Consider the following 72,089-nt stretch of genomic DNA (forward strand, 5'->3'; position numbering starts at 1 on the left):
TAATAGTGAACCAAGGCACTAATGTCCCTGGCAACTGTCCACAGAAGATCAGCAAGACGCAGCAGGAGCCAGCTTGGCGTCTGTGTGTGATATTAGCCCATATTTCTCCTTCCAGAAAGAGGAAACACATCCACATAAAGCAAATGAGGTGAAAAAAAAAAAAGCTGACAATGAGTTATAAATTAAATTAGTGGCCTTCTCATCAGTTTATGCTTGTATAGAGAAAGGACGTTAGGATGGAGATAAAAGAGGTCATTTTAGGCTTTTTTTAAAAAAAGTGTTTTAAGTCTGGATTTCTCTCTCTGAAATCTTTTCTAGAGAGAACGTATACCTATGGTCACCTTCTTTTCTAAGCCTAAATCTGGAGTGTGGAACTCGACAAACATACCTTTGCTGTAGGAACGCCAGGCCAAAACATAAAAATTGGTACAGGCGTAAAAAAAGGCAGGATACAAAAGTTCAGTGTGCACGCCTCCGAAATGACATTGGGGATTTTAAATGGATGAGTGGTCAGAAAAAAGAACAATCAGATGCAGCATAAAAGGAAGATAGATGGTCAAAAATAGGATGGTGGAAAGCGTAACACCTCAGCAACAGACCCAGCTTCAGGGATCAGTTCTAATGAGGATGAACGGTCTGAGTCCTGCAGCATAATGGAGTGAATATTCACTCCCTTAAAGAAATCCTTGCAGGAAGATAGGAAGAGAAAGAAGTTTACAAAAAAGAGCTGGGCTTCTTTCCCTTACAGCTGACGAACATTGGATTATGCAGTTTTGACACCATGTAAACTAATTCATCAAAGGACTAGTTTTAACCAATGCTGTGGGTACCAGCAGAAGATGAGTATCTGCCCGACTCAACTTACTGATGCTCAGTATCGCATTCATCTCACCGCCGTCACAGAGATGTGCTCCGTGTGTCTGAGGCTCTGCACGCAAGGCTGTGATTTTTCATTCTAAAGCAATCTCTCTCTCTCTCTCTCACACACACACAGTCAACAAAGGAGAAATAGAGATTAGAAGGTTGAGGATAATACAAACTTTAAATGGTTTTATAAAGGAATGATCAAATTCTAACTTTGGTTGAGGGATGAAATGAATAACATGGGAGGATCTTCAAAATTGAAGACTGAGGAGTCCAGATCCTTCATTTAATAGATGAAGAACTGGGACAAAGTGACTCTAAATAACTCGCCCAACGAAACATACAAAAGTGGAAAAGCTGGGATGAAACCCAAGATGTCCCCGTCCTGTGACCTATCCCTTCCTGCCATTTCAATCTTGGTATCTTTACGATTAGGATCATTTTACAAACAAAACGAAGCACAACAAAACCAGCTCCCCCTTGATGGAGCACATATCTTAAGTAAGTTTATATGTATGGGTCTACTGGTGTTATATTTTCAGAACATAGCAGAAGAGTTCCTTTCAGAATATTTTATGAACATGAATTGCAGGAATGCTGAAAAGCAACCATCTACCAGGCTTTGGGAGTCAGCACTGCCCGTGTCCAGGGCTGATTTATGATTGAAAACCAAGAGAGGAGAAAAGTGTAAAAAGTGTTGTTTTAGGGTCTCGACATTTTCCTCACTGTGGCATTCAGTGTTCTTATTTTTATTTTTAAGGAATGAAAACACCACTGTGATCTCACATCTGAGCCTATGATACAACTCAGCATCACTGGAGACAAGTTTTCTCCTTACGTGTATGGAATCTGTAATTCTATATGCTATAGAATTTTCCTGGTCAACTTTTCCACCACCTAATTAGATTTCCACCAGTTTTACTACAAGTCCTCGTGGCTCTAACGTGTCTAATTTGTCCATTCATCTTTGTGAATCACGCTGCATGATTCTTATATTATTATTTTAAGTCAAGAGACTTAGCCCCTAAAATATAACAAGTATAAATGGTTCAAATCTAGGCCCATCATCATTGGTGAAAAAAAAATTTCATACAGTTCTTTAGTAACTAGAAAAACTCTTTCTGTTCACAAGATGAACATACATTTAAAGTTCTTTTGGAAATGGAAAAACTCTTTTTGTTCACAAGATGAACATGCTTTTAAAGGTGATATGCAGAATGCAAGGAAGACTTTCTATTTCTTGAAGTCAGGGTCTGTTTTCTGTTCATCACTGAGTCTGCTGCACTTCCCACACCAGGTTAACGACTAAACCTTGGTGATACTTACTGAGTGCTTACTCTAGACTGTTAGTTTTAGGTACATTCTGTTATGTGCAAAAGCCAATTCTTTGACTTTCTATCCTCATGATTATTATCATCCCATTATTAGCCTCATTTGATACAAGAGGAAACTGAGGCTTATACCGAGATGAACTAACAGGGCCACAAGGAAGATGGGTTTCCAGATAAATCCACTTTGCTGTGTGGCTCGCAGGAGTGTTTGTTTAGGTCAAAAGGAAAAGGGCCCAGATCACCCTGAAGACTTTCTGACCACATGTCTACGTCTTCTTTTACTTGATAATAAAACTGTAAGTTAGGGCTGATGTTAACCTGGGGAGCGAAAGGCAATTCTCTGATAGCTGAAGACTCTCCTGTGTATGTCAGTTTACCACCTCGAGGCCATTTTTACAGCTTAACCTCCAAATCGCTGCAGGTAGGGAGCTGTATCACATCTGACAGAGCTCTTTGGTGGTACCACAAATATCACCATGATCCTCTCTTTTCTGATAAGGTCCATCAATCTTGTTGCTGAACTCACTTTTCTTCCCAGACCTGATCTTCTCTTTGGCAAACACACACACACACACACACACACACACACACACACACAGTCTCATGGCCTCACATACCATTTTCCAGACCATTTATGTACATCTGAGAAAAAACATACAAGAAAGGGTAATCTTGACTAAAGAGACTCATGAATTAAATTCACCTGCGACAGAAAAATTTGAGGACACATCTCTAAGTGGCTGCAGGAAATGCTTAGTTTAAATGAGGTGGGAAAATGGCGTATATCCTCTGTGAAAACTTTGAAATGAATTAATAATCAAAGCTTAAGGAAGAGGTTCTTTGAGATTAGAACATATCGGTGGTTCTCAGAATTTTCATCCCATGATATCCACTCTTCGCCACCATCAACTTGAGGATGCAGCACGAATATGAACCACAACATTTTGTGTGAAGCAGGTTTTGAATTTCCTTAACCCCGTAATTTTCAACCTGCAATTTTTTGAGGAAGCTGAGTAGAGAACTGCAATCACATGTACTTGAAAAACATTTGACAGCACTGAAGTCCCTGGGGCAAATGGGAAGACGGGTTGGTCAGCCTATAATTTACTGAAAAAGACGTAATCAGGTGAGACAGACACCACCCCAAGTCAATGTCAGCGCATCCCACAGGCACACTGACGCAAAATTAAAACAGACTCCCACCTGAGAATTCAAGAAATGTACTACCTTGCCCCAAACCGGTAAGAATCCAATTACCACAAGGATGGATATTTACCCATGGCGAAGAACGGGATTCCCAGCAGGGTGGAGTTGTACTTTCCGTCGGTGATGAAGAAAACCCCAGCTGCCGTGACGATGGAGATGCACACGGTGAGCACCCCCAGGAGGCCCAGGAAGGGCTTGCCCCGCAGACAGTCCTTCATGGAGCTGGAGAGGGTGGCCGTGGTCAGGATCAGCACGAGGCTCACCAGGACCTTGCTCCTGGCCAGGATGCTGGTCTTGTGAAAGTCTCTCCAGAGGCTGAAGGATGCTAAGGAGTAGAGCTGGAGGCCCCGGCGCTCCTCCTGGAGCCTCCGCATGAGCTTGCAGAACTCATTCTCCCACTTCTCCCCCAGGAGGTCCTGGGGGGCAGAGCCATAGGTCTGGAGGTAGTAGGTGATTTGAATGGCTCTGGCTGACTTGACCCGCTGGTCCTTGCTGTTTGGCACTTCCACTACTCCGCCCAGCTGGTGTCCAATAAAACTGCTCCTCCCATCCTTGAAAACAGAAAAAAGGGGAGACCTAAGTTACCAGAGGGAGGCACACTCCAGGGAAGAGAGTCTTACTCTATGTGAAGGAGCGCAAAAGGCAAATGGGTAGGCTCTAGCGATTGTGGAACTAATGTGGGTGGAGCAGCATGTTAGGAATTCATATCCAACCTTTGGGGGCTACATGGGACACCATGCAAGGTGAAGGGGATCAGAGAAGGTGCACAGGGCATCATGAAGTTATACAAGACTGGCCACATGCATAGGGAAATGTACATGAACATTATTTGCATCTCATCCACACCTTCACTCTCACCCTTTCCTTCTATGACAACTCCTTTATGTGGGATCAAGTTTAAGCATTCAGTTTCAGCCAGAAGCGAAGCCTGGCATGAGTTAACAACTTTTCAAAAATTAAAAGGATGATATATGTAACAGAAAGACGCTAAACTTACTAGGGTTAACACACACTCACAGTAACATGCATGCGAAACACACACGAAATGTTACAAACATCCATACTCCTTTATATTCTGGGGGGTGCAGCTGTGTATTGCAGAACAAATTGAGGAAAATCCTGTTTTTCACACATAATTTAATAGGGTTGAAATGTTTTCTAAATATAATGTGAGCACCTGTTCCCTCATCACAATATTCCTTTATTTATTTTTTAAAATTTTATTCGGGGGTGGCAATTAGGTTTACTTATCTATTTATTTAGTGGAGGTACTGGGGATTGAACCCAGGGCTTCATGCATGTGAAGCATGCACTCTACCACTGAGCTATACCCTCCCCCCACGTTCCCTTTAAGTAACTGCCTCAGTTGTAGGCTGGCCAGAAAAACACACTGGACAATACCCTGACATGAGACTGATAAGACCTCAGGTGGGGTTGTTGAAAATCACCTCGTTTTCAAGATTATACATGAAGTAGAGTAGACAAGATCATAAGAGGAGGGTATGTGTAAGAGAGGTGATCGCTCATCTTTAAGGAACACAAAGGTGGACACTGCGTTGCGGCAACAGGTTCAGAGCAGTACTTCTCAACCCGTGTTCCTGACACTCAGAAAGAAATCCCTGACAGTGGTCGCCAAATTGTAATCAATTTGGATATATCTTATTCGCCTCAACTGTCGTGTACTTCAGTGGCAATGGCTGTCAGATGGAATGTCAAACCCAATAGCGGGCTGCGAGAGATGGAGAACAGTTCTGAAAGTGTGCGTCAGGTCCTGGAAGAGACACAGGCACAAAAGAAAATTTATGCCGTGAACAGGTTGTGTGTTTGCTGCATCAGGCAAGACCTTTATCTCGTGAGGATATGAAAGTGTAGAGTCAGAACAGGAAGCAGTTCTTTCTAGGAGGGCAGTACAGGGGGGTAACAAACCCAACAGTGTGGGAACCACGGTTGTTCTCACAGAGCTGTGAGGCACTGGACACTCAAGAGGCACCTGTAACAAGTGCTGTGGACTTGCTGAGACCAGACACCTGCATCTGAGGCACCTGTCTGTATCTGCTCCAAAGCCACCCTCATCCCTGAGATTGTGCTGAAACACAAAAAGTTCGAGACGTGCACAGAGAGTACAAATACTGTTGGTAGGAGCATCAAGAATTGCAAGAGACAAATTCTGTAGTCACTCTGTGGACCCATTTCCCCCCGCATGTTAAATAAAAACGATCTTTCTATTTAACTCAACCTGACCAACTCTCAATGAAAAACATATTTCTAAATAAGAACGTACTTTGAGGGCTGTTTTCCCCTTGGCTTGGTATATCTCCCACTTTCCACGGCATCTTTGTAATTTTCCCATCTTTTTTTTTTTATTCCATATAAAAATCAAACTGAAATTCTGGCTGTAGATTCCCAAGGCTCTCTTTAAAGTAAACTCTGTGGGGTCCTCCGGTGAGATGCAGATGGAAAGGGAGTGCAGCTCTGGGGAAAGAGGAGGAAATCCTGCCCCAGCATGCTACCCTGGTTTCTACTTCTTTGAAATCCTATCTGTGACACTGACCTGTGCTTTGAATGATTTGAAAAAGAAAGTATTTCAGAAGCTTTATTTGTTCACCTAAGAAGGAACAGTTCCATCTGTCTTTACTCATTTCTGTCATCAAAAAGACTTCTCAGGGATCTTTAGCAGCGGAACGAAGATTTATGCATCCCTCAGGCCTCATTTGGAGATTATAGTGATCAAAGAGGGTGCTGATAATGTGCCTGGACAAAAGTCAAAATTTTAAAGAAGGCAAAGTGTAGATTTTTAAGTAGCTGATCTATATTAGGTTTGGCTAGCTGCTCTCATCCCTTTTGAAATTGTCTCATTTCCACTTTTTACAAAAATTACTTCATAAAAGATATGCTTTCATCTCATTATATTTAAATGAATGTAACAAATAGGATGAATTTCTCTTTCTTGATCTACCCTACAGCATGCAGCAAGACAAAACAAACAAGGTCTTTGGACACCCTTAAATCCAAAGCTCTACTGAACAGTCTGCACCTTGTACAAACCATCGGCCCAGTCACCCTACTCACTATCGTCCTGAGAAAGACACTTTTATACATTACTTGTAAGAGCTAGTTCTACTATTTTGTAAGTGGCGGTAGTTTCCCAAACAAATCAATTTATAGGTGCTTCTGTGTCAGAGAAACAGTGAATATAACATATACTGCAATTATCCAACTGGCCCAGGATCTGCCAGAAGTCAGGTGGGAATAATGGAGCGGACACTTAATCATGTGACCCAGAGTCACGCGACCTGGGCTGCAGTGTGCATCTCAGGCCAATCGGATTAGAAGCCGTTGGCTGGTTGATTTCCCCTTCTAAGTTTCATTTTTCTCATCTATAAAATGAGTGACACGAGCATATGAGTAAAAATGTTTACACGCCATTGAAGAAATTTTTCAGCTCTGTCACTCCGTGAATTGCACTGACATCAGCAGCTTACGATGAATTTAAGTCCCATTTAACCCATATCCCTAGGTCCACTTCCGCTCTTCCTCAGTCTGTTCTTCACTCTGAAGCCCAGGCCTGCTTGGACAGTTCTCAGTGAGGCCACATCATTGCTGCTGGTCTAGCCCTCAGACCTCGTTCCCTGAACTCTGCTCCAGCTGTTTGGGCCTCTCTTCCTACTCCTGGAATGCACTAATTTTCCCCTCATGGCTTTGGCACCTGCTGACCCTTTGTCTGGTCCTCTATGGCCAGGGCCACTTCCTCACCGAGGTCTCAGCTTCAAAGGGACCCTCTGGAACCACACGCTCTAAAGTGGTCACCTCCTTCTTAGCAGTCACTCTTTTACTTAGCCCTATTTTATCTTCTTCCTACTAACTATTTCTATGTGAAATAAGCTTATTTAATGATTAAACTCCTCCTTTCCTGTCTCCTCCATGAGAACATATTCTTATTGAGAGCTGGCACCTTTCCTATCTTGCTCGCTGGTCATTTCCCTGGGCCTAGAACAAAGCCTGGTATATATGAAACACTCCATAATCTCTGACTCAGTGAATTCATCCTGAGGTGTATTTCGCTGCTCAAAGGTTATTTTTAAGCAGCGGCTTCATTAAGACAGGAAAAAGTAAAAGGTTTTTACCAAGTGTCTGAGGACAAGAGGAACTCAGATGAAGAGAGGTGTGTATAGAAATGAGAGGCTGGTAGAGAAAAAGTAAACTTTATACTTTTTAAGATTTCTTTTATCTAGTCTACTTTGACTGCGCACCAAGCGTTTTCAGTAAGCTAGTGAACAGAGGGGAGGACTTGGTACCTGGGGAAAGGATTTGCATGCATCACGGCCTGGAGGCAAAGAACAGCACTTGATGGTCAAGAAACTGAAGGACGTGATGGGACTGAGGCTGGAGAAGGAAGCGGGGCCTCTTCTGTAAGGGCCATGAAAGGTTTAAGTCTAGTAAGGAGCTGGACTTAACTGTCCTGTAACAGGAAACCACTGGGGAGTGTTAAGCAGGGGACTGGTATTTGATTTACCCTGCGGAGTGCTCTCTCCTTACACTGTGGCAAATGATTTAGGGAGTCAGGGTGACTCTAAAGGAAGGAGGTCAGTTAGGAAGTCCCTGCAGTATTTTGGGTTCTTGATGCAGCATGAAAAAGTGTCATCCCAGGCCACCTCTGGAAGGTAAACTGTGCCACTGTGAAATCAATAGAATTACAGGTCACATCGCTGTCTCACGGCCAGGAAGGCACCTCATCACGCTATTGCTCCAGGAGCAGTAATGCCAGAAAAACAAGATCTGGTGTTCTTTCGGTCTTACTAGGTTTACTACTTTGTAGCTCTTAAAGTTACACCCACCCCATCCACACCTCCACAGTGGAAGAGGAAATTAAACTCATAGAGACAAGATCAAAGGACAAATTCTCCAAGAGAGAGGAGAGGAAAGAGACATCGAACTATTGTCATAAACTATTGTGCAGAGAACAAAAATGACTCAGCGATGCTTTGAAATTAAAGGGAAGTCGGTGTCGTGTCTGTTCACACAAGTGCGAGGTGGACATGAGGACGCTTTCTGAGACTGCAAGATACTTCGGCAGCACAGCTGCCATTCAGCTGGCACTCCGTGTCTCGTGAGTTTCGATGAGGTGGACACAGCAAGGATACTGGAAAGCTTTAGCTGGTCAGTTGACCTTTATTGCTGGAAGGAAAATCTCCCCATGTACGGTAGGTAGGGGCGTTTCTAAAGGAAAGGTACAATTTGTGGTGGTGGTTTGTTTAAATAAGATTTTTTAAAAATCATGTTTATTTCCTAACATCTCTCTTTGTTTTATTCTCAACACTGGATATACACACAACATAGGATTAAATAAAACCATCAGCTATCTTGAATTTCCTCTTTAGAGCTTCACTTTAGCAAAAACGAGCAAATGACGAGAAAGCAAGTTCCTACAAGGTCATTAGTTTGAAAAAAGAATCAAAAGTCATTTTCCAAATGAAGAATTTAAAGCATTAAAGTGCATTAATAAAGAATAAATCAGATTTCTCAGGTCCTATTACTAAGCTGGAACAGTGCAGTGGTGTGTTTTTGATTTTTTTTTTCCAAAGTGGAAGGTTAAAAGCGCAAGGTTTCTGTGTTGTTGACATGAAATAAGCACTTCAGCCAACAAGAAGATAAAATAAGGCTAACAAAGCGCTCTAGCCTATTAGCTTTTGCACGTGTGGCAGACTCAGCCCTAAGACTTAAGAGCTTGATTTGCATTATCCTGGGTAACTCTTCCAGCCTCTCTCTGAGGAAGCGGTATTCAGAAGTGGCCTCAAGTCACCCACCAGGACCCAGGGGCTCAGCCAGAGGAAGTCAGCGTCAGGTTAAACAGCCACGTTGCACAGCCAATCCCCTGGTTCCCGTTTCTGGCTCATAGTCTTAACACAGCTGTGCATATGTTTGACTAATTTGTGAATAGACTTGAATGAAAGGAAGAACAAAATAGCAGTTATGGACACAGACTCAAGAGTCCACTGTCTCACTCAGAGTCCCAGGGTGAACACTGACGAGCTGTGAATGTCTCTTCAGCTTCATTATTGGTTAAAGTAAGAATCATAAAGCGCAGTGAGGGTCAAGGGTGTTCATGCATACAAAACGCTTAGAATAGTGTTTGGATATTATTAGGACATCATAAATTAAATATTTGAGTGATACTGTTGATTTACTTAGCCCTCTAATATCATTCCACACTTCCCAGCAAATGTCTGTAATGAGATGGGAGGAACAGAGGGTGCAGGGTCCGGACACCTGGCTGTAAGCTCCCGTCCTGCTGCTCCACGCAGGGTGAGAGAAGACAAAATGCTTGGCTTCTCTGAATGCCAACTCCCTCATCTCCAAAATAAAATATTTGGCTTATAGTCTCTCTAAAGACCTCGTTAGCTCTGTATTTAAGGATTCATCCGTGGTAAAATCATGAGACAAATACAAAGTAGGCTAAAGAAGTCTGCCCCAAGGGAAAAAAAAATAAATAAGAAACACAAGATGACCCATGTTCATTTCCATAGGAACAAGAAGCTTTTTATCCTTTTTTGACATCTAGACCCGGTAGCTTTTTCTTCTCTTAGAGTAATTTCCAGACAGAATTTTCCTCAAATGGAAAAAGATCAAGAATTTGCCTCACTTTACCGAGATGTAAATCATCTCTCAGTAGCCCAGAGAAATTAATTTATTTCTTAGGTAGTAAATTCATTTTTCCTTCAGGTGTCTATTTCATGAGCATCCTCTGTACTATACTGGCTTGCTTATCACCTAGGGTAACTACATTTAATTTCTCTTCAACTCATACAAAACCTTTACACACATTTATATGTAGCGTGTGGAAGTAGGATCAATATCCACATTAAGTGCGAAGCATATAACAGTGACCCTTTTATTCTTCTGTAACTCATATTTGTGACCCTATCTCTGAAATTTCCATTAAAAATAATATTACTATTTTAAGTGAGTCTTTCACAAAGGGATCACAATGACTCCTTCGGACAAATATTCTGTGTTAAAGGAGACTGAGCTCTGATGCAGATCCATACAAAGGAAGCTGGCAGGAGCCCTCGAGGAATGCAGACAGCCTCCTTCCGGGGAGGGATTGAAAGTCCACCATTAGCCATTGTAGCCTTTCCTTTGGGCTAAGAAACTCTCCCAGAAAGACTCTAGGTGACAACCACATGCTCTCTAAGGAGAGTGACACCTGGGCCATCAGCACTTCTGGGCGGAACAGCAGACCAGACTAACAGACTCCAGAGGCAGACAGACCTCTGTGAGATGGAATCACTAGCCTAGCAGGGACTAAGAGGACTTTCCAAAGAAGGTGGCATCTCTGCTGAGACCTGAAGCATGAATAACAGTCATCCAAGTGAAGATGGGGGACTTAGTTGGTGAGAATGGGGAGGGACGGTCTCCCAGGCAGAATGAATAGCATGTGCAAAGGCTTAGAAAGGAGGGTAAGCATACTGCGCTCCTGGGACTTTGATAATGAGGTGGAGGCAAGACTGGAATGCAGAGATCGGAACCGGTAGTGAGTATGGAGATTTGCCTCTTCCAAAGCTCTCTTTGGCTGTAATGTGAAAAATGAACTTTAGGTGTGCCTTGGGGATTGGGGGGGACACTAGAGACGGGACATGGGGTCATTTTCCTTTGCCTTCCTCACAGCATCATCTAATCTAAGATTTAACCTAACGGATTGGACTAACTAACTGATTGGCCTAACTGATTACCTAACTGATCTAAGCCAAGACTTACCTAACTGATTGGACGAACATCAAAAAAAGATTTTCAGATGTGATAGAGTGCACACTATTCTGGAACTAAATTTCCCCCACACCTGGGTTTTTTTTTTTTTTTCCCAAAGAACTACGTCTTCCAGAGTGCTGAGGGATTCTTGGAGAAAAACTTACTTTCTAGAGGTGCAGGGGTTGCTGAAAGTAACCTCCTTATTTTAATGACCTCCATAAATCTAACAAATTAAAACAACACCCATGTTAAGTGTCTAGGAAGGAAAATTCTAGTCCATGTGTAGAAAACAAGACTGTGACAAATAAATGGAAGATAAAGTCTCTTCTTTGGAAGCGTTTATACTTCTTTTATGGAAACAAAGCCCATCAGATGACAAGAAAATAAAGCCACACAGGGCATTAGAACTCAGAAGGTGCTCCTGAAGAATCAAGACAACTGCTGAGGGCTGCAGAGTAACATGCCTACAGCACGAACTCAACCACGTGAAAATAAACATGCACGTGTAAAGGTTCAAAGGAAATTGTCAAAATTTTAGCATTGGCTCTTGTTTGTTAGAAAATTATAGGTCATGTCTGCCTTCTTGGTTATTTAGGCTATTTTATACTATCTTTTTAAAAAAAACCTATTGACTCATCAACTAAAATAATAAAAATAAGTGTGCTAAAGGAACAGGATAAAGGATAAGTAGAAGTGGGAGGGGTAAATTAGGTAAGACTTGTAATCAAATTTCACTTAACAGGCGGTGGGAGAGGAGGGAAGCCCAGGGGTCGGGACTCCCTCACACCCAGGCTCAAGTTCTAAGCAGTTTGCCTCGTGGCTTCCAAGTCAACTTGAGTTATGCTGGTTCATTCTTCTTCATGAAGGACTGTGGTTTTGCCCGCTGAGACGTAACGAACAACAGTATTTTACTTAAGAGTTACAGGTGAGTAAGAGCAGATTCCCGGCTTCTAAGCATAGGGTAAAGCACTAACACACACTTAACTGATCTGACCTTGCCCTTGGCTAAATGTTTTATTTTCCGAGAAAAGACCATGAGGACCTTGGTGGCTCAGCATTGCTCCCCTTGTACTGAACTTGAGTTCCAAAATGCTCCTCATGAGGTTCTTTTTAATTTTCTGTCTTTGTATCTTTCCTTCCCATGCATTTTTTTCCTTTAATCAGAAAACAAGGGCCAAATTACCTGACCAATCAAACAAAAAAATATGTTTGAGGATTTGCTATGCATAAAACATCATGCTAATAAGCAAAAGCTGATTTCTTTTTCTTACATTATCTGGATAATTATAATCATACAGCACTAGATTACAAGATTGATTAAAACTTCCAGGAGATATGCCATTAATTTAGGCAGTTTGAAGATAGTGTTACCATTTATGGACTCCTTTTTCCTAATTTCTATTTTTCTTTGCTTTCCAAGATTGTATTACATTTTCATTCAAAGCAGCCTCTTCTGATAATGAATATGTGTTGCCTTTTACCATTATTTGTTTGATCACTCCAACTAGACTTCCGAGTTCAGTGAAGATAGGAAATGAAGGTGGTACCTTTTTCTGGCTAAAGGGGACTAGCTGCGGGCATGCATCTCAAGGAAATGTAGAGAAATCGACATCGTAAAAGAAGAAGCCAATGGTATAGACTTCATTTGCAGTTGTGGATGAGGTTACCTGTATCTTTGATACAACAAGGGTAACACTTTTTTTCTCTACTGAAGTTGAATCAGGTCTGAAGACCTCATGGTCTTATAGGAACATCCTCCCTACCTCTTTCTTGATCCATCTCTTCCCCTACCCCTCCTTTCTCTCTCTCCCACTCTCTCTCTCTCTTTTTTTTTTTTTTTTTCACTCTCTACCTCCTCTCCTCTGGCCCCATTCCCTCATTTTTCTCCTCTCCCAGCTCCTACCTCTGTCCTTCCTTTACTTGAGAGGCAACAACCGCAAAGCCACAGTTAGGGATAATTATTGAACTATGTCAGTAAAACGCCAGATAAAGAATACAACGCTTGCTTAAGTCCATTTTATCTTTGCTAAATTACATTTTCTTTTTAATCCCCAAAAGGACAGACATGCTTTGAAAGTGCTGTGTGTGACAGACACTCTAATGAGAGCCTTACAATTGTTCTTTCCCACTACCAAGGCATTCAGCCTCAAAGATATTAAAATAATTGAAAGCTTTTCAATAAAGCCAAGAACGTAAGTGGTCTCCCACTTCTGGCTGCATGTGGGAGCTAAATGTTACCTCTCTCAACACAGGAGACGAGGGGCTCACCTTTGTAACTATGTTAACAACATCTGGGTTGATATGACAGATTTTAGTCAAGTACATGAGCTAATTTTTAAACTCTATATTATTGGATGTCTAGCAAAGGAGCATCTGGGCGCCTCTGGGAGGTGAAATTTTTTAAATTAATTAAAACCTTAAAAATACCTGAATGAAAAATTAATTCAAAAGCAAAGTGCTTGATTTTGCTTGATAATTTAACTTACTGCAAAAGATTATCCAGAAATCTTTAAAGATTTAGAAAATAAATTTCCCTTTTTAGTCCTTGAGAGGAAAAAAAAATACCTTTCTGGTTGTTTTTGTTTGAGGCTAATATTAAAGTTTCTCTGCAATCCACTTACAAATGCTCATCTGATGTAGGAAAAAACTGACTCAAGTGAGTTAAGTATGTTAAGCAAGGAAGTAAGCCAGAAGCATATTAAGTTATGTCTAATGACTGTAGACTTTAGCTTTAGTAAGGCAGGTAACATTTCATGTTATTTTATTATTTAAATGAGATCAATGCATGGAATGCTAACTTGCACATGCTCTTAGTTTCATACCTACATAAGGCTTTTTACTTAATAATATTCACAAATTAAAACCTTTAATTTGATCTTATATCCCCTTTTCTGGTTTGGAACATATGGTAACCTTAACAAGTTAGGCGGTAGTAAGTTATGGTGAGTAAAGACACATATGACGCATAATCCCATCTGGTTTTGACAATTGGTTTACTTATATTTTTAGGCAAGAGGGGAAAATTTTAAGATAGTCTCATTATAATGAAAGTAATCATCACTGTGAATTTATCATTCAAAATTGGGCCGATTTTCTGCGGATCAACCCACATTCCAGCCTTTGGGAGTGTAATTGCCTTCACTACATAAACATGATTGCAGCTTCTGCTTGGCCACACATAAATATCCCTCTTAGCTGTGTCACTTCTCATACTACCTAGCCCTATTTCATGGAGTTTGGAGACAAGGCTTCTAATCAAAATTGCACTCCTGTTTGAGGCTGGTTTCAATTTGCTTCTGAATTTTCCCAAATAGTGCCAAGTTTCAGCAGCCCCATTTCTCATAATTTGACATTCAATATATTTTTCCCTTCAACAAATCACCACCTTTCTTCGCAAAGGACAGAACTTTAGTACAGAGAATTCTTCCAAAGCTGCTCTTACAAAATGTTAAGAACAGGACTGAGATCCCTCCCCATCCTGCAGAGGAAACACATACAGCACACATGACAGGTCACATGACCTGGCTGCCTTGGTGGTGACGCCAGGTCACCTCAGCATCACGGGCCACATGGCTGGCGACAGCCGCTTAGTTCAAAGTCTGAAGAACTTGGATTTGATGGCTGACTTGGCCGCTTAGAACCGCCGTGACTTTTAGAAAGTTACTCAGATTCTCTGAGCCTCCTTCTGTAGTTGTGAAACAGGACTGTCTAGCACATGAGCTTTATTATGAGACATGTTTGATGATATTAGATGAGGAATGGCACCCCCGGTATTATCTTTAGGGGCTGTCTCACAGTTACTTACAATATGATGGTTGAGGGATTCAATGATTTTAAAACGAATTAAAAACAGACCATGGCCCCTTGGCACCAAAAACATTCCATCAACCCTCAGCCTACACTGCAAACACAAAACATTTCCAGGGCTCGCTAAGTAGGGTATATTTAGCTAAAAGGAGGAACAAAAGATCCTGACTGTCTGTTCCAATCCCGACTGTCCACTTGCCATATGACCGGCTGCGTGCGGGTTCAGAGGAAAAACCGTACTTGGTATTTTTAGGGGAAACCTAAAAGAGTTGGTTCAAATTTTGTTTTAATAAACTCCAAATGATCACCTAGACATAGGATTTCCCTAGTCCAGAAAACAATTTATTGCCGAAGTAAATTTTCTGGGACAAGTGAGTTCATGAAGTTTACGCTCCTGCACTGTGGGCTTCTCAAGACACGCTGCGCTCAGACATGGAGACAGGCCTGCGTGTCGGCATCAGACAGGTGGGGCTTCTGGATGTGACAAACTCCACAGTGAAAACGGGGCCGGCTGCAGCTCTGTGGCTTTCTTTGCAGCCAACACTGTGATGGAAATAAGAACTAAAACTCCTGAATCCACCATACAGTGAGCCGCCCCACTCAAAGTTCCTGTAGCTAACAGCGCCTGATGAAATCATCAGGAGCCTCCCAGAGCTTCCCGGTTTTGTCACTCGTCTTTAAATCTCATGTATAAAGTGGCAGCAGGCAAAACCCAGAGAAGGTTATCCTACACCCACGCGGTTTATTTTGTGTTTGTTGACGTGTCATCCGATCACCTTACTGGACTGTTCCAAGGAAAACAATGCCATCGAGGTAATTTGCAGCAAACTTTGGTTTGAATGCATTTGTTTCAGAACAAGACGTCATGCTTGCTCTCGGTATTCAGTGTTCTCTCCCATAGTCTGTGACAGGCCAGAGGCGTCACCGATGTTTGCTCACAGGATGCCAAGCACACTGTGTCTAACACAGTGTCAACAGAAACTCCACGTATTTCATCTTCCCCATTGATCGCAGATATCTTCATTCAGATGAGTTGATTCGATCAAAGTGAAGAGGAGGGAAAAATGCAGGGTAAGAAATGCAAGTACAGAAAGGGGACACAAAGACATTGCTTTCAACTGAACACAGTCAACCAAGAATGCGTTTTTCAGAGCACCTGCTACAAACGAAGCGATTTTGCAGACATAAAATTATAAAAGCCTGGCTCATTGGTCTCTAAGAACATTCTCTGTCACTCTCCCTTACTGCAGCACAGATTAATTCCCTATCATTTTGCAAATAGAGGATTCGAGGCGACTATGTCAGGCCTCCTTATGAATAAGGTGAAAGGCTCTCCTTTTTTACAGAGTTTATGTAAAGAACAAAAGCTAACATCCTTCATTTACATGGAGGCACTTTATGGAAGCAGGGTTCACTTGGTAAGTGGGTGTCTGTTTTGGCTGAAAAAGATCAGGGCTATTTGAAGCCACTGCAATCAGTTACGTAAGCAGGTATTCAGGGGAGACTTTTCAAATGCATATTGCTGTCAGTGCACTGTTAAAAAACACCAATAATAACACACACCAAAAACAACCCTCCCTCAGAGCCAGTGCCAGCAGCTGTCTGCACCGCATTGGAGCTGTTTACCAGGAAATACTGAGTGAGGTTCTAAAGGAACAAAGTGGCACTCAGGACGGAGCTACCCAGTTTGGAACGATAAAGGGCTCCTGGTGTAGGAGGGCAAAGGAGGCCCACCGCTGCCTCCAACAGCAGTTTGAGCAATGATGTTTGTTACTGCTCATCTGGAACAGAAAAGGGAGATGATCCCGAGGGAGACATCACAAGGGACCCTGGGTACCACCCGAAGAAATCTGAACCTGGTGCCGCTGAAAGTCTTTAAAACTAAAAGTGACCTGGTGAGATACATGGGTTAGAAGTCGCCCCTGGTAGCAAACGGAAGGATGGTCTGAAATGCCTATGTGTGTCGTGTTGGGATGTTACAACAATTTCAACAGGACGGTAGACAAGTGGGTTCCAACAGAAGTGCAGGTGAGGGGTGGTGAACCCCTAAATGGAACAGGTGGCAACAGAGAGAAGAGAAAGTGCATTAATAAAGGGCTATTTAGGAAGTACAATGGATAGAACTTGGTGCCTGAGTGAGTGTGAGAAAGGAAGGAAAGAAGAGAGAAGTAGGTAGTGATTCCACAGTGGGGCTTCGGAGCCCTACAGACCATGGGGGCGCTCCCCGAGCTGAAGACCACATTTGCACAGGATGAGGGGACCAGGGGCGGAGCTCTAAACATCGAGTCTTAGGTCCCTGAAAAACATCAAGCAGACTCGTGTATGGAGATACAAACCAGTGAAAGTATGGGGAGTTCGTTTAAGACAGGCTAGAGGTGAACACTTGAGAGGGGTCACACAGCTCACAGGCTGTGGGAAGACTGGATGCTGGGGGGAGAATCCATGGGAATGAGGATGATAAGGACAGGAAAATTCATAAAAAGGCGAAACAGCGCAGAAAACCGAAAACACTCCTTGCAGAGTCTATACTGACGAAACATTTCACCATCCCTGATGGGAAAAATACGTTAAACAAAGGAGGGATTATAATGGATGGCAACCCATTTGCTGACACTTATTTAATTATCTCAGAATAAATTTTCATAGGACATGGGCTTACAATACCCTCAAATGTTCCAATTTGTTGAAATGATAGTGGTTCAGATCCAAAGAAGAGTCTTCAGCTGGAATGTTTTTTCAATAGGAAAACTTCCTTAACAGGAAATTCCTGCCAGTCAAGTGATGCTGCATCTTGTTCAGCCTTTGGAGATGAAGGATTTGCCTTTTAATGAGAAATCTGCATTTCATTATTATGATGTATCCTCTGTCCTTGACTTGGTTATTCTCCACAGAAGCAGGGACTTCTTTGGATCATGTGTTTAGCACATAGTAACTACAGATTCCAGAAAATTTATCTCAGATATTTTTTAAAAGCCCAGGTAAAGTGAGTATGAAAAAGCCACACTCTCCTCTGCTGTCCACAATACTAAGAAAACCCTTAGAGGTGATCTCACGAATTTCCTGTTTCACAGCCAGACATCTATGAAGACTGAACAAGTCATGAAAAGAGTCGTGTTAGGTTAGGTCATTGAATATGCTCAGAATTATTTGTAAAGAGGCATTTGATCACTCAGGGCCACATGAGTCAGCAGGATATTTTAAGCAAGGAAATGGCTGTGTGTGTGTGTGTGTGTGTGTGTGTGTGTGTGTGTGTGTGTGTGTGTGGTGGGGCAGTTGAGGGGGTAGGGGTCCAAAATTCTAATTTAATTTACCAGAGCAACACCTTGAATAGACAGAAATTAGCTTAAATAATAAAGAAATAACCCAAATGAGCTCCTATTTATGAAGCAATAGCTTATTTGCATGAAGAATAATGTTAGCAACTTACTACATCTGCTGGTTAGAATTAAATAATAAAATGGGCAGGTTTTTCACGTCGGATCAATATATGACCATTCAAGTCACCATATTTCTAAGGGAACTTCAGAACTGTCTGAGATAACTTCACTTATCTGCGAGATAATTTTCTGTTACCAGTGGTAAACAAAAAGTGAGAACTGACAAAAAATTTCAAGAAATTTAAATTGGGAGGAAGCTCTTCCCTCTGAGGTGGTATTTTCTGGATTGCTCCTGTGGCTTTTATCATTTTTAAGGTAGTCCCATTATTTTGTTCTCCCCTTCTGTACTGGAAATGCCCTGGAGGCAGAATAAATGTGTGTGTTTGTTTTGTTTTTGCAATTCCTCACAAGAGAATAGGTCCTCAAAAATCATTTGTTGAACCAAGAGTGACACGTGCCTTATCAGCTAAAAAGCTTTCTTTCTGAATAGTGGAGAACACCGGATCACAGGAGAAGAGAGGGCAGGACGGAAAAGCTGCTGGCAGAGGGGTGAGATCCAGGCACTGCGTGGCTTCCTCTTTCTGCCAAAATGGTAGTCAGACCAGCGCCAGGTGCATTCACAGGGCTTCTACCGTGTCTCAAATATCTTTTGCATTGACAACCTCAGCTTTGCTTTCACTTCTTATTTGGGCCTGAATTCTCACCATAAGATGCTGTCGCTGTGTGTTAGATGACAAAGGGCGTGAGGGTGACATCCCCCTTCTGGATGGGAACGATCAGCTCGGATGTGGCGTCTCTCCCAGGTCAGCCCAGAGCAACGCCCTGATACCTTGGAAGGCACAGAGCCAGGGCCTGAAAGAACAACCCATTAAGTAAATAGGTTTTAAAGAGCTAGACAGGCGGCACCTCTTGAGGCATGGTGAGGTCTGAGGGACAATAGGCTAGTGGATGATGGAGAAAATGAGGTAGCTTGAAGACACTGTACCCTTTTGACTAAAATGAGCTGTGGGATAGATGTAAGTTACTTTTATTTTATAAAAAACAAAAACAAAAAGCAAGAAACCCCACAGGTGCACATGACCTAAAACAGCAGGTTTTAAGTAAGCAGGTTTAGACCTGAGCGACAGCACATCTGTGGAAGGGAAGTCGCGGCCAGGGGACTGGGTATGGTTGCCACGGCAGGTCCTGAGAGATGGGGCTTCCGGATGTGGGCCTCCCCAAAAGGGGCTAGAATTAAGGCCCAGATGTAAAGATCAGGAGTTGACTGTACTCTTAATTCCCTTGGAAAAAAGTGAAGATGATCCGGCGACCTTTCGGGTAACATCTCAGAGAACAAAGCTGAGGGTAGGAAAGCATTCAACGATGTTTATATTCTGTGATTTCAGAAAATGGTTGTGTTGTTAATGTTTGAATGGGGGTTTGAAATATTCAAACATACTTGAAAAGTCTCACAGGGAGCATGCTGGGGTGGGAGGAAGGGTGTTCCCCATTCCTTTGCTGCTTCCTTCCCTTTGGAGGCTTGGCGACCTGTGCACTTTTCCAGATCTGTCAGCATCACTCAAGACCTCATCCCTGCAGGCACCATCTCTTATCAGAATAAACTCCCTTTGCAGTCAATGAACATTTTGATTTTCTGTCCTTAATCTTCTCACTCCCCCTACAATGATTAGAAGATAAAATGTCTTGAAGAATTGGGTAATAATAAAATGCTGGTTAAAGATATCTGGGCAATGAGCCACCATATCAGGAATGGTGAAGTACCTTCCTTTCCAGAATAGCTGTTACACACATTCTGTGTTCATCCTGCAGAAAGAAGACACATTTCTTAAAGAATAAAACCCCTTCTTCATGACACTCTGCTAGTCTTGTACACAAAATTGTGTATCAAATGCAAAATGTAACTGCTTTTTCCTTACTTGTCTTCTTTAAATAATCTTTTTACCCCTTACTATCTGTGTGGTAGATAATTAATGGCCTCTTCATTTTGCAGAGAAATACATGATATTGGAATATCGTGATTTTTCCTAATACATATAATCTACCATTGAAACACTTGGAAGATGGTAACATATGAATCCACACTAACAGCTCAAACTGTCTTTTATAATAACAAAGCAAGAAGACAAGTTGGCTCACTCTGAATTAGGAAAATCAATCCTTCAGAAGATTCTAATATTTCACTCGATTTCACAGTGATTTTCAAAGGGTGTTCCCTGGACCCGACAGCACCACCCTCATCTGGGAACTTAGTAGAAATGCAAATTCTCTAAATTCTAATTCTCTGAATCAAAAACTCAGAGAACAGGGTCCAGCCGTGTTTGTTTCCATAAGCTCTTAGGTGAGTCTAATGTACGCTCAAGTTGGAGAATCCTGCCTCCAGAAGAACGTCTTTCTCCTGTGCTTTCAATGTGAGCCTGGTGCTGATGAGTCAAATTTCACACCAGAAACATGGTAAGACGTTTAATAACACTCAGTGAAAGGAGTATTATTGTTCTTCACGTTTTATAGAGAGAACTTAAGTGGCTTGCCTAGTTTCTAATTCCAAGAAATTAGGAATCCGTATGTTATGTTAGCAGAGACATGGTTAAAAGCAGGGGACCAAAAGAGACACAATTTAAGGAGAATGAGGTTATGCTAGCAAGACAGCTCGAGGCTCATGGGTGGCCGGGAGAAAAGGTGAAAGAGGTGAGGGGAGGAAGCAGGAAAGCGCTTTATGACGGCACGTTATACGGAGGGAAGAAAGAGGTACACACACCCTAGAAGTCAGGGTCTTGTTATCAGAAAGGAAGTGTACACAGATCAGAGCCTTTTCTTTTCTTCTTTTTAAAATATCTCCTTCTGATCAAGCTTGAGCTTAATCAGACATGCACAGTGAGCTTCAGAAAGGATTTCAAGGGTTTAAAGAAAAAGTTGACATAATCTAGGACACGTAACTCCATAACAGAAAAAGAAAGCGCAAAGGCTGAGAACGTCTTTAAAATACCATGTAGACAATGCAAATAGAATTACATGGAGAAAGGAAGATGGGAGAAACCCACAGAAGCCACCAAACGCTAAACGTAAGAAAAAAAAAAAAGTTCTTTTTGTTTGTTGTTGCTGATATGTGACTTTTGTTTTTCTTTGTGTGGACCAAGAAGATCAGACAAGAAATAGGCTCACTGCTGTGGGCGAGTCACGTTACTCTTGGTGGCTGACCCAAAAGAAAGACGTGAAGAATAAAACTACTCCTGAGTTTCTGTCTTCTCTTCCCACGAGAATGAAGGGGTGGAAAGAATATAGGGGAAAAGGAACTGAAGCTGAGCAATGAATAGAAGATGATGAAAACATTGGTGAATGGTGCTTTTTAATGATCTGTCTCCTGACCCGGGTTAATTACCACCCACTGCTCCCAGAGAGCACGAGCTGCCAGCAGGCATGCTGATGCAACCACGGGGAATGATGCGGGATCAGAAGGATAGGCCTGGGGACAGGCAAGTGTACCTTGGGTTTAAAAAAAGGAAAGAAGGTGAATTTCTCACATGCCTCTGTAAGGATTGATGTTGATTTGAAGCTTAATATTTCAGGCAGTAGTGGGTGAACAGTTAAGATAAGAGGTAAGGGTAATAAAATGCTGGCTCAAGCTTTTTTTCTCTTTTTCTCTTTTTTTTTTTTTTTTTTAAAGCAAAAGCAGACTCACAGACAGATATACAAAGAATTACAGAGGACCAAGCACATGTAGGCTCCACCAAGGCAGCATCTGAAAACGTCTCTTCTGGGCAGTGACAGGATTCTCACTTATTCTGCTGGTCAGAATGTAAATGTGAACATTAACGACAGAACCAGTTTTGGAGAACTCTTGGCATCATCAAGTAAAGTCGGAGATGCAGAGATTCTATGACCCCAGGATTCCTCTCTCAGCTAGGTAGCCTGGACCAACTTTGCACGCCTGTCCTAGGAGTCATGTACACAGATATTCATGGCAATGTTATCCGTAATGGCTCCAAAGAGCCAACAACACAAACGTTCATCAACGTTAGAATAAATTGTGAAATCAGGGGCCAGTGAATGACTACAACAGCAAGGAAAAGAAACCAATTAGAGCTAAACACATCAACACGGACAAATCACACAAATGCAAGGCTGAGCAAAATCAGCAAGGAACACATGCTGTAAACCTCTACTTACATAATGCTTATAGGTGGAACAGAATCATATTATTGAAGAATGTACACTTCGATGAAAAAACTATAAAGGAAAACAAGGAAAGAGAGGATCATAAAAAGTCATTACTTGCAGTGGATGTGACCACTGAATTCACAGGAAGGCTGACTGCTGGCAATGAATTATGTTTCCAGCCTGGTGATGTTTACCTGGTGTTTGCTTAGTAATTACCCTTCAAACTACACAGGTCTCTCTACATTCTTCCTTACGTATGATATATGGCACAACTGAAATGTTAGAGAAAAGGTCTCTCATGATGTTATTGTAGAAAAGAATGAAGACAAATACTTGGGATGATGATATATTTAATTAGATGAACTTCCATTAGTGAGCAGGACACTGATTTAACCACTGATCTCACACTCGACCTGAGAGCATTTTTCAGAGGTGTACTGACGAGTTCTGTCTTCAACCTTGTTCATTGCTTCAATGGACAGTTTTTATCAGGGACTCAGATGAAAATACAAAAGACATGCATGTCCAACTTGCAGCTTCCAGGGGGTGGGCACGGGCCCGGCCAGCGCCTCCCAGACTTGTGTGTGCACAGGAGTTGTCACCTGGGGCTGCTGTAGGAAGGCAGGTCCTGATGAGGTAAGTCTGACGTGGAGTCTGAGGGTCTGCCTTTCTGACATGCACTGGGTGACGATAATGCTGTGGGTCAGTGGATGTCACTTTGAGTGGCAAGAGAGTAAGGCAGTTTTAAATCCTAAGGTCTAATGATGGCATGGTTCTAATTCTTACTTGAGGCACATGCATGAGTCAGACTCGAGCTACAGAGAACCATGTCTCTCACAGGATAATCAGGCCAGCTCATCAATCCCACTGGCTCTGCTTGCCCACTTTCCCTGCATTCTCTTTTACAATTTTATGTCCAATCCTCATCTTTATTTACAACGATTCTGTTTTCTTCCATTCTGAAATGCAGCAATGAACCTTGTAAGCATTCATCCTAACGTTTTCCTTATGGAGCACAGACAGAACAGCCACCGTGGTCCAGGGGCAAGTTCCTCCCTCCCTCGGTGGCACCTGGACTGTAAGTCAGGTTTTGACTCGGAGGAGTCAGGAAGGAAGGAAAAATGATCAAGTGTGTCTTGCTTTCTGGTTCTCATAATGAGCAAGCTACAATGGTAAATTATAAATTCGTGGGCCAATAGGATGCTTGTAAATTAGGAGTAATGAGTGTGTTATAGCATGGAAACTTCATAGTCTGGAAAAGAGCAGGCTCGGAGTGAGGAAGAAAAAAATAAAACCTATCCATTGCATTTGAACTGTATGTCAGAAACACTGGCAGGTGCTTTCCTATGCTTTAATTCCCTCCACAACTCCGTGAAAGAAGTATTATTATTATTCTTCACACTTTACAGGAAGAAGTCAAGCGGCTTGCCCAAAGCAACACATATAACAACAGATGCGGTCAAGATGAGAAGCCAGCCATCGAGCTTCCAAGACCGCGTCCCTTTCTGGCCCACAACGCTGCCTCACTGTACTTTCCAGAAAGAGGCACAATCTCATTTTGGTGAAGCATCAATGAGAGGTACCATGCACTTTAGGTTACCCAGAAACATCTGCAAACCTGCATCTCTGATATAACAAAAACCCATCATGGCAGGTACCCATTCTGAATAAAACGTTTAAACTACCATCCAGATATCAACTCATTATGTGTAAATTAACAGGTTTTTTTTTATTATTATTATTACAGTGAGATGAGCTTTGTTTTACAAACCGGTCCCTAAGGAACTTAGCAGTGACAAGCTCAGTTTAGTGAGTAAACTGAGTCATACCACAGAGTGGAGAGGATGGGGGCCTCTATCCCACTGAGAATCTAATTGGACTCTCAAATTTCATAACAGAACAGCAACTCTGCTACTACTTCCTCTGGTTCCAGAAAGCATTCACCCTCCCATTCTGAGGAGTATAGGACACCAGCCCTAAAGGTCCCTATCAAAGCACGCCACTTCAAACACTCTGAAATTCACCTCCTACCAAATGTGTAGCTAAATAAAGTAACACTTGGCAAAAACTGCCTAGGGGACACGCCCACCAACGTTGCTGGATTTGTTAAAAATCTCTCCTTGGTTCTGGTGAGAATAAGAGAGGTCTACACAACTCACCCTTGCTGAAGTCCCATCATTAACCTGTTTTAATGCTATGCTTTCATTTTTTTTTTAATCATAAGTTACTGATAGCCACAACTACATAAAATTCCCTCTGTGCTTGCCAAAGATGTCACTGGGATTATTGTCCAGGACGTCAATCCTTTAAGATTCAGTGATAGGAAAAACGGATAGAATTGTGTTTTTCCTGTTGAAAACATCATTCTGTTTTCAGTTGTATCTCCTAGCATCCAGAAAACTGATCTAAATTCAGAGTTGTAACTGAGTAACCATTTGACCACAATTGCTAGCATATGTGTCATAACATTTTCATTTTCTTCTTTCTTCTGTTTTCATGACCTTTTTAAAAGCCATCTGAAATTATTTGTGAATATTTATGTAACTAGTATAAAATTTCAAAGTGTTTGCCTTGCTGGAAGGAAGGGCAACGCCCTGTGAAATTCCCATGGATGGGTACAGTTTACGACATGCACAAAATACACTGACGAACTAATTAGAATCTTGGTTTTCAAGGTCATAACCATAGGAACTGAAAAGACTGGTCGTTTCTTAAAGTTCACACTCTGTATAGGGCTGTAGTATTAACCTATGATATGTCGTTAGGTATAAACACTTCCTTCTCTTCTCCCTGGTTAACTCCAAGAAAAGAGAAAAAGTAATGTCACTCCTCACCACCCATGTTAAGCAACTTTTGAATCAAATACAGGCTCACAAACAAGGGCTCCCTACGTGGGAGTAAGAATGGCTCCAGATAACCTCTTAGCAGGTGTGTGCAGAAAGGCAGACACCTGAACCTGGAGCCAGAAGACCTGTGTTTGAGTTCACTCCTTCTAGCTTTGTGTCCTTGGATACACCACTTCCTTCCAGGAATCTGAGTTATTTGATTTTTAAATGAGGATGCTAATGCAAATGCAACTCCATACAATACAAATATAAGCTCCAACATATGTCTGGGCTAGAGCGGTCCCTGCTCCCTATAAAACAAGTCCTTCACAGAGGCTGAAAGTTGGGATAGAAATATCGGTTCAGCACCCTGGACAGAGAAATGGAAGTTGAGAATGGGAACGCTGATCCAGTCTTGTTTTGCCCGGTGCTGCTTGCTGGAAGCTCTCTCAGGCAACTTTCCCCGGCCACTGCATTGCAGTTTCTTCCCTCCTATTTTTCTACCTTGCAGTTCTACTCTGCAGTTTCTAGGACTTGCCTTAGTCAAAACACTCGGGCCAACATCAGATGCTGTGGAAACTTAGTAAATATTACATCAATCAATAAAGTGATTAATCAGGAACAACTGCCAACAAAATCCAGCCCCACAAACAGTTGCCTGTATTTTCTCATTTGTTTAACTTTTATCCAAGGAACAGCAGCCAAAAAGAAAGACTGCCAAATTGCTGTCTACTCTGACTTCTGATGAATATCAGTGGTCTTGGGTCTAGTTCCTTAGCAAATGAATCAAATGTATTTGTTGAGTTTCTACTGGGGACCCAACGGAGGGACTGTGCTAGTGACTAAGCTGAAAATGTAAGGAGGGAGTGGGTTTAGCTCAGTGGTAGAGCACATGCTTAGCACGCATGAGGTCCTGGGGTCGGTCCCAGTACTATGAAAACTAATAATGGTAAATAAATAAGTAAATAAACCTAATCACTCCTCCCCCTTAAAATAAATACAGTGGGGGAAAAAAATCTTAAAAAATGAGGAAAGAAATATTATTAGAGTTGGGACAAACTAGAGAAGCTAATCTGAGGCCTACGCCTCACAGAATTGCTAGGGGAATACTGTCCATTTTTGATCAAAGTATCCAATTATTTTTTTCATGCTAAGAGGCAGTGTTTTCTGATGCCCCAAATCAAAAGACTCTGACTTGAAATGTCTAGATTTTATTTCCTCACTTTCTTCGTCTGTCTCTGAGTTCCGCCTCGAGCATACTTTCACTTTCTGTACATTTCCTCACTCTTAAGTTAAGTCTTTAGAGCGACAACTTACACAGCAGGTTTGCTATAAAGCGTGCTTTATAATGGCATGGCATGCGTAGGATCTCAACCTCGAAATGGTATCACTCCTTAATTTCAAAGGAGTCCAAAGCTTGCTCTAAGAACGGCCTTTAAAGTATGTCTCTAAGAACTGCCACCAAAAAAAGTTGCCAAGCCCATAACAATATTCAAAAATAAGAAAACGTGCTTCCAGACGCCAAGTATTTATAAAGTGAGACTGTCAGCCTCCTTGAGGGCAGAGAGCTCATCAGATGCGCTGAAAGTTACAGGGAAGTCTTGCGGATCTAAAGAAGGGATGGTACTTAACCTGGAGGCAGAAGCAGAGAGTTTTCAGGCTAGACCATTGATCCAACATCTAAAATAAAACTGTCTACAATATGTGATAATTAGAATGCAGAAACTCAGGGACTTGAGGGGGAGGAGAGAGGAGCATGGAGAACCTCATTTTTTCCCGATTGAAACATTCCGGGGCCCAGCATAGGTCTTACTTACAAGGGAAGTTGACTGCTGTTGTTTTATGTATTTTCATTAATATTTTAATTTTTGTGCTTGCATCCTGAGGCATTTTCATGACGGGAGCAATGTTGGATATGCAAGAGGAGAAATATGACATTTTCTTTCCCCTGCTGCCGGAAGGTTTTGACACACCACGATTTTCTCATGTCATCGGGAACGAGAGCCTTCTCACCCCGCCTTTCAGTGTCCACAAATTCTCTCTAAATTGAATGCAAGTTTGTGATGCAAACCTGCAATACATTTGTCTAATTTTTTTTTTTGTAGATTTGAGTCTTCCGAGTCTAAGTGCAGTTCTAGATGCTGCATTCTGAAGACTGAAAGAAAGCAGAGACACGCAACCCAGATTTCAGGTGGGAGTGTCTGATATTCAGCCCAGGAAAATCTTATTAATCGTTTTGAAAAAGTAGCTTTAAAAATCTAAACTGAGGATTGGCAAACTACAACCCACCAACCAAATCTGGCCCTTGTCTGTTTTTGTAAGTAAGGTGTACTGGGTACCTAGTCACCCCGATTTCTTTATGCATTATCTGGAATTTTACAGAGGAGCATGCTGGCACCTGCTCTAGAGCAGGCAAAACAGATAATCTGAATGTTCCGATTTTATTTACTCCCATGATTCACTGCGCTTAGAATCCCTTTTTATTGAAATAAGTGACATGCATTTTGCCAATGAAGGAACAGAGGAATTCTGAGGTTTGAATTTCCAAATATTTTTGACATGCATTGCAAATGACAAAGCCCTCAAAACGCTGTCAAACAGTGTCTAACGAGCTGAAATGCTGTTGGGCTTCAATGCAATCGCACCGTAAGATTTGGAGGCTGCAATTCGAAGCAACGTCTGTAAGCAGAATTTACATGTTGATGTTTCCACATGAAACCTTCAAAAGACTATGCAATGCCACACATTACAGGCGATTGCTCCATTCCTTGTTAAAAATATAACTGCTACCTATTTCTCCTGACCTTCTCCCACAGCCTTTCCATCTCTGCCACGATGGTTTATGACACGTCGTCAACTCTGCATATCATTCCTACATCAATCATACGAGGCGAGGAAGAGCCTAAAGATTTCATCCCTCTGGCTCCAGTCAGCCCTGCATCCAAATCATCCAGGGAAGACAGCTGCATGTCGTACTTCTAAAAATACATCTTTGGAGGTGATAAATTTTACTAACAACCTTTAGAATTACAAAATTTTCCTTCCACCTCATCTTTTAGTTTAATTCTGTTCTCTCCTCTAACTCAGCAGAAATGGGGGGTAGAGTAATTGTTTGATCTTACTTAAAAATGTTTGAGTTCTAATACTTTTATTTATTCATTTTTTGGTAAGGGGAGATAATTAGGTTTATTTATCTATTCTTAGAGGAAGTACTGGGGATTGAACCCAGGATCTCATACATGCTAAGCATTCACTCTACCACTTGAGCTATACCCTCTTCTCCCTAAATCTTTTAAAATTGCAGGTTTTGACTATTCCAGCAATGCCTACACTCACATAGGATAGTTCCTTTTCATTCTTCTTGTTCTTGAGATGCCAAGAGATCCCTTGTGCACTGTCAGAGACCCCCACGCCAGAGACCTCTACAATTTAATTGTGTTTCATTTTTAAAATGTGTTTCTTCCCTTTAGAGCATAAACACTAACATTTACTCTTTCTTTATTTTGTGATAGTCACTGAAACGTATTTCTCGTTTCAATCCTTCCAGTGACCTCGAGGATCATTCCTATCTTTATCCTCATTTTAAATTGAAGAAGTCAAGGCTTAGCGATATACTGTCCATGGTCCAGTATCACAGCTCATACGTGACAAGGTCAGGGTGGAATCCTAGATTTGTCTGATTCTAGAGATGTAGCTTTTGCCCACTGAGCTCTGCAGCTTGAGGGGGCAGGATTTAATGCCCTTTGGTTTTTCCAGGGTCCAGCACAAGTTCTGGTTCCTAGGAGAGTCTCGTTAAAAGGCATGCTGAATGAATGGAGGGCTAAACAAATTCTAAACAAGGCATTGAATGTCTACATAAAAATGTTAGCTTCATCTTCAACAGTTGTCACGTCTGGGTTTAGCTGTGGCCGAGCCAGCCTGGCTACTTCACGATTTATTTGAATCAGACATTCAGAGAAAACAAAAAAGCTAGAGAGTAAATACTCACACTTATTAATTAAATAATACCAGAGAACAAATAGTATAAGTTACTTGGGAGGACAAATCAGAAAATAAACTGTAAAACTTGGCATCTCTGAACTAGTTTAACTAATTTCCAAATGTCTTCTCTCATTATTAAGGCCTTTTCATAACCATATGGTTGGGTCACCAATTCACAGCTATACATCCATGTTTAAATCTGTTTCTCTTACTCATTTGTATTGGGGGTGTTCCTTTACAGAAATAGAAGAATTCGAGATGCAAGTAGCTCTGTTGGGAAAGCCCATTCTTACAAAGTGTTCTGAGTGAACCACTCACTCTCCTTTGAATGGAATTCAGACAGATTTTAAAGTGTCAGATTTATTCCCAGCATTACGATTTCTTCTGAAATTAAGCAAATATGCTTTTAATTGATAGGATGGGTTAATTCTTCTCTACCTTTTAGTATTAGTTACAAACTAGCATTTGAATTGTGTTGGCTCTGCTTTCTTTAGGGATCTTTAGTTTTAAATTTCTCCAGCAACTTCTACTTTCCTTCCATTGTCCGCTTCCAAACTCACTGATCTTATATTGGAACAGTTTCTCCACTGTGACTTTTAAAAAGTCCAACACCTTATTTAATAATACACATCTTACTGTGCAGGATAACATCTGTTTTATGACATAAGTTGTCAAATTTCAAATAAAATAAAATGTATGTAAAATGAGGTTTCCCAAAGACATCTTTGCAACATAGTAAAATGAAGGTTGTCTGAATTAAATGCTCCTCTTTCAGGTATGTTAAAGTAAACCGTGTTATTAAGAAGCTAGAGAAGCTCAGGTTACATTCCAAACTCCTGAAGAAAGCATCATGAAGGAAAAAGAGGACAGATGTTCACGCTGTCTCCCCTGGCACCACCGCCATAAACCGAGCATTGCTTGGGATGTCTTGGATTCACAGTCAGAGCCTGAATATTGGGTTGCCTGGCCCGTGGGCTCGGTCACTGGAATAGATTTTTCCCCCTTTGCTTTCATAAGATGAAGAGAGTCTTTAATAAATGAACCCAAGCTGAGATTTTGTTCACTAGAACTCTCTCTTGTTTTAATGCCTACAACAAGTTTTTTTTTCCCAAAGAACGTAGCTGTGACACATCACACTTGGCTCATTTCCAGTGGGGGAATCCAACTGTTGTCTAGCTATGCATCCGAGAAGTCTCCTGGATAAAGAACTAAATGGTCGTTTAGAAATTTGTGTTGCTTTGATCATGCAATGGCTGCACGCAGGCTTCCTCTATTACCTTCTACCTTTGTCTACATGCACTCTCAGAGGAGCTAACGCAAAGCTAGAGAGCCTGACCGAAGGAAAAATTTGAAGTTTGATAGTTTTGATATTTATATCAGGTGGGGGTCAACCACTCAAGCAGCCTAAATTAAAACGAAGGTTTCTGCAGTCACTGAGCATTACAAATTCTCAGTTGAGTCCCATAACCCAGAATCTCCATTGAATTGAGCATACAGGTGGAGGCGCACACGTAGGGACTCTGTCATGTATGAAGAAGAATATTGTCTCGTTAAGATGTAACATAGGCATTTTGGTTAGAATGTACCTCTTTGAGTGCACAGAAATAAAGGGTTCTAAGATTACTAGTTACCTAAGAAAGCATTAAGGAACTGCTGTAGGACACTGCTAGGAGCTGTGCATTCTGCAAGATCTAATGCAGCTTTGAATATAATATGAGAATCCCAGGTGAGCTTAGGACAGGTACTAGGACAATATGGACTAAAATGGATTATGCAATAAATAGCCAAGTGTGAGGATAGAGCCATTAATGAGAAATATTTATCATCAAGCGATTGTTCAAAAGTCACCTGTTTTCTACAAACTGCAACTGAGCAAGTGCTTCCCCATTTCCATGACTACCTTCTGATTTCTGGAGAAAATGTTTTTTTAGAGGATCAAAATATTTCACTTGAAAATTGAACTACATGCATGAATGACACAGGCACGAGAATATATAAAGGTAGAAAGGCTGATTTCGCTTAACAGAGCTTCACAAAATTCTCGCAGGGAAACTTGTATTCCTGCGTTACCAAAATGGGGAAAAATCAAGTTAGCAAACAGCATTCACTGTACAGCTTCTCCTAAAGCCGTGGAGGATGGCTCCTGTGATTTAGCAGGCCTTTTCCCTCCTTAGTACCAGGGACTGGGTTTTGCAATATTACCTTGAGGATTTAGCATCTCAGCACGGCTGTTTCTGAGCTTCCAAAATGAGGAAGATGAATAATTTAACATCCAGGAAGCACCAGCTGTGCTCGCTCCCAAACGCTGAGCTTCTCCCACCAATGGAATTTACAATTGAAATGGGTTTCTAATCTAAAACGGACTATAGTTTTGACAAGTGAACAAGCCTAGGTCTCCTCAGTGGAGAAGAGATATTAGTGAGCATTTCTTAGTGGTTCTCACCGGGCGTCCCAGAAACTCTCCAGAGATGAGAGCCCGGCATCCTGCCAAGCGGGCTGAGCACACCTGACGTGGAAGAGGACTTACACGTGCAATATCAGGGCTTGGGGTTGGATAAAAAGACTGTTTTCCTGATGGCCTGTGCTACAGGAGGAGAAGAGAATTCTGAATTAGATTGGTGGTTCTCAAGGAGGAGCAACTTTGCACCCCAGGGGACATCTAACAATTTGTGAAGACATTTGTTTTTGGCTGCCACAACTGGGGAGAGGAGGAAGACACTAACAGAGTCTAGAGAGTAGAGGGCAGGGGTGCTGTGAACATCCTACAATGCACGGGACGGCCCCACGACTAAGAATTATCAGACCTAACGTCAGTAGTGCCGAGTTAGGAAACCTTGACCTAGAAAACTTGCACAGTTTTTCAGAGCTCTTAAATGTTGGCATACTTGGGTGGGGGAGGCGGGAGGTAGCCTATAACTCACTGTTTTAAGATAGCGTTCTATGACTCTAATTAGCCCACCTGGGCCAATTCTAGGAAAGAAAATAATTTCCCCCATCTGCTTAATGTGAACAAAAATGCAGACTGAGCACCCAAGCGGTTCTTCTTTTGTCTCAAGTACCCTCCCCGAAATTCTTCAGCTGATTCCAACCTTTGTTTTTGGAACCAGCTCAAACCCCACTTCATCCTTAAAGCCTCAGGGAAAGGGAAAGGCGATCTCTTGCTCCTCTGAACTGCTTTCTACAGCAAGTAGGGTCTGCATCCCTCATGGGGTATTTACTGCCAGACACACTCACTGTACACGTGTGACATGTAGGGACAGGCTTTCAGACTGCTTCAGAAACACACAATCAATTATTACCTTGCACTTAGTAAGAACTTCATAAATGTTTATTCCTCATACCTTCAAGTATTCTGGGTACCCTCAGAGGGGTGGTTACTAAATAAAATTAGAAGAACCTCAGCTGCCACTTTTCCCTAGTCTAAATTTGGGACAGGAAGAGGTCATTTTAAAACTACATCAAACATGTTTCTATTTACAATGCTTCCTATTCTACAAAGCCAGCATGTGGACGTGGACCTTGATTCCTGGTCTTCATAAACACTAGGAATCAGCATGACTTATGAGAAAGAAAAGAATTATTTAGGGTCAATCTATGTTGTTAATAGAAAAAGGAATAATGGAATTTCATAATAGAGAGAGATAGTTTTTTAATGAAAAAGTGTCATGATTATTAGTCAGGTTTATTAGGACTTTAGAGGAATATTCCAAGAAAAGTGGCAGAAATTCGATCAATTAAGTGAGGTGCACATAAATTGAACTTAATAAAACTGCCCAAATTGCTTTGGAAAAGAAATGCTATAGGGGATAGACTTTTATTAGTTCTGGGTGAGGATGAATCTGACAATACAGTGAGTCCTATTCTACTTTGAATCTTGAGTTTCCCATGAAAACTACCAGGAATAACTTTAGAAATACAACCAAGACTAGAGACTGAGGGACCCACGCGGTCAGTGTATGGTCAGTGGTTTAGGAGTGAGAGTTTAGGGGTTGCAGGAGGGACACATGCTCCACTCCAGTCTTAGCAGACTTTGACAAGTTACCTAACCACACCTGTGCCTCAGTTTCCTCTTTGTGAGAATGGAGATATTCTAACGTAGCGCCTTACTGAGCGACCCCATGAAATCCCGCATGTTCTCTGGAAGGGTACCAGCTCTGTAAGACAGAGCACGGGGCCTCGCACCATTATACAGTCGAACCACTCCCACAGACACCGTGGTCGGTCCTTGCCTCCAAAAAATTCAAAGAAAGAGAGTTCCCAACTTGTAGTCTTCCTATGTGTGAATTAAACAAACAAGAACAAAAACTCAGAGAACTAATAATTACTGAGAAAAAGCAGAGAAAAATAAAAGTGCTGCTTTAGGATAGTCAGATATAACAACATGTTAACTTTCTGTTCATGAAGACTGAATTCACTGGGCGATTATTTAATGCCCCACTTCACTTTCTTAGTACAAGGAATCCTTATGAAAAGAGAAAAAGGCACATTTTCCATTTTATGTCTCTTAATGCAGACTTAATGCCCTGCCACTGGATATAAACATTAGCTCTCAGAAGCAGACAGCTAACATCCTTTCCATCAGTAAAGATGTAAGACCCCTTTTGTGGATTATATTTACCCATCCTGTTCCAGAGAGATTTAACTAATTTGTTTAATGGGAATAAAAATGCTGATTTACCACCCTAGCAGGCACTAAGTCAGAGATGTTTATCAAACCAGATATTATCCTTCAAAAAGTAGGAGTTAACTCTTTATCCTTTGTCCTTCTAAAAATGCTCAGCATTTGAGCTGTGGTTCCTTCACCATTTTCACTGCCTTAGCTGTGACTGTTTCACAATTTATTAAAGATGCCTCGTACTTGCATATACACATCATTCTTGCCAGTTAATAATCCCACGACTACTTTATCAGTTACAACTGCTAGAGAAGAAAGACCTCAGGGAAGGAAGATTTCTGGGGTCGTGGAAAGTTCCACTGTCCAACAACTTTCTGGCCAGGTCTTGTGGATGACTAATAACGCTCATGTTTCTTCATCTTGATATTTCTTGGTCCATACCCATCAAATTTTCCTGCTTTGTATTCATTTTTTAAGTCTATATTTATAAGTCTGGGATTTTATGCTGACTTCATAACCTTCAGAGTAACTGATCATGGCGAAATATTTCCCTGCTTATGGAAAGCAGATCTCTACTGACCTTAATTTTAATGAATACACTTTGAAAAATAAAACATTTATCACCAGTTGAAATAAGTGTCCCTGAAAGACTTCTTCCACCAGCAAAGAGTGTGTTTTTATTATGGACCCCTTGAGGAGGCTAAATCTGATGTAGCACCAATCCTGGATTACTCAGTGCTCTGGATCGTTTTGAACTAATCTTTAAGATTCCAGTTCCCATTTACTTTCTATTTACTTGTCTTCCTTCCCCACTAGACTATAGGCGTCTGGAAGGCAGGGCTAGTAACTTATCTCTATCTCCAGTGCCTAGCCCAGTGTCTGAAACAATATAAGCACAGAATACATCTCTACTGAGAAAAACTATTCACTGGGATAAGGCAAACACAGAGAGGAGAAAGCGCGGAGCAGGGAAGATACTTGTCCATCTTTTGAACACAACATAGGTGATTAAGACTCGGAAGACATATTAATTTGCCAAACTTTAAAGTTTGCTTAAAACAAAAGGGCTATGCAGTGGAGAAGGAGGTCTATGTGTAAGAGATTATTCAGCAGAGAGAAGTCCAAGAGAATGTAATGACCATTTCCAAGGTCACAGGTAGAAGATGTTCACAAATGGTAGTAAAGATCAGGTTTCTCCTTTACTGAAAAAAGAACAAAAAGAAATACTTGTTTTAAATAGTTACGTTACCAAAAGGAAAGGCAGCAGAGAGGGATAAACTGGGAGTTTGGGATTAACAGATGCACACTACTATATACAAAACAGATAAACAACAAGGACCTACTGTATAGCACAGGGAACTGTACTCAACAACTTGGAATAGCCGATAATGGAAAAGAATCTGAAAAAGAATGTGTATATATACATATATATATATAAAAAAACTGAATCACTCTGCTGTACACCTGAAACTAACACATTATAAATCAACAAGACTTTAATAAAATTTTTTTAAAAATTTAAAAATAGATATGAAGATTAATTTTCTTCTGGAGAGACATTAAATAGTGAATAGTATATTGAAGCAATTTATATATACAGGGCTTTCTGAAGCGTGTAGATGAGATGACCTTCTCAAATCTCTTCCAAGGAACCCTTGGAAAGATATATGCATGTACTATGATGATTATGTCAAACTCCTTTAAGCCGTGTCACAATTACTTAATGCTTTTTTGTTTTTTTAGCAGTAACTAAAAGTTAGGTCAATTCCCAATTTTATATGCCTACGCAAACTATCAGTACGGATTCAACTTCGTAAAATGCTTTTACTTTTTGCCAAAGATAAACTATTTAATATAAAAGTGGTAGTGGGGTACCAAATGTTTGGCTTTCTTTTTGTGGTGTACAATTTCCAGTTACTGGTGGCTAGCAGCGCACACCACATCATTCACATTGACAATAAAAACATCCTTTCACCTCACGGTATCAAGTGATTTATAATTGCCGTTTAAAAATAATAAGAGAGGGAGTATAAGATTTGTGAATCCACTGGGATGATAATGGAAAGCTTTCTACTGACCCAAGAAGGGCACTTGGATTGTTATGGCTCCTATGTCGTTGAAACTACTTTAAATATTCATTGCGCTTTAATGAACATACTTTTCCTTTAATTAGACATTGTGCTAATACGGTTCTAATATGAATCGGCTTGCCACACTGATCTGGGGATGCCAAGACCTGTTTATGAATGAGTTAGAAGTCCCAAGCTTGCTAAACTAGTCGTTAGCCTTCCCAGACCACATCTGTCTAGAAAAGGATAATATGACTTCCACAGATGAAAAGAAAGAAGGTGTGGAATTTGGGTGAAGATTAAGTCAATTCTGACTAAGCTAAGACTGGGAGTACTTTGAAATTCTTCACTATGATGCTTTTAAAACTCAAAACGGGACTATTATAAAGCCTAATAATTAATTCACTCGAACCGTCATCCATTCAACACATATTTCTTTGTCTCTTATACATGCTTATCAAAAGGATGGGCTAACAATGAATAGTGTTAATGAATTGGTTACAAAGTAGCAAACACCGACCACCTCAGGATATGAATGAATTTAGGTCACCTTGACGGAAATCAAGGAGCTAATGACAACTTAATAAGAATTGGAAGTATCATACTTCTTTGAGCTATCAAGATTTATTACCTTTGGCCCTATCACCATAGTAATAAGTATTTACCATGTGCCTACAAGTTTTCTTTATTAATCTTCTGGCAGAAATGTATTAAGAAAGGATGCCTTTTAAAGTGTCAGGGGATGTATTTTCCCAGTGACTGTCAATCCAGGATATTTTTGGAGCAGAGCAAATTGATGAAGATATCATATTTCTGGCCAATCAATACCAGATTAGGGAATTACAGGAGAGAAGGAAGTTGTTTACTTCAGCTACAGAGCAACTAAGGAGGCAGCTTTTCTGGCGGGAAAATGGTACTGAGATGGCTCCTGTCAGGACAAATCTCTTGTTTTTGAGATCCCAGACTGAGTCTTGAAGCGGGCGTGCGGGGGAAATAGCATTATCCCCTTATCCTCTCATCCTGTGCATCCTATGCATCTGGCAAGGAGTCAGGTGGGATGGGGGAACCTTCTTCTGGTTTAAGGTCCCTCTATGTTTCTCAACCTGGTTATCCACTGTAAATCATACAAGGAGCTTAAAAAAAAAATCCCAATTCTCAGGCCGTTTCTCTGGAGATTCTGATTCCACTAGTCTGGGGAGGGGACCCAGGCATCTTGTAATTGGAAAGTTCCTGAAGTGGTCCTTTTGAGAAGCACTGAGTTGCACCAAGTGAAAAGCAGTAAAAATTACTTTGTAATAAGATAAGTCACTAGGTACTCTTAGAAGATTACTCTTGGATGTGGTCCTTAGCAAAGCAATTTACAGCATTTTGGAGTTGATCTATAAATAAATCAGGTCCTTCTAAATTCTATCCAAGATTTTTCTTGGGACACCTGCTCCCCTGGAACTTGTTGACCTATATTTGTATCTTGCTTTCATAAGTGCATACGCTTATGAAAGCGACATTTCAAATCACATAAGAAAATGCTCTTTTCCTACAGCTTCTGTTGATGAGCCAGAATATTTTACTTTCTCCTTTTTGTCTGTTAAGGGTTGTGGGAATCAGCTCCAAAAAACACTGTCCTAGATACACTCTCTAGATAACAATAAATGAGCAATTAAGTAAATTATGTCACAGTCACTTGCCAGACTTCTGAGCTACCAAAAAAAAAACAATTATGAAAATGCTTATTAAAAAAAAAAACAATAAACAAGCAGAAAAGACATGCACCCTATGTGGCAACTGTGAACTTTACAGTTAAAGACTGGAAATAAATGGTCTATAATTCTGTAAAATTGGTGAGTAGGATTGTGATTTTTCACTTGGTGTTATTATGATGTTGGATTTATATAAAAGACAACATACAGAATGGAAGAAAGTATTTGCAAAAAATGAGACAGACAGGGATTAATTTCCAGAATATAGAAATAGCTCATACAACTTAATAATAAAAAAAAAAACCCAATCCAAAAATGGGCAGAAGACCTAAACAAGCATTTCTCCAGTGAAGACATATCAATGACCAATAAGCCCATGAATAAATGCTCAATATCACTAATTATTAGAGAAATGCAAATCAAAACTACAATGAGGTTCATCAGTCAGAATGGCCATTATTCAAAAGTCCACAAATGATAATCGCTGGAGAGGATGTGGAGAAAAGGGAACCCTCTTGGTAGGAATTGTAGTTTGCTGCAGCCATTATGGAAAACAGTATGGAGATTCCTCAAAAAACTGAAAATAGACTTACCATATACGATCCAGCAATCCCACTCCTGGGCATATATTCAGAGGGAACCTTAATTCAAAAAGATACATGCACCCCAATGTTCATAGCAGCACTATTTACAATAGCCAAGACGTGGAAACAGCCTAAATGTCCATCAACAGATGACTGGATAAGAAGTGGTATATTTCTACAATGGAATACTACTCAGCCATAAAAATACTAAAATAGTGCCATTTACAGCTACATGGATGGACCAGGAGATTGTCGTTCTAAGTGAAGTAAGCCAGAAAAAGAAAGAAAAATACTATATGATATTATTTATATGTGGACTCTAAAAAAAAAAAAGACAAATGAACTTATGTACAAAACAGAAACAGACTCACAGACATAGAAAACAAACTTATGGTTATCATGGGGGAAGGGAGTGGGAAAGGATATATTGGGAGTTCAAGATTTGCAGATACTAACTACTATGTATAAAATAGATAAACAAGTTTATACTGTACAGCACAGGGAACTAGATTCAATATCTTGCAGTAACTTACAGTGAAAAAGAATATGAAAGAGAATACATGTATGTTCATATATGACTGAAACATTATGCTGTACACCAGAAACTGACACAACATTGTAAACTGACTACCCTTCAGTAAAAATATATGTGCAAAAAAAATAGTTACAACTTATGAAGAAACTACTAAGTGCTCAAAAGTTTTAAAACCTGTCAAGTGGATATTAATAATACTTCTAATGTAGCATAGAAAATAGTAATCATATTTTTAACATAGAAAAACTGAAGGACAAAGACATTAAGTAGCATGTCTAAAGGCACACAACTAATAAATGATCAAACTGAGTTCAAACATAGATTTGTCTATTTCCTCTTTGCTGTCCTCTTCACCATTATCTTAAAATTCTGAAAGAGGGCTTAATCAATAAGAGGCTCCCCTATCTCTATCCCCCGTGAAGAACCCACCGCAATAAGAAACGGTTGTTGCTTTAGGCGAAATGGGCCACACTGTCAATGCTTATAACTTTAACATCACCAGTAAGTTCAGGACACAGAGCTGAGGGAGAAGATCGGAAATGAAGAATCTTATGTCAATTTAGTTATCAATTACCTAAATATTCTTCTATCAGGAAGAAGACTACTAGAGTAACATCAGTCTATAAACGACTCCTTGAGATAAATTAACTAAAAATACAAATGAACTTTGTTTCGCAAGAGACACGCTGATAACATGCGATTAGTTACTAAAAGAACTGTCTAAAGTTTTCACAGCCTAGAAAGGGTCCAATTACTTAAAAATAATCCCCAGGGTAACGAAGGTTGAAAAGAATGAAATAACAATAAATGTCAAGCTGCCAGTACCAGTTTTGTGTGCTATTCCCTTAGAGAGGTCTGCTCAATCTCCGAAAAGGGGTCATTAAACTAGTGCAGCCCCTGAGCTTCTCACCCCCACCCCCCCGGAGCTGAGCAGGGTGTCTGTGTCCCGGGGCACTGCCTGCTGCCCACCGCCCTGACCGCGTGCCCCAGTACTCAGGCCCTGCTTCACACGCCCAGGAACCTGCCCTGCTGAGATCATGCACCAGACTGCACTGTGCAGGGAGACCTGGATCCTGGGAAGGGAGAACTGACAAGCTGGGCTTTCCTCGCATTCTTTTTAAACTAGAAATGTGAACAAGTGACGATTCCTGCCCTTAAAAGCCTTATAATCTTGAAGGAAAATAAGATGGGTCCTAAATAGCCCGTATACTTACTAGTGCTGGTGTACAAACGACTAAGAGCATGCGTCATCTTTGATTCCAAAGCCACATTTCATTCATGGGAAGGGAAACCTGTCCTGTCTAGGGGTTCAGCTTTTGGCTTGCTAATACTCTCACCCTACAAATTTTCACCAGTCTTCACCCAACATCTATTCCCTTCCTTCCTTCCTTTCTTCCTTCCTTCCTTCCTTCTTCTCTTTCTCATAGGACTTCTGTTCTTCTTTACCCAAGTCCCTATGCTTGAAGAAATTAATTTCACTCTCTACCATCACATGAATAGAAATGATCAAATCTTTCACTTTAGATTTTATGGCCTCTGTATTTTTGCTTATGATATTCTCAGTCCTAGGGCAGCTAAATAAATATCCCTTTCTCCAATCTAATGACTCTTAAACTTGAGTAATTGATGGATCTTTTCCAAAAAAAAAAAAAAAAATCCTTCTGAAACCATAGTGTTGACCTAAATTATTTCATTTATAATCAATTGCTGTTTTAATACAGATAGGTTCTAGCTAATGCGGGCAGTGTCTTTTCATCCTTTTTAAAGTTTTTAAAAATTGAGACAGAATTGACATATCATACTGTGTTCATTTTAGGGGTACATGATTTATGTGTTTATTGCAAAATGATTACCATAATTTCAGTTAACATCCCTCTTTTAGCAACCTCAAATATACAGTGCAGTATTGTTAACTATAGTCACCATGCTGAACATTATATCCCCAAGGCTTACTTATCTTATAACTTAATTTCTTTAACTGCACTTCTATTTATGTATAAATATTTTTCGTCTTCTCACAGATAAAATATAAAACAAAAGACATCTTCTAAATGGAATGTTTATCCAGCACAGTCCTGGACAAGTTTCTCTCATGTATCCATTATATTTTCATTTCATTAGCAAGTAAACATTTGGAGCTATTAAAACAATAAATGTAACTTGTGTTTCCTAATGCCTCAGTACACTTATCAGGTTACATCAAGAGAAATTTAAATTTAACTTGCTTGCATCCCCATCTGAGTAAGACAGGAACTCTGGCCCCTGAAAAGCTTTACTCATGCACTTCCGGGGGTCTTTAGAAGATCTTTACTATTTCCCAACTAGGTCTTCATGGTCTGCCTCTTCGGCCCGCTGGCTGATGGGCCACTCCTTGCCTTTGAGCACATGGTGCTGGTCCCGTGACACTCTGAAGTCTGTGCTGGGGTCTTCAGATGGCACTCTGTGAATTCCCATCGTGCTAGGTTTCCAGATAAAATATAGGACACCCAGTTAAATCTGAATTTCAGATAAGCAGAGAAGGCAGTATTTAGAACATATTTTCACTTAAAAATTATTTCTTGTTTATCTCAAATTCAAATTTAACTAGGTAGCCTGTACTTTTATTTGCTAAATCTGGTAACCCTACCAGGTGTTCAAGCCACCTCCCCTCAGCCTCTCCTGGGCTGAAGTCACACATGTGCTGTGTATAGCTGGCGAAAGTGTCTCTCTCTCTTGTCTGGTTGTCCTTTGTGTCCTAAGCACAAAGCCGTCTTGCTTGTGGCTCATGTATCTCAGGACCACTCATAGAAACAGCTTTCGATGTCCTTCTGTGGCCATCTTTCTTGAGGGTTTAGCCCAGCCTGAGAATGGCAGACTGACTGGATGGGCTCTTTCTCTGTTCCCTTGCAAATTCCCCCAAGGGGTCGTTCCACAGACTCCTCCGTATTAGCTAACCCCACCGAGGCAAATCAACGTATGCAGTGAGGGCTAGCAGCATTACTGGTTCATTAGGCACGTACAGTTATATGTCAGCAAAGATTTGCCCTAAGTCTATAACACAAGTTACACTGTGATTAGGGGAACTGCCTTCAAAGCACCTCTAAAGTGGATAAAAGTGCTTCCTACCTTTGGAAGCACTGAGAATAGCTCCATGGAAAAGGCAAATGTAAGAGATGTGAGTTTGACACCATGAAAGAAATTTCAAGCCATAGGAACAGCATGAATGAAGGTTAAAAAAAAAAAAGCCAGGAAAATTCAGGATGGGTTTGCTGTGGTTTAGTTGCAGCATAAGGTGTATTGCAACCTGAAACTTCATGGCAAGCTGGGGCCCAGCCAAGGGACGTTCTCAAGGGCTATGGTTTGTCATGTCCTCTCCAGGCAATGGGGAGCTCTTGCAGGATTTGATTAGAGAAAAACATAATCAAAAGAGGTAGATGATCCTGCTACACAGGCAAGGTTCCAAGTGTGAGAAGTTATGTGAGAGAGACTAGATTACTGCTTAGATAAAATAGGTAAGAGGTGTTAAAAGCCCGAGGAAGAGACGGTGAGGAGGAAAAGAAATTTGAAAAGAAGACCTTGGACTTCAACCCTGGTAATCCAGGATAATCACCAGAGGAGGTTTTTAAAATCCCAGTGTCCATGACACCTCCTGACTAATGAAGTCAGAATCTCTGGGGAGGAGATGCACACATCAGTATTTCTAAAGCTCCCGGCATAATTCCTACATTCAGCCAAGGCTGAACGCCTCTACTGCAGAACAGAGGTCCTCCGATGTCGGCAGGGATCAGAATCACCTAGGGAGCTTGTGGCCCCCAACCCCCAGTATTAGTAGATCTGGACTGAGACCCAAGAATGTACATTTCTAACAAGGTCCTAGGCAATGGGGATGCTATTGTTCTAAGGGCCACCTTGGCATGGAATGAATTAGCTCTCGCTGTTTCTATGTCTTTGGCTGGGTGGGGGTGAGGGGGAAAGGAAGAATTAATCATAGGTGACTGAGATTCTGCACCCGAGTCAATGACAGAATGGAGAGAATGCCATTCAAAGAGTTATAGACATGGAAGAAAATCAATGTCTGGCTTGAATGAGGATATTTAAAGAATAGACAATGACAAAGACTAGTTCGTGGGAATAATTATAAATATGGGAATGGTGAGGGAGTGAGCCAGTAAGAAGCTGAGGCTCAATAGAGGCTGATGTCTGGGAAGCCCAGACAGGAGAGAGAGGTTAAGGTTGGCTCTATTGCAAATGATACAAATATACAACCTCTGAGATATTTCCAGATCCAGGGGACACTGAAACCAAAGTCCCACAGTTTTCTTATCTGTTCTTTACTGCCCTTAGAGAAGAGAGGTCACGTGCAGAACAAGATTTCTGGAGGCAGCTCAAGCTCTTTAGCACAAAAGCAGAGGGATGCAAACCCCTCCTACTCTGCTTATTAAGTAAACAGCAATGACTACCACAGGATAGAAAGACTTTCAGCTTTGAGGGTTGAAACAAAAAGGGCTTTTCATCTCACCATGAGTTCACAAAGAAGTCAATCAACCAATTCCAGAACAAGGGCAGAATATCAGTGCTCAAGGAGCTTTCTTACTGTGTTTTCGGTCTGCATCTATGGGCTACTTCAAACTCAAGCTGGGAATGAGGAAGTCTCATTGGGTCTCCCTTGCGTCTTAGACCCAAGCTTCTCAAACTCTCAAGTGCATCTGAATTTTAAGGATTTTCAAAGAATCTGGCGCTGTTCTAAGTGCTTGATACCCTTGCTACTCAAGAGTGTGAATCAAGGACCAGAGGCATCAGTATCAGCTGGGAGTTTGCTAGAAATGCCAAATCTCACTCCATCCCAGATCTACTGAAACGGAATCTGCATTTTAAACAAGAACTCCAGGTGACAAATGGAGTTTGAGAAGCTCTGCCCCAGGTATCATAAATTCACTGAATCCACTTAATGCTAAGAAGTCGGGGCTATGATGAGGAAACTGAGTTACAAAGAGGCTAAAACGTTTGTACAAAGTTACAGAGCAAAAGGAACAGAGTACAGATGTAGACCTGGACAATGGAGCTCAATAGGTCCTGATCTAAACTGTGTTATACCAGCTCTCAAGAGGTTCTTAATGTGGCCCTTAGCGCCCTCACCACGGTCACTCTTTAACTTCCATCTCAGGGGCTTTCATTCAACACATCTAAGGTACCATGACTTCCCCTCCCTCCTGTTGGTCCTACCACCTAACCCAGCCTTGCCTGTTAACCCTCTGTCACCCTTCAGATTTCAGCTCCCAGTCAGTTCCTCAAGAAGGTCATTTGTCACAGCCCAAGACTTGGAATCCTTCTCTCACAGCACCATGCAGTTTTCTTCGTGATAATCTGTAATTATGAATGTATCCATGCGATTTTTGTTTTTCGTGTTAGACTCAAGCTCCTGGAAGGTCAAGCACCACATCTATTTTGTTCCTCACTGAATCTCCAGCTCCCAGCCAGGGCCAGACACAGAGCAGACACCCAGCAATAGCTCTGTTAGTCTGCTAGTGTTTACAAACGACTTTTGAGTCTGAGGTACAACTTGTCCACGTTAGCATGCCCCACAGTGACGATGAGAACTGAACACTCTCTCCCTCGCATAACTGAGACCTGGTGAGGTGAGAGAACAGACCTGAACGTTCAAGGGGCAGACAGAGCTTAGGGACTGAGCCCTACACGTGCAGTCCAGCCTCTGTCTACCACGAGCACCTGGAGCTGCTTTCAGACCCTCCTGAAGCTGGAAGAACCCTGTAAACGTGTTTCTGCTTTCCAGACCCAGAGCCATCCTCTTGGCCTTTGAGACAGGAGAGGAAGGAGACAGCGGCCCAGGTGAAGCCTCTCCTTGCTGGGAGGGGAACTCCAGAGGGAGAGGACTGGCTGTTCCAACACAAATCCAGTGACTAAACTTACGCATTTCAAGAGCTGCGCACAGGTGCCTTTCAGAGGCCCTGAACTCCCCCGCCTTACAGAGAATAAGCCTTGATTTCGATGAATGGTTCTGCCATAGTAATCCTGTCTGAGAAAGGCGTGGATTGCCAGGCCACTTTAAAAATACACTCCACTCTAACTCTGTTTCATTTCCCCCCGCTCCGCTTGCGCCTACGTAGAGTTCCTGTACCTCATGTGCTCATATAGTATCACCATAATCAGGCTAACGAGGGCTTAATGTTGCCACTATCGTAAAATAACTGCAAAGGGGCTCGAGAAGAACGCTGCTGATTCTTTTTTCTTGAAGAGATCGTTAGATTAAATTTCAAGGTTTTTGGAAAATACTGAACTACAGTAATCAGCTTTAAGCCTAACCAGGTGACAGGCCCAACCAACTACAGATGAAAGGGCCGAGGGCTTCCCCACGTGGAACAGCTGCTTGATGACTCTCCAGGCATCTCGCCAACGTCTCTGTCACACGTCCACATGGCATGGCTACAGGCTCGATCAGCTTTCTTACCGTGTTTTTGGTCTGCGTCTATGGGCTACTACAAACTCAAGCTGGGAATGAGGAAGGCTACAGTCCCTCTTGTGTCTTAGACCCGAGCTTCTCAAACTCTCAGGTGCATCTGAGTCACCTGGGGCACTTGATAAAGTGCGGGTTCCGGCTGGTAGGTCTGTGGTGAGACCTGGGGAGTTTCCGTTTCCAACAAGCTCCCAAGTGATGCCGATGCTGCCCGTCCCTGCGCAACACTTTGAGGAGCAAGGTCTTAGAAAACGAAAGGAAATTAACTGTGTAGCTTACAATGCAGCTTGGCACACTTCTAGGGCAGAAGCATCGCCGAATGTTTCCGGCTGCCAGGGCTGTGACGGCTCTAACCCTCTCCCCCAGCACCCTGGCAGAAATGATCCAGAGAACTGAGTCACTTCCATGTTTCCACCCTGTAGATGGGGCCCGGGTGATTTGCTTAACTAAAGTTAGGGAAGAAATAGACCTGCTATCCAATCTAGAGCTGTCTTCTGCAAATCTAGACCCTTGGAATTGCCAGATTTCTTCTTCAAAAATGTTGATATTGAGCATGTGTAGAAATGTCTGGGTGTATCTGGAACAGGTCTGAGCATATGCTGATCAACTCTAAACTGAATTAAAAGCAATGTGGTCCAATCACGGTGTGATGGCTAATGGGTTAAAATGCAAAATATTCTCCTAATACGATATATTTTGAAAAGCACAACATCATAGCCTGTTTCAGTTATAATAACTTTCAAAGGAGAAAAGAGTAAGAAAAAAGTTTGAGAGCTAATTATTGCCAAAAGTGGCAAGAGAGGCAAAGAAAGGAGTGTTTGTCTTTTGGGGGTGGGGTGGGCATGGCCTTAGCCCCGCCTACATTTCCACCATGCTGTCAGTCTCTTTGACTTCTCCCCACCCCACCCCCAAGCCCTTGGTGGTCCTGAACCACGGAGAAAACCACCATCAGCTCAGCTGACGGCGAGAAAATAAGAAAAACCGTGAGAACTGTTTCTCTTCTCCTTTTGTAAAAACTCTCCTTAATCCTTGAATTCCCAAACTCTAGAAAGAAGCATAAATAAGTACTTATGCAATTTATTTAATTTGGTTTAAAGTAGGTCTTTGGTAAGCCAAGGAGCAGAATCTAGGCCCCAACACCAAGCAAGTCTTTTGTCCACTTGGGTATTCATAAAAGTTTAATGAATGAACTCATTTTGAAACAGCAGCTTGAGGAAACCACAATCAACATTCAGTGGCATAGTTCACATCTATTCAAGTACATCTACTTTACTCCGGAGGAGAAATATTCTAGAACATATCCCGAAATCCACTGTCATGATATTTATCTATGACGCAGTGGAATGTTACAGAAGAATCGCAGAGCCTGAAGCTCAGATCAGTGATGGGACTTGTCCAATGTCACAAAACTGGTCTTTACAGAACTGGGGTTAAAACTCAGATCTCTCCTGAACATTTCTCAATTTAGCCTGCATCGTGTTATCCCATGCTGTCTCAACAATTCTATTTTCCTGATGTCAGTTTAAGATAGAAGTTCTCAAACTTGCCTGGCACATAAGCCCCTGGCCCAGAACCGTGGACCACACTCAGGCTTTCTCCACTCTCAGCTGATCCTGGAACCTCACCTTAGTTTGCTCTGAATTGCTGTGAAATGGCATTAAAGGTGAAATCATGTGCCAGAGGGAAATTTGCTACACTCTTTGTGGCAGGTTCCATGACAGAGTTTGCCCAGACTAGGAGCTTTATTCCCTTGTAGGTGAATGAGGGAAGAGAGGCTTCACTTCACCTGGGCTGGTCCCTCTGAGTGAGTGATGGACGGCGGGGACTGGGGTGCAAGAGCAGTGGCGGTACCTTAGCGTGGATCTCGGATGGCTTGGGAGTTACGGCCCTAGCTCTCTCTTAGTAAAAAGGGCTGTCGCTACAGAGAATGGTGCAGGATGTGCAAGGACTTAATATAGCATCATGGTGAGAATATAAACGCCAGTGCCTGACAGACCTGGACTTAAATCCCAGCTCCAACATGTACTCCATGGGGACCTCTTAGAAGTCACTTAACCTCCTGATCTTTAGGTTCCTAACTTACAAAATGGGAATAAAAATACTCCCTCTGACTCATAAGCTTGCAAAAATGACATGCGGTGTATAAAACACCACATCAGTTAGAACAGAAACGAACATTCGATAAAGTAGCAATTTTTTTCTCCCTTATTAAGAGATAGAATCAGGAATGTAAGCTTAAATCTAAATATCAGAGAAGATCCTGACAGAGATGTCTTTTGAGGTTTTAGAATGAATTAGGGAAAGAAGTCTATGAAATAACTTTTCTTGGAAATCTTTAAAAAAAAAAAAAAAGTTGGTCCTTACTTTACGTGTTGGCTTAAGTTGCTCTTCTACTGAGACTGGAACGAAGTAATGAATGGCAACAACTTCCAAAGTAGGATGACGTACTCAAAATGTGCCCAAAGAAACACTCCTTTGTTAAGAGGTAGGAAAATCTATTCTTAAACGTGGTCCTATTCTTAAATGTGATACATTGGAGTACATACACTTCAGTTCAACGTCTATTCAGAGGTGTGTATTAATGGAATTTAGCAAGGAGGACAGGCTGCAGGAGAAGCAAAGCTGCTTCATTTCTTTCTCACCATTTGCCATGGGCCACATTTATCTGCTTCTTTACTTGGCCTTTTTCAGTGGCTAGAATAAAAAAAAACTGGGGACACGTGGAAATCATGACTTTCTTGGAACTATCCAGATGGCAAAGTGAGGTCGTGATGGGCTACCTAAGAAGCAGGGAATTATTACCTGCAACCACCTGAGCCCCTTGAATTATAATGAAAATATTTCTTGGGGTTTAGAGCAGTACTTGCTTAAGGATTTTGAGTGCCTGTCTCAATTTAATCAAGACTGGTTCCAACAAAACATTAGGTGTTTAATTTCAAAATTCAGTCTGGTCGCATTGTATTAATGTATACAATATGGGTGCTTAAATAAGTGGGGAAAAATGGCCCCCAAATTATTAGGGTCAAAAAACAGTAGAGAAATCTGAACAGTGTAGAGAATACCTTTGAAATAAAAGGGTGTCATAGAGGTTTGAACAGTGATGATAATTTTCTGATGTTTCAGCATCAATGAGCAAATTAATCAACAAACTAATCAGTGATGTAAATTCTGTCTGCATAGAGCTGGATAAGGTTTACCACGGGTGGGGAATAGAAGACTCGACAATATAAAGATTATAAGGACAGCCACAATTGTAGAGTTCATCTCATACAGGTGTAAGGGTTTCAGATTTTGGCATCTTTTCTACACAGCTTTTGAAAATGTGTACATGTCTCACTTCTGTAGCATTCTTGGCTGACTGCACCTTTTTTCATATCAGCTTTATCAGAGCCTCTGTTTAGAATCCTAAACCAGCAACTTCCTGTGTCCCTACTTGTCTGGATCACCTTGTCAAGATAATCATGCCTATCAAGTTCTAAACCTTTCTGTGCTCAGAACTACTTGGGTGTCTTTATAATACTCGGAAGATGCCCTTCTGATTGCCATAACCAAGGTTCTTGACCTCTTCTTTCTGTCAGTCAGTGCTTACACGTCTTCAGACTATCTCCAAGCTCTGACCTCCTGCTTCTTTTATGTAAGAGATTGCCAATTCCTCCTCACATTATCCAGCCACTGCTGTTTATTCTGCATTTCTCCTCAGCGATCGATTCTCTGCCCACCAACAGCATCATCCAGCACTCAAATTTTCCATATTGGCCAGAGTTGGGAAGATCAGGGACCCACGTGGGACAGAGGAAGGCAAAATGAATAAGAGGGCCAAAAAGGTATGTCTAAAAACTTCCCTCAAATCCCATACAATAGAAGTTCTCAAACTCTGTCATGGGTCAGCATCCCAGGGACTGCTTGAGCACCACTGTCACATAGGAATTGAAATCATTTCCAAATCACATAGAATCAAAACAAAAGGCCATCTCGCTTTGCTCTGTGCCAAGGAGTTCTCCACTTGAAGACCCTCTGTTGGGGTTCTAGGTATCCCCATATCCTATCGATTACACTTTGTATTACATTAGTATGTGTGATGTTACATCCAGGTGCTCGAGAGGGCCCACTGCTCTCAGAAGATTCTCAAATTCCTTTACCCAAACATAGCTTAAGGACCCCACTGACGCCATGCAAAGAAGAGTCAAGCCAACGCATCTGAGGAGACATTGCAATCAGAATGGAGCAGGAGAAGGGCTTTACAGATTAGAGAGCCAGTGTATAATTCACCTGTTCTTGATACGGTTAGCAGAATAATTCCACTAGTACGACCTTGCTCTTTGTAATCAGTTACTCCACATTCTTTTATGATTATCTACTGACTCCTACCAAGATGTAGAGCATCCAACCAATCAGCCAGAAAGTTTAGATGGAGCATCTATTTTAGGCCCAGCATGGTGGACCCACGGATTTCAGAGTCCCTGCTTGCACGTAACTCGGAGTGAGGACCCTGGCATCTACGATTAAGCCTCATGAAGGTAAGAACCTTGCTTTTCTTGCCTCAGATGCTATTTTATGTGCCTAGAGGTGCACCTGGTAAATCATAGGAACACAAGCAATGATTATTAAAGGAGTGAATTAGAGACCTCGAGGGTTTGGACTGTAAATGTCATAATGATATTGCCAGACAAAGAGAAACCCCACAGTGGCTGACTGGACAAAGTCCTTCCACCTGGAGAGCACTGCCGACCAAAGGAATTAAGGGATCCAACCAAGACTGCATGTGAATAAACTGTAAACTTGCCTCAACAGGAAAAACAAACTGAAGTTTAAATATGTCACAGTTTCAAAATCTTTCTTTACACCGGATGTAAAAGCCTAGGACAGAACTCAGTCAAAAGACTGTAGGCGAGGAAGATTGCCTCTTTACTGCATCCTTTTCTTGAGTAAGCAGTAATGTCGATGGCCAAGGATTCAGGAAACAGAAAGTGTGTTGCCCAACTACATACATTCATCATGCTCCCTTCAATAAGTGTGAGGCAGGCAAGCCCTTACCTAGATTTCAAGCTGATGAATCATCTGTCCAGTTTCACTAGACCCCAAGGGACTGTTCCTCTGAACAAGGGGCTGAAACCCTGTCAGCCACTGATGCATTTCAACAAGGACAGCATGTTCAAAGGATGCAGGTTATGGGGTTTCCTGAGGAATCCCTGGTTTCTAAGTGCATTAAATCCTCCTTCAAGTCAGGAAAAAGAGCTTTTTTACCTCAAAAAAAATCCCAAGAAAGTTATTTTTAAACTGTGTACAGATGCCGACTATATCAAATAGGTAAATAGAAATACAGTGATTTCCTACTTCGTTTATTGAAACGGGGGGTCCCTCCCATTCCATGATCTCCCCAGAATCACACACACATACTCATATACCTCAGAAGACAGAAAATTCCTTCTTTCAGGGAAACCCCTGTCTTGGGAATTCTTGGCTGTGCAGCCTCTGAGCATGCACAGGGTCGAGCACTCAAATGGTGCAGTGACTCCTTTGGAAGTCACATTTGTCCCTGAAACTTCAGTCACCTGGAGACTGCATGCCTCATTGCCTGCAGTAGCTGAGTCCTGACAGTGTGGAATGAGTTTAGAAATCTCATTTGAACATCAAAATCTGAATTGAGAGTTTAAACAGCACCATATATTTAATGCTGAAATAATCATTCACGGCAATTTTTTGCTGACTGTGATTTTCCCCTTTCTTTTGGTATTGGGCTGTTACAGTGATCTTGCTCTGGTTGGGATTTTTTTTTTCTTTTTTCTTTTTTTTTGAGGAGGGGAAGGAAGATGACAGGACTCAGTAAACTAGTACATCAGTTAGCTGCACATCCCCATCTTCACACATAGAAAATCTCTGCTTCTTTTGCTCTGCAAACACATAACATAATTCCTGGAATCCCTACCACATTCACACCCACTGCTTTCAGACACACACACACAGGGCAGCGAAACACAAACTCTCTACATGTCCACATCAAGCCAGGCTGAAGATGTAAATAGGTGGATATGGCACCAGGTGGATGTGTAATCAGTAATAAGAAATACATCGAGCCCCAAAATGAAAAGAAATCCCCCAAACTGTTCAGGATTCCCCCTCCCCCTTCCATTCATTGATTTATTAACCCTGAACAAAGATGTAATTGCAGGGTCTCAGAAACAACTTTTTTTTTTCCATTTTGTTTTTCATTTTGGCATTTGTTTTGTTTGGCTTTGAATTTCTTAATATCTAGTCGTGCCATTTATTGCCTGTTTTCTTCACTCAGTTGCCCATCATTTATTTCCCCCCAAAAATGAAAGAAGCATCAGCTTCTGAGTCTGAAGGATGAGACCTCTGCATTCTCTTTGCTTGTTTAGGGCGAGAAATGAAGCGCTGCCTCTTTAATTGGCAGAAGCATGCAGGAGGAGCCTACCTTTAATTTAGTGTTGGGATACCTCACTTGCACCCTGGCTGTTGTCTTATTGGAGACGGCAGCCTGCCTGAGATCCTCTAGCACTGAAATAATATCATCCAGCACGCATTTCTTATCCTGATTTCTCAACACACACAGATGGGAAAAAGTATAATTATAGCCCTTGTGGTTCACCTTCATTTCCAGCACGGCTCGGTGTGTCTGCAGGATGCCCTCAGCCTGGAGCAAAATATTGTCCCCGGGTGGGGAGAGGAGGATCACCCTGCCATACCTCCCGGGGGTGTGTAAGTCCGAATACAGCTGGCTTTTGGACTGGTCCAGGGGGAAAAGGCTGCTGGCCAGGCTGCGCTCGATCTTGGCCAGGCTGTGGCTGGGCGCGACCAGGCGCTCCAGGTCGCCCTCGGGCTGGAAGCGGTTGAGCGCGCTGAGGCCGAAGGTGATGGTCAGGACTGCGGGCACGGTGAGGAAAAAGACCGGGTGCCGGCTCACGCACAAGCCCAGCCTGTGGCAGAACGACTGGAGCCCTCTGCGAAGCACCTGCCGCAGCATCCTCCACCAAATCCAGCTCGCAGGCGCTCCCGGCCGTCTTAAAAAGCACATGTGACATGTGTAAGCGCCGGGCTACCCTCGTCGCTCCCGTCCCACCCCCTCCGGGCCGGCCCCCCGCCCCCTCCGCGCTCACCCCCCACCACTCTGCCGGGTCTTTCCCGGCCCCACCTCCCTGCGCTCCTACTACTCTTTCAAACACTGCAGCAAGTTGCAGCAAGGCGGGCAGATGCCGACCGCGCGCGCGGGGGCGGGCGGCGGGCTCTGCGGGGGCCCCGGGCCGACCCCTCCCCGGCCTCCCCGCGCCCCGGCCGCCTCCCGCGCCCCCTCTCACCGCGTAAGCAGCGATCCCGCGGTCTAGCCCTTCATCTCGGTGCTGCAGTCCCCCGGCCTCCCTGGCTGGAGGTGGTTCCGTGCGGAGCGTCCCACAGATGTGGATTTCCTCTCCGTCCTGGTGGGGTTCGGCGCCTAACTGGAACCATGTGGCTCGGTGTTGTAAGAAGCAGACATGTGCCCCACGAGGGGGGGCGGGAGGAGGGAGAAGAGACGGGCGGGAGCGCGGGGTCGGGGGGGGGGCGGTGGCAGCTAAGCTTTCCTTTTTTTAAGAGGCTGACAGTTATTTTTAGAGTTTTGTTTTCCCTCTTCTCTCCCCGCTGGAGTGAATGGAAGAGGACATGGTGAGGGCGCCGCCGGCCCATTGGAGCGGTGGCGATCCGAGCCCGAGAAGGGCGGGGGGGCGGCGCGCGTGGAAGGAGGGACTCGAGGGCTCCCGGAGGAGGCAGCCTTTTCACCCCTCTGGTTTCCCTGTGCCCTCGAATTCGGCTTGTCGGCCCCAGAAAGGGAGCGGAGAGGATGATGCTGCATTTTTAACAAACCACAAAGCATGCAAGGGATTTCCTTGCAATGCTTTCCACGCTGTCGTTCCCCAGACTGGTCGGTTGCGGCCGAGGCTGCCAGAGACCCCAGCTATTGGCGGTGCGCTGAGGCTCTGGGGATCCTTCCTTGCTCTGGTGATTGGAGAGGAGGCGTTTGCGAATAGCAGTCGCCTATGGCTTGGGGTGTGTTGTGTTTGTGTTTGTGTGTGTGTGTGTGTGCGCGCGCGCGCGTGCTGGAAGTGAACATCCGCAGGCAATATGTGGTTTCTCATAAAATCTTACATTCACTATCTGCACTTTTGAAATTTAGGACCAAAAGTTCTTAAAGCTGGTTTGTTTCAGTCTCCTTCCTCCATTTCCCCTTCCACCCATCACCCCTGAGGCCTGAATTATTCTGAGATGAAGTGAGTGAGAGGTTATCTAATTTTTTCCTAGGAGTGGAATTCCAGAAATGAACAGGTTGGGACACCCACCACATAGTCTTTGCCGGAATAAAGAGGGTAGGTAGGTAGGTAGGAGGAAACACATGAGAGTCAACTAATGTGTGAAACAGTGAGGCACCTTCACCACATGGGAAAGAAAACTTCCTTCCAGGTGCAGTTCCTCCCTCAAAACCTAACAGTGTGAAGGGGAGGAACCCTCTGCAGATCAGAGCAGTTTCAAAAACTTTAATATTAATGTGTGTGGTGTGTGTGTGTGTGTAGTATTTTCTACCTATTGGGGCTTTCACAAGTTCACGTTCTGGAAAGAATATGAAGAAATTTTGAGGCCAAGTACTTAAGTTTGATTGTGAACTGGAGATCTGCTTTCCAACATTTCTGTTTTCTGCACTGACCTAGTAGAGAAGATTGAATTTCAAGAGATGACTCCACTCACACTCTCTTAATCACAATGAAACGGCCCATCCTTCATAAGATGCTTAGAGATGAATCCATCAATGCGTACAAACAAGCCCAAGGACTTATCTGCTTAATAGATGCCTTTGTTTTTGCTAATGGATCAGTTCTTCAGTTCAGGAGACCAATGAGACAGCAGAGAGCTCAGAAACAGGGGCAAAGCTTACGGTCAGGGGTCTAAAAGTGGTGTTGTTCATAAGGTTAAAGTAAAGTCTTAGCCTTTTAAAATGAAAAGTATTCTTGGTGACCATTCAGCTTGAATTCCTACCCAGGGCAGAAACAGCTTCTATAATATCCCTGACAGTTTTCTACCCAGCCCAGGCTGCAAAATTCTCACATCTAAGAAACCACTAATTTTTCTAGGAACCACCGTTAGACAGAATTTTCCCGAGTTCAGCTGAACTCAGTGTCCTTGCAACATTCAGGGTCTAGTCCTCCCTCTCCTTAAGCAGGAAGAGTCCCCTTTGCCTCCAACTGTCACGTCATGCAATGTATTCCATTAGTGCCAAGTGGTGGGAAATTGTTTTTGGCCCTATAGCAAAGAGGAAGTGTGTTTGTCACCCATTTTCTACACCCTCTTCATTAAGTATATCTGGCCATATCATCTACATGAAATTGCCTAAGAAATAGTCTTTTTGCAAAATATAGAATAATAGATTTTAGGAATGGATGGTATTGAGCAAGTTGCCTACTCCATTTTATAGATAAAGACATTTTATAGATAAAGAACTGTACAGGTTAAGTGACTTCAAGGCTACACTCAGAGTTATTTGCAACACCAGACACTGGTGTTGGTCTCTTGTTTCTTGATCCCTGGCAGCTTTGAGTCAGATCCACCCCTCTCTTTCTCACAATGAGCAAATATGTCAGAATTATTCCTCACTTCTGACTCTCTCCATGTCCCACCCCTCCTTCCTCAGTAAATTCAGCAGGATCAGAGAAGAATAAAGTTACCAATGGATAATTGACTAAATAATTTATGATACATCCCTATGATGATCTACTTTGATATAAATACACATAGTGTTGTAAGATTATAATGACATGAAAATACATTCACTAAATGCTAAGTGAGAAAGTATGCACAGTATGAAACCACTTGGAAAAATAAAAATAGACTCATAGAAAAAAGATGAAATCTGCATCAAAGTGTTTACTGGAAGATGATAGGTAGCTTTTTGAAAAAAAATAACTTCTAAATTTTAGGGTAGTTTTACGTTATAGGAAAGTTATGAAGATACACGGAGTACAGAGAGCCCTTCTCACCCCCAGACCCCTACTATCAACATCTTACACTGGTGTGGTCCTTTCATTACAATACATGAACCGATATTGACTCAAGTCAATTAACTGAAGTCCATATTTTATTCAGCTTTCCTTAGTTTTTTATTAATGTCCTTTTATTTGTCCCAGGGTCCCACTGAGGATACCACATTGCATTTAGCCATCATGTCTCGTTAGGGTCTCCCTGGCTGTGATAGTTCCTTGTTTTTTGATGACCTTGACAGATAGGAGGAACACTGCTCAGGTATTTGTAAACTGCCCCTCAACTGAGAACTGTCAGATGTTTTTTCTCATGATTAGACGGGGGTTAGGAGTTTCAGGGGAGGAATAACACAGAGGTTAAGTGCCACTTTCCTTACAGCACGTCAAGGGCACATTTTACCTATGTGACTTGTCACTACTGGTGTGAAACTTGACCACCTACCTGAAGTAGTGTTTGTCAGGTTTCTCCACTGTAAATTCACTCCTCTTCCACCTGCCTTTCCAAACCGTCCTCTTTGGAAGGAAGTCACTGTGTACAGCCTACACTTAAGGAGTGGGAGTTATGGTCCACCTCCTTTTTTTTCTTGAGGTTGGAGTCTCCATAAGTTAGTTGGAATTTTTCTGCAGGGGATATTTGTCTATTTGATTCTATTCTATCCCTTTATTCAGTATTTTATATCAGTACAGACTTATGGATATTTCCAGGTTCCTTTTATATTTTTGGGTTATAATTTGATACTACTCTGTTTATCTTGTTACTCAAATTGTTCCAGTTTTGGCCATGGAGAGCTCTTTCCATGAGCTCCTGTATCCCTTTGACATTCAGGATACTACATCATTGTGGGGTATTTTTTTAAGTACCTTCTTTCTGGCACCATAAGACATTCCAGGCTCATCTTGTATCTTTCCAGCCCCCAGTCCTGGAATCAGCCATTTCTCCAAGGAGCCCGGCTTTGTTTTATTGGCGAATTGTATTAGAAACAAAGATCTGGGTGCCATATGTGCTGCTTGCTCTTGGGATGTTATTGCTTCTAAGCCCTCCCAGCTGACAGAGAAAGGAAATGCACGGGTCTATACCAATCCCTGTATATGGGTATCTATAAATAGCTCTTTATGTAACTCTCTGCATCTATGTTAAGCTAAATCTGAGTTCATACTTATGTCTCCAAATGTCATCTGTCGCCAGGTGGATCATTGTAGTCTCTTCCCCTTGCTTGCTTGTGACCTCCTTCTCTGACCGTGAGGAACTGGCTCTGTGGGTGGTTTTTAAATCACTTTTTTTTCTAATGGAAACATATTATTTTTTATTAGAAAAAATGTTTAAGGGAAAGAAGAGAGGCATGGTTCCTTAATTTTGATACTGTAAAAACTTAATGCCAAGTACCATTATGAATTCATTAGAAAGATAAATTACATGCTAAAAAGCAGTGAAATGTTAGCAATATTCTAGATCAACCTAGAGGAAGCCAGTTTGCATTAAAACATCAGTGGATAGCAATCACATGATAATTCTAGTGAATGTGATTTAAAATAAAGCTTAGTATAAAGTTGAAAGTAGTGCACTTAGGGACTAAAACAGTAACAACACAATAATCTGTACTGTTTAGCTCATACAGGATTTGTCTTTTCTGATATATCTTAGTCACGATCAGTTTTCAAGACATGGCACCCAATTGAGTTTCATCCACCTGTCCTCTTGCAGGATAGGACACCAGAAGAACATAAACTTGGACCCAGAACAGCTGAGTTCTAGGCCAGCTCTACAAGTTACTTCCTGAGTATTTTGGGCAAGACACCTAACTCTCCGAGCCTCAGTTTCCTTGTTCATAAACCTGGCTTCTATTAACCCACTAGTTCACTTTGCTCAAATCACTGTTAACCTAAACTCTGTAATTTTTCTGTACTAATTAATGTTGTAATACTAACAATTGTAACAAGTTAACCTGTCAAACTTAGCAGTATAAAACAAAAAAGTTTATATCTTGTTCAAGGTTGCCAGTCCACTGTGGATATTCCTGCAGGAACAGGTAGAACACAGAGGTCTATGTCCATAAGCCATTCATCCACCTTTAACTCATGGCTTCCAAGGTCATTCCTAAGGCCATTTCCTAGCCAGTCAGCTGGAAGGGGGAGAGAGCCTGGAAGAGCCATCTGGAGGGTTTATGGCTCAGTCTGGAAAGAGGCAAACATCACCTCCTCCGACATTCCTTACATTAGAACTTAGTCACAAGAGAGGCTGAATAGTGCAAGTTAGCTGTGCGTCTAGGGAGAAGAGGAGGTGGGGATGATGATCACGGTGCAAACTCCTGCATCCCTCTCCTGGATTCTCTTGCCCCACACCCCTGTTGTGTGTTCAAGGTGAACCTCTGGTACCCTTCTGTCATTTCACATGGGATTTGTTTTTCTGCCACTGACATCTCAAGCAAAGCTGGCTCTGGGGCTTTAAGAAAACGCTCTTAAGCTCCATGTGTGATGGCTTTAAGGAGTTTGCACTGGATCTCCCACACCTCTTGGCAAGGCATGTTGTATCCAGGAAGGGCACATCTGAGAAGGAAAGTTTTAGAGGCAGTTTTGGTCTTTATCATGTTGGATGTTTCCAGTTGCAACTAGTTTAAATACTAAGGCCACTTCTTATCTCACATGACAGGAGGTCCAGAAGAATGGCCATTATAGAGCCAAATAGTTTAGAGGTTCAAGGGTGGTCATTAGGAATCCACGTCCTCTTCCTGATTCTGCTTTACCCACCCCTAGAGCATGGGCTTGGACCCCTGCTAGATCCTCGGGCAACACATCCAGGTGAAGCAAGATCCCAAGGGAAAGGAAGCTGCCTCTTTCTCTGCATCTCTTCTAAGAGTGAAGAAGTATTTCCCAGAAGATCTCCAACAGATTCCCTCTTAAGTTGCATTTCCCGTGCTAGTGTCTAAATCAATCACTGGTGAGAGGAATGGTAACATAGTAATTGGCTTAGACCAATCTGGACTCACGCTGGGGCTGGGAATGGGGCCAGCCTCCTCGCTGAGCATTTTGTCATATGGGAGTTTATATGGGGTTTATCTTGTCAGTTTGTCTTGTGTTTTGCTTTAAACAAAAGTTTCTTTAGGACGCATGGGGTGATGGCAAGGATGTTTGGATGTTGGGCATCTAACACTAACTTTGGTTCTGAGCTTTTCTTTCGGGAGCAAATTAGTTTTTGGAGACCACATTTTCTGAATGGAAAATAGAGCTATAATCTGACAAAGGAAATGCTTGTCTGATTTGTCATGTATTTATGTTAAGAAACTTTATAATGGTACACAAAGGATATCTGATATCTTTAAAAATTGCCTTAATTTAAGTAGGATATACATGTACAAGTCTTACTCTCCTAGAAAATCCACTCTGATCACCGTATCTGTGTAGAATGAAACTGACTGACCCAAAGAGTCCGTGCAAACATCTTGCCTTAGTGAAAATTATAAGAGGTTTGGGAAGGATTTGCCTCAATTGATAATCTAAAATTCATCATATATAAGATTGTGCATCGAATGTGGCTTACAGGTTTAGTCTCACTGACACGCTGCTGCTCCCTGTATTCTTAAAACCTAAAGTAAGCACCGTTCTCATTGTGACAGTGAAATATCCACACTGCATATTCAAAAAAGGAACAAAAGGGTGTAGGCATCCAGTTATATACCATTTATAAATAAATCATCAGGACTGTATTTTTGCCAGAACTACTGTTTTCCTACGGTGGAACATGGTTAAAGTTCTGAAGCAGGTTTCAGGCAATCAAGGTTCTGCTTTTGTCTTAATCATTAGTTAGTTTCTCCTCCTGCTTCACTCCTGTGTCACCTTGGTCCAATCATTAAATGTCAGTACCCCTTACATTTGTATCTGTAAACGAATGCAAAACATTAGAATTGAGCTAACGTGGTATTAATTTCACTCCAGTTGTGATGCCGTGATCTTCTGGAACTCGAGTTCATGGAGTTCCTTGCTAGGTTTGCTACATCTTAACAAGAGTAATCTCTGATTTCCTACTAAATCTCAGCTCCCCTTTCCAGGTTACTGTTTACATATTATCAAGTGCAATCTCTGAGGACTGGGAGTGGCCCCCACATACAGCGCGATCACAAGCTTTGCTGTTGGCCTAGAAAAAGGCGGAAAGAGGCTGGAAAAATACTTAGAATACTGTGGCCACAGGGGAGAGTCTGGACTGAAGATTAAAAATTGCCTGTCAAAATACAGTACAGTGCAGAGTCTTATTGGATCAATGCACAAAGATGGGGTGCTGCTTTGTGCTCATTCAATTTTTAATCATTTAAATAAACATTTTTTAATGTAGGTAGAAGTAGAACACACTTTTAAAAAAAGTATCTTTGAATTTAATTTTGTTTTTTCTTTTTAAATCCACATGCAGTACACATCAATCAGGTTTACTCTACAAAAGCTGAAGGATTTCCTACATATTTCCCCCTCAGTCCTTTTTTAATTTTAATTTTTTATTTAAAAAATTTTTTTTACCTTCCCTCCTTTTTTTCCCCCCCTCTTCTTCCCTCCTTCCCTTCCTTCCAATAGGAATTCTTTTTTTCCTCAAATATTCCTAGCAAGGTGTTCTGCTAATTACTCTAGAAAATCACTCTCTTTTCTTTGGGAAGAACTCAGTAGGATATTTCTTTCATATTGTTTGTTACGAAGTTACACATTCTCCACAAAGTTTGTGCTCATATTCAAAACAGGTTGTTGGTTACCAAACTGGGCTTTTGGTGGTACATACTGGACCCAGGGAGAAACCTGCTCTTAAAGGAGCAGTGCTCATGAATTACTGTGCTCATCGCTTTCAGGCCTGACTGTGAAGACACGTCCTATTTCCCGAAAAGGCAGTCTCCCATCACAGCCTGGTCAAATAAAGAATTTTATGAGGCCATTTGTTGAGTGGAAGTGGGCACAGTACTTGCAGGGAAGAGGTGTTCTAACTGGGAGGCAGCAGGGACGTCGCCCTTGTTACAACGCCACCTTTATTATCGCAGCATCAGATACCAACAGTGATGTCACTGCAAAGGGAACAGCAACAGATGACAACAACACTCCCCGCCTGCCAACAGCGGCCCTCGCCCAGCAGGTGGGGGAGAAAGAGAGGCTTAAACAGCGAGAGGGTGCAGAGGACCCCGCAGAAAGGACGTTGCCACTGATGTTGTTTTAAATGACGGCACACTGTGATAATAAAAAGCAGACCAGATTTTAGTCAGTCTTGTGATTTCTCTAAATATTTTACAACCAGTGCTATTACTACCTACATTCGAGGTGGGGGCTTCCACAGCTCTGCCAGGGTGGGGATCACACCTGCTATGCCAGTGCTCCCAGGATTTGCAACTCTGATTTGTGAGCAGTTTTCCATTCTGCATGTTCAATTCTGCATATTGCTGAAAATATTGGGGTGGAATATTTGGGATGAAAGCATGAAAGACCTAGTTGCTTTACTCATATGATTATCACCTCGGCCCCTTAGGTTACTCCCCATCCCCCCACCTCCCAGAATGGTGTAGACATTGAGAAGAGAGACATGGAAAAACCCGCCTCCTGCTGCAGTGGAACCTGCCTATGACTTAATTTCCAATAGAGTTTTCACGCTGGGGAAAACACATTTCTTCAGAAAGAAATATAAGTGAAATGGCATCAGGCATCAAACTCAGACTACTTATAAGTGCATTTGACATTCAAAAATTTGGTCTTCAGCCTGTCAAGCCAAGAGAGGAATTCCACTGTGACCTTTGGGAAAATTTCAACCTTCCAGCCAGGAAAGGCAATACAAACATAAATGAATTAATGCTCAAGTGGAAATAAAAAAAAAATCATATGACCATTCACATGGTCTACATGAACCACCATGCATGTCCAGAAAACTTGCGACTAAACATCTGGAGATTCAGTCATCTTGTAGACATAAACAAAAGCAACAGGCCTTTATAAAAACGGTGAGGAAACCTCTTTTTGTGAGCCCTCATCTTTGGCAAAGTGCCCCTCCTTTGCCGAGCAGCTGTAAGATTTAGTGCAGCCTTTCTTCTATTGTGTAGAAATAATCAGTATGTCCTTCCTACCTAGACTATGGTTTTCATGAAGGCAATGCACCCCATCTTTCTAGAAGGGTGCTGGCATGGAATAACTATATAGTAGCTTAATAGCTACTTAACTCATTCCAGAATTGCTCTCCCAGTGAAAGAAAAATACAGAGGGAAATAGGACAAGTATATGTGTCACTAAGGATAAGACACAACAACCTTTGACCTCAAGTCCCTGTGGCTGATGACACAGGTCTGTGCTCCTGTTTGCTTATGTGCATTGTCCATTTCCTTTTCTTACCAAGTGTCTTTTTGTTTGGCCCTCCTATCCACCCTGTCACCAGCCTCAGCTCTCCCGGTTTTCCAGTTCTTGGAATTTACCTTCCTCTTTTTCAGTGCTATGTGTTTCTGATAACGCTTCTCTTTTAGGTGATTTTCAAGATCTAAACAATATTCATTGTATCTGGGGTGTAAATTCAAGGGCAGAAGTAGCAAAAGATGAGGCTGAAGAAATGAGCAGGTGCAAGAACATAAAGGAGATTGGAAACCGGGTTCATTTGCACGCTGACTGAAGACTTAGTGAACAAGCAAAATCTGCAAAGCCTCCAAGGCAAGCTGGACAGGACAGCTCCTTTCTTGGCGACCACATTGCCGGGGGAGTGGAAGAGGAGAAGGTTCTTCCTCAGAGCAGTGGGAGTTCACTGGAGTGTCACGGGAACAGACTGGGTTCTAGAGCACAGCTTCCTACAGTGTAGACAGTGAACTAGGGGGTGCAAGAGTGAAGACTGGGTGATCCTTTGGGAGGTCGGTGCAGGCTGAGCCAATGGCAAGAGCAGTCTGGATCAAGGTAATAAGGACAGGGATGGTGGGAAATGAAAGAATTTGAGAGTCTCTTACAAGTGAAAGTAGATGCAATTTGGTGCTGGATTAAATGTGGATGTGTACACTGAAAACAGAGAATACACCTCCTTAGTGCACCTCAGCGCACAAAGAGACGCATGAAAGCAATGTCAGTAACATGTCCCATCAGTTTCACGGGTGATGGCAATGCACACAGTAGAATCCTGGTCTCTGGACAGACACATCTGGTTCAAAGCCCTCAGATCGTTCCTCTGCCTCCTTCTAGTGGAATCACCTTGGACAAGATATTTAATAACCGTTCTATGCTTCAGCCTTTTCATCTGTAACAGGCTGTCCGTAACAGGGATAATAAAAGCTCACACCTCGTATGCCAGTGTGCAGATTAAGCAGAATACTGACTGTAAATATTCAAATACCTTAATAGAAGGATGCATGTTACGTAGAGTTATGTGAAAATTATTAGATGTGCTTCTTGCCTTCAAAATACATAGAATGAAAGGAATTACTTCATTAGTAAGGAATACTTCATTCTAAAAGCTGTGTCTAAGTGTATCAATAGATACGTTTAGATTATTTACATGGTTGTAGATACTTAAAAAGGTGTAGGTTAAGGGGAGAAGTTTACAGTAACAGGCAGAGAACCCCAGCTATGTTGAACGTTTATGCTAAATAGTATGCTAGTTACTTTATATTTGTTATTTAATTAATGTCTAAAGACTCCGTGACATCTATATCACTCACTCACAATTAACGGATACTAGACCTAAGGTTCAAAGGGTTAGGAATGACTGGAATTTGAAGTCAGGACTGCCTACTTTAAAGCCCCAGCTCATTCTGACATTCAGGCTGCTGTGTAGAATTTTCTGTGTTCTTAGCCTATCTTGGATTTTTCCTTATTTAGACAAATTGCCTATCTGTTGGCTTTTTCTTGCTTTGCCTCTCCATGTATCCAAGGGAAATACTCCTTCACCTTGTCAGATTTGCCCTAGGAAAAAAAGACCTTTGTTTAATGATTTCCATTCTCTTAATGGAAAGGGAAGGCTTTCTACAGCTAGGAGAATTCAGGAGTCCTCTTTAGGAAATGAATGTAGAAGGAAGACTTTAGAACATGCTGGTCAAAAGGAAAAATATGACCTACAAAATAATCGTTTTCAGGTCCTGCAAGATTTCATTTAATTTATGTTTCTTTGACTTAAGCTCTGGTCTATTAGATCACAGGGAGCAATTTTAGTAATTAGTTCTCCTTTCAGTCCCTCAGTCATTTCTGTTTTGTGGCATGTAACGATTTCTTGAGGAAAGGACAGCTTCTACCCCACATTTCTTAAAAGAAGAAACCACACACACACACACGCATAATTCTCTATTTTTACACTTTTATCAAAGTAAAATCAAACAGTACACAGAACTTCTAATGGAAAGCAAGGCTCCCTGCTCTAAAAATTCCAACTCTCAGTCTCACTCCTGAGAAATAACTTACTACTTTCTTAGCCCTTTTTCTGGGAGATTTCTTCATACCTCTAAATAATGGTTATAAAGCTCTATTTTGGGATTAACCATTTTAGACCAAAGTCTTTTTCAATTGCTTCTTTTAATGTTCCCACAAAATTAAGTCAATTATTTTATAAAAATAGCTTTTAATTATAGTTATTGCTTCAAAACATAATAAGTATGCATTATTAAAAACATTAAAATGCATATAAGCAATGATGATAAAAATAGCTTCATTTGTTACAATTTTTGTACCAAATGGATTTATTTTAATTTATTTAACCATCCTCCTATTGGTACATACTTGGCTTAGCTACAAATTTCTGCCTTCATAAATGATTAAAAAAAAACCCTGTTGCTAAATTTGAACACACATGTACTTAGTTTCCTAGGAAAAGTTCCTCATAATATAGTTTCTAGCACAGTTTTTTGGGTTTTGGGGTTTTTGGTATTAGTTATTGAAACATATTGTTAAACTTCCTTCCAGAAAGTCTGCACCAATTTATTTTTCCACTAGAAGAGGGATCAGTAAACTTTTTCTGTAAAGGACCAGATAGTAAATATTTTAGATTTATGGGCCAATGGAAAAATTGAGGATATTAGACAGTACTTATAGAACAAGAGAGAAACACAAATTCCCATACACATTTAATTAACAAAATTCAAAATATAATAAGAATAAAGTAGAAATTTTTTGTAACACAGCTGCTAATAAAAAGAATAGATTTCTTCTGGGGCAATAACATTTTGCTTAGTTGTATATGATAGGCAGAATTATGACTTTAAAAATATGTTCACATCCTAATCCTTGGATCCTTTACATATGATATACAGCAAAAGGGAAGTGACAGATAAAAGCAAAACCATGGAAGTTAAAATAGGGAGATTGGCCTGGGTTATTCATCTGGGCTTACTTTAATCAAATGAACTCTTCAAAGCACAGGGAACACCCTTAGGCTGAAGACAGAGGATGCAGTGGAAGAAGTGGTAGAGATTAGAAACATGCGAAGGATTTGACCCTCTATTGGTGGAGGGGCCACACAGAAAGCACGAGAAAGAACCTGGGGAGCGTCTAGGAGCCAAGATTGGCCCCTGGCCAACAGTCAGCAAGGAAATGAGGGTCTCAGTTCCACAACCACACAGAACTGAATTTGTCCAACAACTGAATGAGTTTAGAAGTGGAACTGTTCCCAGGACTTGCAGAAAGGAATACAGTATTGCAGACACCATGATTTCGGCCTTGTGAGACTTTAAGCAGAGCCATGCTGCAGCTTAGACTTCTGACTTACAAAACTGTGAGATAATAAATGGGCATTGCTTTAACCAACTAAGTTGTGGTAATTAATTTGTTACAGCGGGGACAGTAAACCCACAATGTTGGGGTTTCAAATTTTGTGTTTTCTATCATCAAAACTGGTTGCAAATGTTTATCTGTTAATGTTGATCTGAAACGAGATTTTGTATATTTCATCTATGAAATGTCTTTTCACACAGATAGGTACTGCCAAATACTGGTAACAAGTCACAAACATGCGATTTTTAATTGAACACATTCATCTCTTGGGAAGAACTTATAGACTCTATTACATTGCCTTCTTGGTGTCTGACTTTTAACATGCCATTATATTGCAGATTAATAACTTCCAATTTGAAGGTTAGATGGAAGCTCCTCAGTTAACACAGTTAAATTGATTTGAAAGTATGGAAATCTCCCTTGCACTTTCATCAAGGTCAGGAAAATGCTACTGTGATTGTAGTTTTAGCTCTGAACTGCAATTTAGCCCACTACCAATCTGTCTAAGAATGGAGACCTCGCTTGGTGTTTTAACTTCTGACAGCATAGGACTATAAAAAAGTTACTTGTGATTCCAACAACTTCAGTTGTTGTGGAAACGACCATAATGTAAGTGCTCTTTTGCCTTTGTTCTTATTCACGAAGAAACATTATCAAGTTAACAGCAAACCTAATTTCAAAACTGCTCAGTATTTGATCACAGTGCTTAAGAGAAGTTCTTTTCATTCAGAAAAATTTCTTTCTTGGTTACGAGTCCACAAACATCCAGTGACAATGATTAAGTCCACAAAAGTGAGTGGAATTCACTGTTGACACCACTGGTTTAGTAACACCTGATGGATTGAAATATTTTATGCAAATAACTGCTTCTGAATAGCACAGTGAATAACCTTAAGCTTGAGCACTTTAATTCTTCACAAGCTCTGTGAATTAATAAAAAAAAGCCAAGCCCTTTTCTGCTCCACACGTTCTTACCACCATCGGTAGTAACACATCTTAGCAGATTCCATTTCAGGTTGTACTGAATTAGTTTTTCTCAACTTCCTTGAAAACGTTCTCACTTCTATTTGTTCCATGCAGATTATTCAAAGAAAATAATTCTTCAGCCACTTAAAATTTATCACCGATTTCACTGATAAGCAACAACAGACTAGTATTGATAACATTGTTTGACTCATCAAGATCACTTGCCTTGTTTTTAATTGACTATTGGTGTTGTTCCCAATGTTTTCAACTCTTTGAGAAACTGTTTTTGCCTAAAAGTTGATACTTAATTACTTTCTTTCATTACATTTCTTCAATCGCTAAGCCAACATTGGTAAATAGATTTCTTGCTTGGCTAATAAATGAGCTCCTGAGAAATTTAGTTGCAGCCTCATTTTAGGGTTTGTGTGTGTGTGTGTGTGTGTGTGTGTGAAGAAATGCTGTTGTGATTAGTTATTCCATTTACATTTTTCTACTTTTTCTGATTGTTGCTTTCCATGAGTTGGAGATGTGATGAGTGCATAGTCTGAAAATATCAACACTTCTTCAGCACTGCTATACTGTCATTGCTTAATAAAAAAGATATTTTGCGATCTAATTTGATAATGAAATAATCCATGGTCCACTGTATGATTAGATTGCAATACTTGTCTACTTTTTTCTTCTTTTCCTATTTTGATACGGAATGAAATGGTAATAAAATTAATGTGGTACAGTGATATGCAAGACACCAGAAACATTGTAGAATTAGTACTGTCACTGTGATTTGTAGTGAACCAAGCAATGGTGCAAAGCAATGAGAGTGCAACATATGGTCTGTGTCACAGCTACTCAACTCTGCTGTTGGAGCATGAATGCCGCCACAGACAATGAGTAAATGAATGGGTGTGGCTGATTTCTAATAAAACTTTCATTATGGACAGTGACATTTGCATTTCATATAGTTTACACATGCCACAAATAATCATTTTTTCCTTTGATTTGACTTCAGTAATCCAAAAGGGAAAGGCCCATTCTTAGCTCGTAATTCATACCAAAAGAGATGCCGAGATTTGGCTGTAGTTTGCAGACCTCTGTATAAGAATATCCTTGGATAAAAAAATCAGAATTTTCAAATAAGTTTAAACTGCTAAATCATCACCATTTCTTTTTTTTTTCTTTTTTTTTTTGAAATATACATCAGTGAAAAATGGGTAAGAATGGAGAGTATGGAGGTGAGGGAAGAAGCACATTGACTTATTTCTCAGGGTAAGTCTGCTGACAGATGAACTAATGAACCAAGAATTCTGTGTCCCTATGAGCAGACGGCCATAGAATAATGTAAATAAAAAGTGACATTTGTGGGGGGTTTTTTCCCTTTAACTTTTATTATTTTAGTTTGAGGGAAAGCTTCAGATCAAGAAAGTGAGAATGTCTGAAGAGAAAAGCATCACATGTATAGGAGGAACTTAAACATTCTCACCGCTACTCTCTGTAGTTACTACGTTTTGCTTTGCTTTTGTCATTTGCACAAATGAGAAGATGTGTCCTAGATTTTTGTTATTCCTGTTCTTTTCTAAAAGTGCAAATAGGAATTCCTTTACGTTAATAGTCTAGTGATCTTAAAGAGGTGATAAGAAGAATCTCTTTACCTTAATACTCTAAGCTTCAGCTCCTCTTAAGTTTCAGAATTTTATTGAAAATGCAAAAGAGCTGTTTGTAGCAAAGTCCACTTTAAGCAGAGATGGAACAGCCTAGTATTTAAAGCACTGAAATGGGAGACATGGAGGCTGCTCCCAATTCCACTCCCATTACTTACCCACCTGCCCAGCCACCCCCTCCTGTGCTGTCTTATCTGTGTAGTGAGGTGACATAGCATTTATTTTAAGACAGAACAAGCTCCAGCCTAGAAAAATTGTGAAATGGGATTTGGTGTTCATCCCTTGGGGCCTCCCCCGGTGCTTCCCTCCTCTGGCCTATCTGACACTTTCAGAAGCCCCAACACCCAGATTCTCATACCCAGTCCTTGTCTTCATTCCCTATGACATGTACTCAAACCAGCACCTCTATGCTTTTAAGTGATGCAATAGCAAGTTCAATAAAGTCGTGCTGTCATAACACCACTTATTAATACAACAATGATAATGTTAATAATGTTGATCATAATAATTACAATTTATGGCACCCTCACTAAGATCCAGGGCCTTTGCATGCACTATTTGATTTAATCCTCATGCAAGTCCTGGGTGGGCAGTACTCACTGGTCCATAGGGTTCTAGACTCCAAGAGGATAAGTGACTTTCTTAAGTTCTCATCACCACTAGATGGCAGAGCCTAGGTTCAAACCCAGATCTTCCTTGTTCCAAAGCCTGCATATAGATTCTCAAGAGAAAGCTGATGAGGCAAGTGAAAAAGTCATAACTACCCAAAAAGAACTAGCCTGCTCTTGGGTGAGCTGTCATTTCCTTCAGCTCTCAATTATTCATGAGTTAGGCAGCCAAGACAAAGGTCAACTGTAATGAAGTGTCTCTGTCCTCAGAGAAACTATTACGTGGTTGCCTCTTAAGAAGTTAACCCTCAGATAAAATGGGCAACATGCAGGACATATTAATGTAAAAGCAACTTCTCAGTTAAAATGTAAATGCCATTTTATAATACACAACTGAGCTGGCTGCAATAAATTGAGAGTTTAACTACTAATTACATTTATTTCAAAATCAAAATAATCTTTTTGGGTGAGCATGTTAGGTTACTCAGTCTCACAGATTCCTTGTCATTTCTTGCAAGAAACTTTACAGGGAAGCAAGCATCCACTGTTTGGTTGATCTGATGAAACACAAAACAATACTCTGTATTTTTTCAGTCTCCACTGATGGCATTTTGGGGTGCCCCATTTCGAAGGGTGGGTCTTTCCAGTCAGTACCGATTGATTTGCCTCACTTAGCATAGGGTAGCTGCTCAAAAATATGTCAATTTGATTTAAGAAAATCTACTGTTTTATGAAAACCCCAAGTTCCAAGATGGGTAAGTGATTTATAGTCTCCAGCGCTTCCTTTCTTCATAAAAAGCAATTGACTTTTTGGCCTCTGTTTAAATCACTATGAGTTGATTGTGTTAAAGATGATGATGGACTAAATCAAACAAAAGCAATGCAGGAGATGAACACTCAGAAGTCTGGGTGGTTGTGTGAATGTGAATGTGAGTTGTGGAAGATGACATTATTTCAAAGCTCTGAACAAAACTCTGGCAAAGTCCAACATGCAGTGTAAGAATATCAATAAAGTGTTTGAGGGACTAAAAGGCTCTGTGCTTTTAGTGCAGTGGAAATAGACGTATTTCACAAAGTCAAAGGCACCTATCACTTTTCCTAACATATAGGCTTTGCTCAAATCTCTGGGGTAAAGAAACATGGGTAAGCATCACTCTGATGCTAGCGTGCCCTTGTTGAAGACAAAGGTACACTGATGCCATGATGGGGTGAGAGTGATGGTAGCAAGGCCAGATAAGGTGAACATTCTCAAAAGACTAGTTAAATAATAATGACAGCAGAACATCTTACAATGCACTTATTCTAGGACAGACGTGGTTTTAAGGATGCTCTAAATATTATTTATTTAATGCTTTCCATAATATTGGGCTCTGAGACTCTGGGAAGTTACGGTCACTAACTAAGTGGTAAATTGGGTATATATGCCCTGTCAGTCTGTCTCCATAAAACAAAGAAGAATCACAATTGGCTACACCTATGTAGAACTCATTGTTTTAACAGATTCTAATGATTGGTAAGAAAATATTAACACATTTTAAAAGGTAGTTAATCATAAGTCATTGTAAAAATAACCAGTAATCATATAAAATATGACTGGAATTCAATGATGAATCTTTTGAGAATGAACATGTAGATTACTGGTTTAATTTTTGCCACTCACTGTCATAAACCCCCATTGTTGAATTGCATTCTTGTGTAAGATTTGATAAATTTTTTTTGTTTTTAAATTTAAATTCCCTTTACCAGCTCTTCGTAGAGAGGATAAATCCCACTCTGCAGGCTGGGGAAAATCTTTTCATCGGGACAGCATTCACTGCATCTGTCAACTGCGTTACAAATTCTTATTCCCAATGCTGTAAGTCTCACATTGTGTCCTATGCTATTACTCCCATGTTGACTATGGCTTGTTCATTGTTCATACCCTGCACTGCCACAGATTACTTTGTCTCCTCTCTTTTCATTTCTACTTGTTCTCTTTCTTTAATCTTGTCCATCTGCCTTCTTTGATAACAGAAGTTTGTTTTAGCTTAGGGGTCAATTCGACGTCACTATTTTTCTGTAGTTTCTAAGAGCTATTTCCTAAATTTTTAATCCATTTTAATACTTCTTAGTATATTAACCTTTGATTTAGTCAATAAATATTTAGAACCTATACTGTTGTTACAGAAAAATTATTATTATCTGTTTAAAGTTAAAATAGGTCATTTAATGTCAGTTACAATTCCAAACCTAATTATGAACAATATTGAGTAAATATGGATTCAGAAATGCACACAGTCACCTACTATCTTTTGTGTCAATATTTATAAATTATCAAGAGTCGTTTTTACATGATCACTGGGTATTTGACTGCAGGGAAAGTTATTCCCAGGGAAGCTTATGAAAACATTACTCCTCCATGGAAAACAGGTGCTATGTGCTGGGCACTTTCCAGGCTGCATAACTTTTACTGTCCCTAATCCTCACAGCAGCCCTGCCATGCAGGTACTTTGAGTGCCATTTGAAGCAGCCTCATAGGAGGTCATCCTGCTAATAGTTTCTGTGCTAGGATTGGAACTGAGATCAACCTGATTGGAAAGCACATCTTTCTTCCATGTTAGGCTGGGGGAAAAAAAAAAAATCTCATAAGGAGAAGAAAAAAAAAAAGAACTATTCCATGAGGAAATCAGGTTACCAAGGGCTGCAGAATCTCTGTCCCTTGTCATCTTTCTATGCATGGGACTGGCCACTCAATAAAGCAGACAATACACCAAAATATAGAATGAGCATTGACAGCTAGCGGGAATCCACACATGTTCAAATCACTAAAAGAAGTCATGTGTAATGCTCATCAACTATCCACCTTCAGTCTTTGCTTCACACTTGACAGGAGTAAAGTTACAATAGCATTTAGTCATCCTTTAAAGAAGCATCCTTTAAGTATTTAGTCCTTAAATATAGTTAGTTTTTCAGAGTTTTAACACACCCAGAATTTCATTTGCACACTTACTATATAAACAAGTGTCTAGCATAGCCACTTTTTCCACTGCAATTTGCTTGAAAATCTCGCAGTAAACAATCTCTGATAGTGTATTGTGAAAGTTTACCATCTCTTGGTTTGATGGTATCCATCAGCAAGGCAAATCTGGGCAAAATTACCGTAATTTAGGATAACTGAGGTGAGGGAAAATATGGGTAGACACAATCTTCATGTTTTAGCACATTTTGCTTACTTATCTTAATCTTTTTTTTTTTAAGTTTTGAAATACAGTTGATGTATCATATTATGCTCGTTTCAGGTGAGTTTTATGGTGACTCAACACTTACATACATTGTGAAGTGAACACCACATTGAGTCTAGTGACAGATGTCCCCACACAAAGTTATTGTAATATTTTTGACCATACTTTTAGGTTGTGTATTACATCCCTGTGGCTGATTTATTTTATAATTGGAAATTTCTACCTATTAATCTGCTTCACCTATTTCACCCAGCCCCTCACCAACCTCCCCTCTGGCAACTACCTGTCTGACATCTGTATCTATAAGTCTATTTTCATTTAGTTTTGTTTGCTTGGTTTAGTTTTTAGATTCCACACGTACGTGAGATCATACAGTGTTTTTCTTTCTTTGTCAGACTTATTTCACACAGCATGATAATCTTCAGACCCATCTATGTTGTAGCAAATGACAAGATTTTATTTTTTATGGCTAAGTAATATATCATTGTGTGTGTGTGTGTGTGTGTGTGTGTGTGTGTGTGTGTGTGTGTGTGTGTGTATGGCATCTTTATCCATTCATCTGTCAGTGGACACTTGGATTGCTTCTATATCTTGGCTATTGTAAACAATGCTGCCATGAACAGCATTGGGGTGCATATATCTTTTTGAGTTAGTGTTTTTGTTTTCTTCAGGTAAATGCCCAGAACTAAGATTGCT

The 72,089-nt window shown here is 41.3% G+C and overlaps 1 protein-coding gene and 1 non-coding gene across 2 annotated transcripts; both read right to left on the bottom strand.

Annotated features, from left to right (window-relative positions):
- Positions 1-3,448: 3,448 nt before the first annotated feature.
- Positions 3,449-52,941, bottom strand: LOC116147623 (patched domain-containing protein 4-like). Its single transcript, XM_064476071.1, has 3 exons — positions 52,557-52,941; positions 51,851-52,262; positions 3,449-3,952 (listed from the first exon to the last, which is right to left on the bottom strand). Exons 2-3 carry the CDS (start codon positions 52,223-52,225, stop codon positions 3,449-3,451), a joined length of 879 nt encoding a protein of 292 aa, XP_064332141.1. The 5' UTR covers positions 52,226-52,262; positions 52,557-52,941.
- Positions 4,665-4,737, bottom strand: TRNAV-CAC (transfer RNA valine (anticodon CAC)). Its single transcript has one exon. It is a non-coding gene; the product is annotated as a tRNA-Val (tRNA).
- Positions 52,942-72,089: the final 19,148 nt, after the last annotated feature.

Source organism: Camelus dromedarius, chromosome 19 (genome assembly GCF_036321535.1).
Source record: "Camelus dromedarius isolate mCamDro1 chromosome 19, mCamDro1.pat, whole genome shotgun sequence".
In the NCBI taxonomy this organism is placed as follows: Eukaryota; Metazoa; Chordata; class Mammalia; order Artiodactyla; family Camelidae; genus Camelus; species Camelus dromedarius.

Bases quoted from the DNA above. Each gene is read 5' to 3' on its own strand.
- LOC116147623 (XM_064476071.1), bottom strand. From the start codon at position 52,225: ATGCTGCGGCAGGTGCTTCGCAGAGGGCTCCAGTCGTTCTGCCACAGG. The intron at 3,953-51,850 runs GTGAACCACAAG...TCTGTTTTCAAG, and splicing joins GAGCCGTGCTGGAAATGAAG to GATGGGAGGAGCAGTTTTAT.